This window comes from Perissodus microlepis, chromosome 22 (assembly GCF_051167445.1).
Source record: "Perissodus microlepis isolate ML-2025 ecotype Zambia chromosome 22, ASM5116744v1, whole genome shotgun sequence".
NCBI lineage: Eukaryota > Metazoa > Chordata > Actinopteri > Cichliformes > Cichlidae > Perissodus > Perissodus microlepis.
Genome location: NC_140481.1, coordinates 14841638 through 14912597, shown reverse-complemented (window position 1 = coordinate 14912597; position 70960 = coordinate 14841638). Strand labels below are relative to the sequence as shown.

The 70960-nt window shown below is 40.6% G+C and overlaps 5 protein-coding genes across 5 annotated transcripts; 4 read left to right on the top strand and 1 right to left on the bottom strand.

Moving 5' to 3' along the window:
- The first annotated feature begins 14864 nt into the window (after positions 1–14864).
- Positions 14865–40965, top strand: snx13 (sorting nexin 13). Its single transcript, XM_084919294.1, has 25 exons — positions 14865–15045; positions 23861–23973; positions 24095–24197; positions 24330–24419; positions 29479–29600; positions 29717–29835; positions 29975–30079; positions 30172–30260; positions 30490–30573; positions 30687–30825; positions 30973–31061; positions 31202–31301; positions 33725–33918; positions 34114–34218; positions 34315–34485; positions 34575–34644; positions 35156–35298; positions 35624–35731; positions 35827–35937; positions 36165–36326; positions 36427–36498; positions 36775–36920; positions 37034–37102; positions 37185–37297; positions 38394–40965. Exons 1-25 carry the CDS (start codon positions 15034–15036, stop codon positions 38627–38629), a joined length of 2865 nt encoding a protein of 954 aa, XP_084775420.1. The 5' UTR covers positions 14865–15033; the 3' UTR covers positions 38630–40965.
- An 896-nt stretch (positions 40966–41861) lies between these two features.
- LOC146362745 (distal membrane-arm assembly complex protein 1-like) lies at positions 41862–42598 on the bottom strand. Its single transcript, XM_084919295.1, has 2 exons — positions 42176–42598; positions 41862–42101 (listed from the first exon to the last, which is right to left on the bottom strand). The coding sequence occupies exons 1-2, from the start codon at positions 42384–42386 to the stop codon at positions 42037–42039; spliced, it is 276 nt and encodes a 91-aa protein (XP_084775421.1). The 5' UTR covers positions 42387–42598; the 3' UTR covers positions 41862–42036.
- A 6036-nt stretch (positions 42599–48634) lies between these two features.
- LOC146362744 (biotinidase-like) lies at positions 48635–52205 on the top strand. The gene is made up of 5 exons (XM_084920004.1): positions 48635–48751; positions 48858–49009; positions 50933–51110; positions 51206–51790; positions 51883–52205. The coding sequence occupies exons 2-5, from the start codon at positions 48879–48881 to the stop codon at positions 52153–52155; spliced, it is 1167 nt and encodes a 388-aa protein (XP_084776130.1). The 5' UTR covers positions 48635–48751; positions 48858–48878; the 3' UTR covers positions 52156–52205.
- Positions 52206–56735: 4530 nt separating this feature from the next.
- LOC146362743 (biotinidase-like) lies at positions 56736–60195 on the top strand. Its single transcript, XM_084920003.1, has 6 exons — positions 56736–57008; positions 57691–57840; positions 57947–58098; positions 58837–59014; positions 59110–59694; positions 59812–60195. The coding sequence occupies exons 1-6, from the start codon at positions 56775–56777 to the stop codon at positions 60082–60084; spliced, it is 1572 nt and encodes a 523-aa protein (XP_084776129.1). The 5' UTR covers positions 56736–56774; the 3' UTR covers positions 60085–60195.
- Positions 60196–64704: 4509 nt separating this feature from the next.
- LOC146362742 (biotinidase-like) lies at positions 64705–68290 on the top strand. Its single transcript, XM_084920008.1, has 5 exons — positions 64705–64823; positions 64930–65081; positions 67016–67193; positions 67289–67873; positions 67966–68290. The coding sequence occupies exons 2-5, from the start codon at positions 64951–64953 to the stop codon at positions 68236–68238; spliced, it is 1167 nt and encodes a 388-aa protein (XP_084776134.1). The 5' UTR covers positions 64705–64823; positions 64930–64950; the 3' UTR covers positions 68239–68290.
- Positions 68291–70960: the final 2670 nt, after the last annotated feature.

Here is a 70960-nt window from a genome sequence, read left to right as displayed (position 1 = left end):
CATGCATGATATTCCCAGATGTCCACTGAGCTGCAGGTCAGCATGGGAGTCTCCTGCAGGTGCTGCAGCAGTTATACCCAGAGAGGCTTGACAGATTGATGGGGTGGAGAGAAGTGAAAATGCAAACAGAATAGGCTGGATGGAATTTACAAATACCAACAAGTTATAGTCCACATAAAACACATTGGATTATCAGAGTATTTCTACTTAACAACAAAACAGCTGATAAAATTGGCCCAAACTGTAAACGGGATTAACTAATAAAACTTCATGTAGCTGTTAAATAATAAAAGCCAAAAAACAAACAAACAAATTGCAAATTATGTGAAAAGGAATAATCGTGGGTTTTTTAAATTATTTTTATTATATTTTTTGGATGGTTTACCACAAGTTTGGACAGAAATAATCTTTCCACCTAAATGCTGAATGTGATATGTCCAAATACCAAATCAGCATCTGAGCTGTTACACACCATTAAAGTCAAGAAGGGAAGGACTAGATTATATTAAGACAAGAAGACTACATGGGAAGTATCTCATTGGCTGATGCTGTATCTACCACATATAAGTCCTGACTGAATGCTTCAAGGCTACTATTTCCCATAAAATAAAGTAGGATTAGGCTATTTTATGAGTGCAACAGGAATATCACTTTGAGATAAAACACACCGATGTCATTCATGACTCACTTAAGGGAGTTCTCTATCTCTCTGTACGGTTGTTAAGAGATGATGATGGGAGCATCGCCGTGTTTTTGTATCACGGGTTGCGTGCGGAAGGTAAAGCCATCTGCGCTGACCCAAAGCCCTCGCCAGCCACCGGGGGGAATCGATTCCCACCCTTAGATCACCGTGGACGTGTTATCTTAAACTTGAGGCTGTTGCTCTGACACAGAGGAATGTCACCTCTGAGGCTTCAAAACACACACGCGCACACAAACACATATAGGTTATACACACACACAGGGAGATTTCTCACGCCTACTAAACAGGGAAATACATTTCACACAGAGAAGGAGAGAGAGGGAGAAACTAATCGGGAGGGGGGGCTCCTGAACCTCAGCTCCTGCTCGACTTTGATGTTTGAAAGTAATGGGATGACCGCTTGTTATCAGTGTGAAGGCATCTGGCTCTCTAGTTTTAAGTGTGCTATGATTTATAGGCTCTTTGAATACTGACACACACACGCACTCGCACTCTCTCTCTCTCTCATTAATCACCGTTTATATCTCCTCGCTTTGAGCTTGCAGTCCTTAAACTGATCTAAAAGCCAAAGGTGCAGGCCTGTGTGTATTTTAGTAACGCCAGGAGCTGTAAATCTTTCCAAACATGGATTTCTCACTGCTATACATGGAAAGCAAGACCCGGTAGTTTAACAGTGGTTTACTTGTCTCCTTTACTTCTTTTAGTGTTGTGTCTCCTTCACTTCCCATCTCTCTGTGAAGTTCCCCATTATGGGGTAACAAGCCCTGGTTTACATTAACCCTCAACACCACAAAAAGACAAGGTGGAGGGGGAGGAAGTTGGGTGAGACAGACGGAGGGGGGGCGACTCGATTTCTAAGTCTGGTTTCCATTAGAGCTAATTATCTGTGTTTCATCGCAACCTGAGGCAGTTAGCATGTGTGTGTGTGTGTGTGTAGGTGTATATATGTATTTGTGTGTATGCTGGAGTTTCTTTTTTACTTGTTCTCTGTTGCGTTTTCGTCATATATCTCAAATTAAGATCTGCATAGCATTCTCTGACTCTCTGAAGTGAAATTTAACAAATAGTGCTTTGCGTATCACTCCAACCCTCCATGTCTGCTGGTCAGTGATGTAATATATCAGTAAACTGGACAAAAATAGAGTCCATACACTTCTTTGGTTTTTGCTATATAAGAGTAGTAATGAGCATTTTTAGATTTATTATTGCTTTAGAGTTGCCCTCCTCCTCTGTGCCAGACTTTGTTGTAATCTTTAAAGTGGTCTTGAGCAGTAGGTCTTCAGGCTTTCTGAAGGTCTTTCAAAGTTTGTCTGTGGACATTGGTTGCTTTTTCACTCATTTTTAGTCCAGTTCCTGCATCTTACCATTTTCAGAGTAATGTTTATTTGTTTGTTAAGCCACTTAACACTGACTGATGAATCATTCAGACATGAAAAAAGCACCTAACTCAAGGGATGAGCCAGCATTTTGTCTTCACACAACACACAGCTTAGCAAAGAAGCCTCATCAGAAATGGAGGACGTCCGCACAGAGGAACGACAGTGAGTGTCAGTCATCTGCAAAAAATGGCGGAGGCTGTGGCATGGTTTGTGGCTGCAATTCAGCTAGTGGTTTTGGAGATTTTGCCAAACTGATAGAATTATGATCACAGAAAAGTATCGACAGATTTCCACCATGCAAAATCATTTGGAAAGTGTTTGATTGGCTGCAATTTTTCTGTTTGGGAATGATCCCAAACACAGATGCTAATGCAATAAAAGCATATAAAGCATATAGATGTATTGGTATTCCCAGATCCTGGACCTCTACATTTTTAGAGCAGTGTGAGATCATCTTGACAAAGAACAGAACTAAAGGCAGAAACATCAAAAGAGAGAGCCTAGAGAAGTATTCCTGAAGACTATGACAAGAAACGACAAGAAAGGCTTCCTAAGAGAGGTCAGACTGTGTTGAAAAATAAAGGTGGTCATACCGATTATTGCCTTTCAAACTGTTTTTGCCTTATAAACTGTGTAGCTTCTATTTATGTTTTCACATATTTTAATAAACTGTTACGTCTATTTTCCATTTTCATGGTAAAATATAAAGAAATAAAGGGTGGATCAAGAGTTTTGCACAATACTGTGCATCTTGTCGAGGAGCACAGTCTGAAATTTACCAAAGAATAATAAAACCTTCTTAATATTTTAAACTTCCCATGTGTTTGTTATTAAAACAATGTATTCATCTAAGTCAAATAAGCATGCATTAAGTCAAAATGGTACTCAGTTTTCTTCTGTTTATTTATTTATTTTGCAAAAGAATTTAAGTTTCCTTGTCATGACGTGACAATGTCTCTGAAGTCAGAAAAGAGAAAAATAACCAAATCCTATCTGGCAGGAGGACGAGATGATGTTGAGGTATATTATAAAATGGTTTGTTGTTTTAATGGTACAGGAACAGAGAGTGACAGGAAGTCCGGGTAGAAACCGTTAATAGAATGAGCTCTAATTCGCACACGTTCCCTGAGGTCGGTGCCAACTGCACCCATCAGTGCTGACCTGTGACCTCTCAAACTGACCCTGTCCCCAGAATGCTGTGACCCCCAAGCTGGACCACGGGCCACCAATTCACCTCCACAAAATGCCCCACTCAGTTCTCTAATACTTGTCAAATGCAGCACAGAGTATGAGAACAGCAAGAAAGATGGAGCCTGGATTACAGTGGGAGGTGAAAAATGAACACGCTAATAAAGCAGTGAGAAAAAGCAAAAGAAGAAGAAAACTCAAGAGGGAAAAAAAAGTATACGCATCCTCTCAGCTCTCTTGCCTAAGGCTGTTTATCTTTCAGACTGAGTTAAACATAAGCCTCTTATAACTCTCCACATACCAGACAATATCACAGTGGCCCCGCTTTACCAGTATAAACATAGGCTCTTTATCAAAGGGCAGCACGACTCATTCAAACATGTAGGCTCTTTGTCCTAACTTAATTTACTGCACCCTATACAAAGATCCTTTATTGGATTTAAGCTTTCCAAATGTTTAATGGGGAACTTTGGTGGTGGTGGCGGGGGGTGTCTGTTGATGAAGGTTAAAGGGGCTTCATGTGTTTACGTTAGAAAACCACAGTGGTTTCTTATCATGCACAGATCTGTGGACTATCAGTACTGAAAAGGCCCACTTCAAGCACAACACGTTGTGTGTTATTTCCACAGAGAGAGGGAATTGTCTGACACCACATAGGGCCATTCACACAGATGGGATTGTGGCTTTCTGCAGGGGAAATGCATGTTTCCTGGCTGCGTTAATAGCAGAGATGATAGTTTCAACTCTGTTCACAGTAACCAAGGCTTTTCTGATGCGCAACAGAGTGTTGCATCATCCCATCTTATATAAAGTTTTCGAGCTTTTCCTCGTTGCAGGCAATAAGCAGAGCGCAGCCGTGGTTTACTAGCGTTTTGGGGGCCCTGTCATGAGTCAGTATGTGCGTGCACACATGCAGAAGGGCAGAGTGAGGGATGGCTTGGCAGTAAGATCGACTCCTGCTTCGGGTGTTGGTTTAAGGAGAGCTGTGCTGGGAGAGAAATAAGATTTTAAATTCTGCACGGCGTTCCCGCTGGTGTTCACTGTGGGGTGGTCTCTCTTGGTTTCTTTCCCCACTTTTCTATATTTCTATCTCCTCGGTCCCTCTCTCATTACTTTGAGGTGGTCTGTTTCTGTCTTTCCAGCTCTCTCCAGTTCCCTCTTTCCCAGCCCAAATCCCCTCCACCCACCCCACTCCTCCCTCCTCTTGGTCATATTTGCTCCTTTGCTTACTCCTTTTATCATCAAATCATCTCTCTCTCTCTCTGTGCTCTCATTTCCTCGTCTTTCTCAAACTCCTTCCTTTTCTCCTCATTTTGTTTACTGGCATGCACAAACCCAAAAACACCCGTCAGGCCTCTGTATTTGCTGGCTAAAAATTTGCGTGTGTGTGTGCGCACAAAGCTGGAGAATGTAGGTGAAAGGAATAAAACCACAGCGAGATAAAGAGAACGATTCAGGGACTGCATGAAAACAAAGTCTTGCTGATGCAATGATTATTGTGGGCCAGCATTTTTTAGCCAATTGTGCTCTGAATCTGTGTGTGTGTGTTTTACTCTGCTCAGTATTAGTTTAGTATTGTAATTTTGCTCTTCTGACTGTTGTTTTTCTGTCTCTGCCTCTCCCCCCCCCCCTTTTCTGTGATTTTATAAGCCTGGAGGTTGGTGTCATATGACCTATTTGCATGTTTTTTCAAGTCCAGTAAAACTGGCCTGAATGCCCCATAATTCTGTTCCCCCGGCTGCCTGGTAAAGGTAAGTGCCAACTTTCAAACCCTCCCCACCCACCCACTCTGTTTCTCCACACACACACACACACACACACACACACACACACACACACACACGCTTAGACACACATGGGTAAACTCTAGTCATGGCATACCAACAGGAAAAGTGTAAAGTAACACCGCCTCTTAAAAAGGGGTGGCAAAAGGTCCTGAGACTAAAAGTAGAGTAAAATGCGAAGACAGACATATTAGAGAAACCGTGTGTGTGTGTTTGTATGTGCGTGTGTTTCGAACAAACTCATCTCAAGAAATGATGGCATAGTAAAAATCCAGGCAGTGGGATTACAACAGGCGAGAGTAGTAAAGTTGTGTGTGTGTGTGTGAGTTATAAATAGTTGGATCATCTGGAGTACATTAGAGGTACAGTGTTTAAGTGAACAGGTCCGCTACCTGCAGCCACAGAAACCTCATAGGAGACGCTGCCAAGCCCTAAGCTGGACACACACGTGCACACAGCAAAGCATAAAGAGAAGAAGAGAGAAAAAGAAGGAAATGAATGAAGAGAGGCAAATTAATTTAACAAAATTAAAAGGATAAAGCAAAGAACTGATCAAAATAAAAAGGTGGGACATCTGAGAGGAAGAGTCTTATGCAATAACAGACCATGACTGTTGTTAAAGCTCGGCTCTGTAGCTTTAAGGTAAACACGGGTTATTAGGAAAGGCACCGCTGGGATATCAACTCTCCTATTAAAAGGTGGGCTGGTGTGAATGTACAGAGGGAGGAAAAACATAATGTCTGAACAAGGTTGTTTAGCTTAGAAGTGGCTAACACTTCCCAAGGCCACACACATGTAATCAGCACCTGCATGGACTAAGGTATACATCCTCATTTTTATCCCATACATAATAAATATGCAGGTAAATAAGCTTAAATACTGATATAATATAGATCCACATTGTTAAAACTTCTTAATTTTTGTTATTCATATGGTCTATATTTGGTGTATGAAACGTAAATGTTTCCATTTGCACTTTATAACCTCCTTTTAAAAATAAATAAATAAATGCTGTCTCTCCAAAACTTCTCAGTTTATCCCCATTGCACTCCGTTATAAATCTACAATAAAGTTTTTTTTGATCTTTAAGACAATCCTCAACTTGCTGCATATTGTTCCCAACTTTTTCCATAACCCCCGCAAAAAGCTCAGGAAGCAGACCCTCCCCCCATAGCACATTTACACACTGAAACCTGAGCCACAGGAAGTGGTCCTGCACAGCATCATGTCAGGGCGTACAAATTATTCACCGTTTAAAAAATGCGCTTTTTCTCATCTCCTGTATTTTCCCTACCCTGCACCCAATACTCCTGCCTTGTCTCCTTCTCTCCGTTTACTGGATTTAATTTCTGGTCCTCTAGAAAGTCACAGTCAGGGAGACAAACAAGCTCTGCTACCTGTGATATCTCAAAATGAGCTGCGCTCTGACTCAAAACGAACCGCCGTTGCTGCTGTTGCTGTGGGTGTACAGGCCCCCAAAATTCCGGGAAATATTCTGCTCTGGTGTTCCCTGAAGACTTGTGGTATTACTGCCCACAACGCTTTTGTGGAATTTCCTAAACGGATATAAAGCAGGTTTATTTGAACTCTTCTGAACAGTGAAACATTCACAGATCTACCTTATCGCCACATAGACGTATTATTTTACTGTATAAACCAAACTGCAAAAAGGGTGATGGGGAGACTAAAAAGAACTGTTTTGTACTGGTAGGATGAAAATAGAGTTGAAAAGACAATAAAACCACCCGGCTGAACACAAAGTGTGGGCGAATGACATTGTAAAAAATAAGCTCCTTTTAGTGACCTCACCGCTTTTCTTAGCACGTCAAGTCAAAACAGGATGAAAAATATTGTTAAAATTAGATACAGAGAGTTTTTACACAAGCCTGATTTTGACTATAAACTGATGTGGGATGAAAATGGTAAAACTGAGACTAGCAAAAATGCTTGGTGGTTTAAATGCTGGTTTAAACTCTCCTGTTATTAAAAGGTGCTAACTAAATTTTTTTGGTAAAAAAGCGACCTTTTATTCTTATTTTCAGATGCATATAATCCTTGGACTCTGCTGCAGTCTGATTCACTCTTTACATTAAACCTTATTTATCTGTCCCTCGGAGCCACTACTCACTGTTTGAAAAAAAGGTAACTTTCTTCTGATATGCTGCCTTTTTGCAAACAGGAGGTTTGAATAGCAGGTGAGTGGGACTTGTACCCACATAGCAAAATCGGTATGGCCCCGATTTGGCCCACACAATGTGCTTACACATGGCCCACATACCACAAAGAATGACGGCCCTTTGGTGGCCCAGCTCTGGTTTGCCAGAGGTGGCCCACACATGGGCCATCACAAGGTCAGTTGCAGACACACTGGTGGTCCTGTGCTGGCCCATGTGTGGATTACATCTGGCAAACCTGATCTGGGCCACCAAAGGGCCGTCATTCTTTGTGGTATGTGGGCCATGTGTAAGTTGTGTGCAGCCACGGGCCAGTTGCAGACACACTGCTGGCCCTGTGCTGGGCCAGATGTCAGTCTGATGTGTACTTTAATCAAGTCATGTAATAAAAACATGTGCTGGAACATAATAGTAATAACATCATGAAACTCTGTTCAGACAGTGAATGGGACTGATTCATTTATAGCGTTTTTCTACCCTCCTGGATTACTTAAAGTGCTCTATACAATATGCCACATTCACCCAATCTCTCTAAACTGAGTGCTTCCTAACTACATTCATACTTTTGACATGCAGACAGGAGGAACCAGGGATTGAACCACTAACCTTCCGATTAATAGGGGACCTGCGCTACCGCCTGAGCTACAGCCACCCAGTGGTAAACATGAGTAAACCCTCACTAGGTTTTGGATAAAGTGTACACTCACAAACCTGCTTTTGAAACTTTGGCTACCATAGCAGTATAGTATTGCAATATGGCATTTGGATCTTCTAACTAAAATAGGAAAATAGGAACATAAATAGTGCCATCCAGACCTGGCCCACATCTGGTTGACATACACTCTGCCATGACACCAGTCAGTCAGAAGTGCCAGCTTGATGCCAGATCTGGGCCAGACCTGTTTTCTATTAGCCTGGGCCACATAAACCAAACCACAATTGAGCCAGATGTGGCATGCCATTACATAGACAGTGCCGTCTATGCCAGGCCTGGCCCATATCTGGATGACACACATCTTATCATGCCAGAAGTCAGCCAACAGTGCCAGCTTGATACCAGATCCGGGCCATACCTGCTTGCTATGTGGGTATGTGCGTTTTAACATATCTGCAAAGTGCCTGTTACTGGACATCTTTAAAAAATGCTCAATCCATGTTAGCGAGAGTAATTTTTAAATGTGACCTCCTCCCAACCTGTAATGCCTTTTGGTGAGTATGTGGCATTCTCAAGACCTCTGTGCAGCTCTGTGATGTAATTTTGGAGCCTGCTCTCTGCGCTGAGGTGGCATGTGGCTTGTTATTCTGTCTTTGTGCAATATCAAACCAAATGTTATTCAGTGAGAAGTATATTTCCCACGAGGACAGTGAACTAGCCAGCTTATGTTGTGTATGCCTGCCATGGCTACTACTGGACCACGGGAATGTGCACACAGCATTAAAATGAATGCGTTGTTGGCCATTAGGAAGTGTCCACTCACCTCATCCTGCCAAGACTATGACAGTGTGGATTATTATGCTGAGGTTAGGGGGGAGGAGGTTGTGTTAAGTGAAGTTTAGAAGAGCACTGACCAAGCACACTTTTCCCTCAGGCATGTGGTCAAGGGACAATTGAGGGCACACACACACACACGTACGCAAGCGTGCGCGCACACACAAACAGCTTCCTCATGCACACATTCATACCCACAATCTGATTCTGAAATAAACATCTTGCCCCATAATACCCCTGGGCTAGTTGGCCCATTGGCCCATCCTGGTGACCCTTGTTACCATGGTGATTAAATATTGGGAGCCCTCATCTGCAAACATTTAGCCAGTGTCACCCCTAATCTGCCTCATGTCACCCTGCCACTATAACCTACAGGAGATAGCAACACACTACCAAACCAACCAAAACATGCAACCAAAGATCAGCATTGTGCCGCAAAGTTCATCTTCCCCCATCACTATAGACAAGTGCAAAACGTTTAAGAACAATATATATAAAATGTATTTGCAGAGACAAAGTTAATATCAAATGTATGGAGGGCCAGGACTGCCAAATTAATTCCATTAAATACATTACTAAATGGTTAAATGTGGCCTTGATTAATTAAAACTGGAAATCAATTATTTATAAAATGTTTTAAATACAACTCTTTGAGCTTCAATTCATTATTTATAGATTTAATTAATTAATTACATATTTATTTAAATAGTTAATGATATATTTAGTTTGTTTATTTTGGCACTTGTGACCCTCCATACAAGGGTGTCTATGGACATTTTATAGTGTCATTTTTGACAGAAACAGTAATTAACAGTAATGTTTTTATTCAGCAACAAAGACATATATCACATATCTATATCAGATTATTTTTTTTAGTCATTACATTACCATTGGCTGTCACATTCCACCTCCTAACCTTTGAACTATGACTTCCTCTAGGCCAAACCATCATGAGTGCCATGCCTCGGGTCACTTGATGGCTTACAAAAAAGAGCAGGAGTGTACTATACTTATTAAGAAGTTAGCAAATCCTTTTTTTTTTTAAGTAATAATTTTCAAGTTGTATGTGACTACACAATAAGGTTAACTGATAAATGGTCCTTGGTCCTTTCTGCTCTTTTGTAGCTTTAGTGCAATTTTTTCCCTCAGCCTGGAAAATCTAGTCTCTCAGAGTCAAAAGTATCTGAGCTATAGCAAGCTTTAGCTTTAGCTTTAGCTCATTTGGGTGTTGGTGATTCAGCTGTCTTATTAGCTTTTTAGTTATGAACATTTTTAGTGTGGTTCTTCTACACTTTAGTTTAGTGAACTTTGTATCGTCCTCACTCACAGTGAAAAACTGACTGATACCCACAGCCAAACGTAAGTGTGTGAGGCGCTGTTTATCTGCACCACTGTGCATGTGTATGTAAAGGACCAATTCATAATCTAACATATGTAAGAATGCCTGACTGGTGGATTTGTGCGTCTCTATTAGTGACACTGTGTATCATGTTTAAAGATGTAAACATAAAAAGGTTTAGATTAGTGTTACAGATTTGGGATAACCTCAGCACAGCTAGCAGCACCAGCTTTGATTTCTTCCATGTTTGTGTCCACATCCTGTTACAGAAACATGCTTGCAGGTGGCAGTTGCTTGCTTATATTCTAGTTTATTCAGACAAATCTGACCTACAGCCAATTCTTTTTTCTACATCAAAGTACCTCAGAACAGTGCTGGTGAGGATAGCTGTCATCTGTTTGCTTTCCCCCTTGCTGGTTTACAGCTTCCATTTACAGATAGAGCAGTGGCACAGCCATCTGTCAGGGCAACAGCCCCAGGTAGTGGGGTGGTGTTAGAACATCTTTGAATCACTAAATGCTGCATTATCATTAATGCAATAATAATAATTAGAAAAGAAGATTAATTTGAATAATAAAAACTATGAATAATACCTTGACTGACTAATATTTCTGTTGCAAACTAACACAGTTTCTCGCCTGTCTAGAAAAGATTGAACAAAACCACTGGAGGGAGGAGGACATAATGAAAATATTAAGGTATATTACACCTGATGCTACCCTTGCAAACAGTGCCACATGCCAAAAGCAACGTCACATCTGCTAGTGTGCTGTAGTGTTGTTTCAGCCAGACCTCTTGAATGGTCGATCATGAACATATACAGTAAAAGATGATCACTGTGATTCAGTGTAATCATATACTAGAACTCACTAGTCCATGATATGCCTGAATTCAATGAGTCAAATGCTTTTGTTCAAATGCAGAGGAGATTTAAAAGGAAAGAGAATAACTAGGAAGAAGTATGTTGACTGTTATTGACAATAACTACCTTTTCATGGTATCTATTTATGGGATTGATTACCATTTTATTAAATGCGTCAACGTTGTTTTCTACAAACGATCAGCAGGTGATTTTTTTCCTGCAGTTTTCATTTGTTGTTCAAATTTTACAATATGAATGAAATGATTTGTGTAGGTAACTCATGTGTACGGCAGAGGTGTTCCATTGGGGCAAGCAAGGAAAGCAGTGCTTGCCTGACACTTATAAACAGACACCAACTAAACATACCAAAGTAAAGTGACTGCTCTCCTTTTCTCTCAGTCTTCTGCCATGCCTGTTCCCATGCATCCTTTACATTACTGCCATCTTTTGGCTGGAGTTGGCTGTTGTCTCTGGAAGCAGGATTAACTCCTCTTGCATATAGAGTGACTAAAATCAGTGTGGGTAAGTGGTCTCAAAGTTAACAGCGGCTGGTGTTTGTCAAGCTAAAAGGCAGCAGCTTCTTCTATTTTTTGTAAATGCATATTGTGGATAAACCTCTGGTCTTTGATGGGAAACTGATGGTAGATTAACATGCTAGACAAGGTGCTGTTGACTGCTTCCACGTCTCTGAGATCAGTTACCATCTGCTTTGTGTGGAAACAGAAGAAGCATTAGCAAGAAAATGAGCACTCACATTTATCATTTTAACAGATAAATATTCTCTTAATAACCACCTTGGCCAACATTTGTGACTTTTAAAAGCTTGTTTAGCCTGTTAGTAATGAAACCTTTAATGACAGAGAGATGAGCTCCTAACATGTCGAGTTTAAAAAAAACAAGAAGTTTAAGAGATGGAGGCTCCACAAACAATTTCAAATTACCAGAGAAATTACTCAATTTCCCAAATGTACAACGCTGTTTTGATACAGCTAGTTATACGCCAACTTAATTTTCCAAAAATATTTGAATCCTGCTGTTGATATAAACAGTTAACAACATCACACAGTCTATATTAAATATTTTTAATATACTTCTCAAAGATATTTCTGCATAGTGAGGTGTTTTCTTTATGCTTTATTGACACTTTTGCTAAAGTAAATGTTGTTCTTGTTCTTGTTTGTTTGTTTTTTAAATTTCACCACTCATCATTGTCAACTAATAGTAGATTTTTAGATTATAAACACATAAGTACATAAGCAATTCTTCCTCAGAAGTACAGAAAGGAGTAGACATCCAGAAAATGGGCAGCAAGAGGCTGTCAGAATTGTATGTTTTAATGAGGTCCAGAGTGGAAGATTGAAGGAAAGTTTGTTTGCTTGTCTGCTTGTTTATATTGGAGGTGGGGGTCCTCACGGTTTGCCTTCGTGTAAAAGTCACGGCACACCCCTGATGTACAGGATGATTTATTTGACACTGGAGTTTCCCCCATTGGAGTTGAACTTGGGTTGACGGTGACATCTAGTGGTAAAGATGCAACAACGTCAATTAGACGCTGCACATGCTGTAGTTTCTGAAGATGCCTCGGTTTTTATGTTTTTTGAGCAAGTGCATTTCATGTGTTTGATGCAAAATCATGAAACAAAGTTACTTTTTGTATTGGCCTTTTTTTTTTTTTTAAAAAAAGCCAAGCCCTATGATGCAAACATGAGCATACCTCCCAAACAGGTTGATCAACAAGTGATTGTTATTTTTGTTACTGCATACAATAAATAGCCTAATATTAACCTAGGTGTATCTACACCTTGCAAAGGCACCATTTAGTTCATTACGTGTTTTGATTACAACAGAAGTGTAACTCATAAACCAAGGGTATAAAGTCTACTGTTATTAACTTTCACTGTGCCCGTGTGAGACTGAGAGCGAGCAATCAGCTGACAGAAACAAGAAACAGTAAAGGGATTTAGAGACATAAGAAACATGAAAGGCTTAAGGAGCTCTCTCTTATGTGTTGCTGTGTATTAAAGAATGGATAGTCCGACGTGTGCTCTCTGCTCTCATGGACCTGCAGGCACCTGTTTTGTCTTCTTTCACCCTTACCTGCTGTGTGACTCAGATGTGGCTGTCACTTCGGAGACAGGTACTGTGACCTAGAACAACACATAGATCTCTGTTGCGTCCATCTTTTTTATTCACTCTGAGATCCTTTGTCTCTGTCCCTTTGTACAACCTCCTCCAATGTCCTCTCTTTGCCAGGCAATGTAAGGTAGAGCACAGGTTAATGAAGATCGCATTCGGGCAATGAATTATGCATTGGTACCATGTTTGCAGGTAGCCACTGCCAAACACGTGATCAAACTGCACACTGATCTTTCTTTGTTATCATGTATTTGATGAGGTTGACTGCCAGGCATATTATTAAACCATACATTTATTAGGCTTCACATACTGCAGTAAAAAATTCTTCTATTTATTAGAGCACTGGAGAATCAAATCAAAACTACTAAATACCACTGAGTGAAAGAAAGTCATGCTAGCATTTAATTATTGACGTTTCTTTAAAATTGTAGCTATTTTGACATGAAATATTATGTAAAACACTTGTTACAAATAACATTAAGGAAAGTTTGGCTGTTTCAGGTGCAAAGCCTTAATTAACATTATTAGTGGCACCTCTGTTTACCTACCATTTTCATGTAGTGAAAGAGGTCTGTTTATGTAGGTGGAGCCATTGTTAACTGCTTTGTGTTTTACTGGGTGGTGCAAGCTATGACCTCTGTACAGAATCTTTTGCAGTAAATGAACTAATGCAGTGCCAAGAAACAGTATTTGCCAGCTTCCTGATGTTTTCCTGTTTTTTGCACATTTTTCATATTTACATTTTTCACGTTATCAAACAAATGTTTATACTGATAAAAAATAATCTTAGTAAACCAAACAAAATGCAGTTTTTCAACCAAGATTCTATTTATTAAGGGAAAAGCTATCTAAGCCATGAACTGACTGTGATTAACTAGATTTTCGGGAAAGCTGAGTTCAGTTTAAGTAGCCACATCCAGGCTTGATTACTGCCAGACCTGTTGGGTCAAGAAATCACTTAAATAGAGCAAGTCAAAGTGGAGTAGGCTAAAAGATTTAAAAATACAGCACTTACTGCCACAATCTTAAGAAGCAGGTGAGAAACAAATTAATTGACATCCCTCAGTCTAGAAAGGTTTACAAAGCCATTTCTAAAGCTTTGAGACTCCAGTGAACCACGATGAGAGCCATTATTTAAAAATGGTAAAAACTTGGAACAGTAGTGAACCTTCCCAGGAGTGGTCAATCTACCAAAATTACCCCAAGAGTGCATTGATGACTCATCCAGGTCACAAAGAACCCAGAAAAACATCTAAAGAGTTTATGATTCAACAATAAGAAAGAGCGTGGGAAAAAATGGCAACCATGGGAGAGATCCAAAGAGAAAACCACTGCTGACCAAAAAGAAGTCAAAGGCTTGACTCACATTTAGCAAAAATCATCTTCATGACTTTTGGGAAAATATTCTGTGGCATTACAAGAAAAAGAGCTGAACTTTTTGGAAGGTTTAGATCTGGTTTCATCTGGTGTAAAACTAACACCGCATTTCATAATAAGAACATAAAACAGTCAACAGTCAGTCATAGGGCTGGTAGTGTGATGGTCTGGTGATGCTTTAGGCTTCAACGACTTGCTGTAATTGCATTTACTGGAAACTGTTAATGCTGTTGTTAACTTGATGGTTTATTATTTTCTCTATTTCATAAGGCCTGGTGCGAGATAACAAGAGATAAAAAATATTGGCTGAAAATGACTTACAGTTTGGGTACAGTCTGTCAGAAATTTGTGAACTAATAATTTATTTAGGTCAGCCAATCGTGATTATCGCTGCATGTGGCGTCATCGCCTCCCAGCCAATGGCGTGACCACGTCCAGAAACGGGGCACCCACGACGTAAACCTTGCAAACATGGCGACGCTCCGAAGACAGTACGGAGATTGGAAATACGACCGATTTTAACCAAGAAAATCACCTCCTCTTCGCATGTTACAATGTGGTGGGGTTAGCCAGAGCCGCCGCAACTTACAGCCTTTTAGACGATGTTTGCAGAGGTAAGTTATCTCCCGTGAAAAAGTCTCGCGTGTGTTGGTACAGTAGTTTGTGGCTGACATGGCTAGTTAGCTTGGAGCAGCTAGCGCCTAGCTCCGCAGGTAAACACGGGAGCCGGGAGAGAGGACTGTTCGCTGCCGCTGTGTTTTCACAAAGCATGTCAGCTATAAGTGGCAGTCAGCGCGGGATTACACCGTTAACGCTAAGTTAATACGACGGGCTTAGGATATCCGCACTGTCAACACTGCGCTGGAATTAGCTCGACACAGGCAATGTCGGTAGTCTGCGTTTATATTATGAATGAAGATACTCACAAGCGAATTTCTACATTACAACGAACACAGGTGAGCTGGGCGTTAGATTGGCTGACGGCTAGAGAGACTAACTAGGGAAAGTTACATTTTTGTATCGGCGCAGTTGCGGTTCACTGTTGATCAATCTGCATTGGATGCAAACATTTATGTCGATAATAAACGTGTTGCGCTGTTAAACCTAGATGCAGACAGTGTGAATGGTGTGGGAAATACATTTTCAGGCATTAATGACTGATGTTAAGTTGAGATGTAGTGGATAAGCTTGTCAGTCATACCGGCTTCTTCCCTCCTTTCATACACATCTAAACGGCCTAACGCAGGCTTGTCTTGAAATATTAATAAAGGCCATTGTTGTTGATCAGTGGTTGCAGAGATTTTTTTTTACATCTCACGGGATGCCCCCCAGTTTAGCGACCTGAAAGGACAGCTAACAGAGCAGACTGCCCACCTCATCTGAGCTGCAGGTGAGGTGGGCAGTCACGTGTTACACTTAGTTGGCTTAGTTGCTATTTGGAAATGTTAGTCTCTGGTAACCTTAGTAAGAAATCAATGAAAGATATCGCTTTGTTTTATGTAGTCCTTTGTAGTTTAGTTGCTTCTGTGAGTGAGTGGCCTGTCTGCACAACTTGATCAATTCACCTTTGTATATTGAGTTTGATGGGAGTGCACGTGTGCTCGTCCACAGTCACCCAGCGTTATCTCTGTGCTTTTTAGCACTTGCTAAACCTCGTTAAGCTCCCTTAATCAAAGCTTGGTAGATATTAAGTCCAGCATGCTGTCACACCAGGCCTGCTAGTGTACCTCCTCTTCCTTCTACGTGCTGTTCAAGTTGTTGCCCTGCCAAAGAGGCTCACAGCTCTCATGAACTAAGCTCTGTTCAGACCTGTCTTTTCATCCAGATATATGTACAGTGTGTCTAGGTCATGCCGAGACAAGACGCAGCTCACATGATTCATCAGATTTGGAGTTGTTAACAGTCATGATTACTGCAGCACCTCAATAAGGCTTAAGTTCCGTTCCCACCGCATGCTCATTGGTTGTGTGTTACAGTTTCAGTTCTAGTTGGGTTACTGCCAACCTGATGATCGCTACTAGCTGAATACATAATGAGTATAAATACCCAGTTATTGCCTTCCTGGAGCTGCTTCTCACTGGAAGGTGAAAAGTAGCAGCTGGGGACACTGTTTGTGACAGAGGAGGGGTGTGGCTCACTTTACCCTCCCCAGGGTAATAACAGTATCAAACCACAGCTCAGGGGAACTAGACAAAACAAGCTGGACCATTTGCTCATTCAGTTTTCAGGGTCATTAGTATGCTGTTATTAATTTGTAATAAAGTTCAAATCCTGGAGAGAAGTGAACTACAACATTTCTTGTCCTCTCTGGAAATTAACATCATTACTACTTCTGCCTTTTTGATCCTAAGGTTAATATAGCAGCTCTTTGCATTTCAGTGGTCCTGGTGGATTAGGCCAGCACGATCAGTCAGACCCATTTACTTTCTCTCTCTCTCAGGCATGATCTCCCACAGGAGAGCTTTAATGGGCTGAGTTAACCTTTCACCTAATGACTACACTGCCCAGGGTTTGCAGCTAAGCACTTGAGGACTTACAGTGATCACAAAAATAGAAATATCCACCCTTGAGTAGTTCTTCATGCGTGTGTGTGCACATCCATGGTGGAAAGTTAGGGAAAAAATATTCTCAGACACACTGATAAGAGGCTACGTGTGAATATCTGAATGTGCCTGGAGTCAAGGGCATCCAGAGTGTTCTTCAAAACACACTGCCTCTGTGTTTTTTACTCCTTTTAAATTCTAGATTGTCTTCTACTTCTTTGTAAGTAAATTTGTAAGAAATATTAAAACACAAATATATGGATTCATTTCAAAATATTAAATTGGTTATATTAAAGTTTAGAAAATAAAAATATGTCTTTGTTTGAAGCCTAGTAAAGTCCACAATTATATTTTTGTATTTGATCCTTGGCCAGCATATTCACACAGGTAAGGATTTTTATCCCTGAGCATCCTTTCAGGATGATGAAGCAGGTTTTGGCAGATGTTTTTAAACATGTCTTCTGAAATTCTCTTTGAAGCCATGCTGTAACATCCAGCCACTTTTTAACAATTTGAAATGCATGAGAGCGGTACTTCAGTGCCCATCTGCATCTGTGATCTCGCCCAGTGCCTTTAATACTGTCACTTTTGTGTTAATGAGTGTCTGTTTAGTGTGTATTGCATAAGGAATTGCCTAGATATTCAGATGTGAGGATCCCTGATGGGCTTGGGTGTTAATCACTGGAACAGATGGTTCATGTTTTAAGCCCTGTGTAAGCTGTAATGACTCACGAGTGTCAGTTATCATCTCTTCTACAGAGCCAAGCCTCCACAGTCTCATCACACAGTCCTACTGATAGCGTGCACATTCACTGCTGCTTACTAGCACCACTGACGTCAAACATATACTTGCATTTCCCTTTTGAACTACATTCAGTCTCTTTTTCAGGAGTCACAGAATTTTAAAGGGTGTAATTGATCAGACTGTATATGCTTCAGTACATCTAAAAACACTCTTTCTCATAAGTGTACTCATTACTTACCTTTTGTGTTATTTATTAAAAAACATGTTTAAGATGATTAATAAAATTATTTGCCTAACTAACTGCTGGATGCTGCAGTAAGCACAGCATATCTTGTGGTTTGCTCTGGTGAGTACAGTTACATATGTCACTGTTTTGGTCCTATTTTAGTATAGACAAAGCACAACACATTACACTCTGCACCAGCTGGAAGGAAAACACAAATATATATTATACACATCTAGGAGCTGAAATGCAAATGAAATGCTTCTAGCTGGCTTCAGCCACGTCTGATGTTGGCTCCGTGTTGACAAGCTGCTGTAGTTTAGTGAAGCCACTTGATAGGGAGGCACCTTCACCAAATACAAAGTCAGTGGAAAGTTGGTTGCCCCTCCACTGTGGGCTAAATTTAGTTGCACTCTGCCTTTATTCAGATGTTTGTCACAAGCATTAGCTTTGCTAACTTTGGACCCGGATCTTATTTAGCAAAAATCTTTAACAAAATCCATAAGTTACTACTACACCATCACACTGTTAGCGTGTGTGATGGTGATGTATTATAATTGTTCTTTACTACCATCAGGCTGAGGATGTAGATTATGGTAGTAAATATGACTTTGTTGGTTTGGTAAAAAGTTTTCGAACTCTCCTGAAAATGTACCTGCTTGGTGTGGGAGGAAATTGAACAACAGTTCAGACTGTTTCTTTGTTTGCACGGCGGTTTAATTTGGATCTCCTTTAAATGATAAAAGGATTCTGGCTGATATGTTATAGTTCTCTTGGTTGTGTTAGATATCAGGACACGTGGATCTGTTTTTGATGGTCACATTTTGTGGCAACCTTTCTGAAAAGCATTCCTCTGTGTTGCTACACTCCTAGTTAAATTGTAATAATGGTTCTCTCTACTGGCCAGCCCTATTTCTCCTCCCAACCCTGCAATCAGTGACTTTGTTCTCGCCCTTTATGACTTAAGGAAGAGGGTTAGTCTAGCCAGTTTGAACACATTCTGCAGCCTGGACTTCAGTTTATTCATATAAGTTTGAGACATTTTATTATAGTCAGTGTTCGCAGTAGTTGATTTCTTTACATCCATATAGATCAAAATTGTGCTTTTTATAATAGAGGCAAGAAATTGAGGATAAGGTTGGAAATTGTCCTTCCTGTGTTTGTGTAGTCAGTTAAGGTGTTTCAACAATAAGAAAAACTGCAATGTCTTATGCAACCGAGATAGGGAAATTATGTCACCCTTGGTACAAGACAGGGTGAAATATAGGGTGGAGAACTGCATGTACCCAACAGGGTTATTACACTGCATATAAATGTCCTCTAATACTTCCTGCCTCTCCCATAACCACATTTGTAAACAAAGTGACAGGCAGGTATGCAGCATTTATTCCAAGGCACTCTCAAAGATCCTGCTGTTCTGTTAATGTGACCCATATGTCTTGGCCTGCACACTATCAGTGCCTGTCTAGTTGACTCTGATGAGTAAGCAACATCAGGGTCAGAAGGTCCTCAGTGACAGCCATAAGCCTCAGGTTTTAATTTATCCTATTTACTGTGAAACTAGCCTCAGCTGATGTGGTGAGGAGGGACGTCACAAGTTCACCTCAAGTCAGATTTACTTATGTAACACTATTCGTGCGCATATGCGGTCCAAAGTGCTTCAGAGTAAGACTTTAAAAATGCTTTGCTTTAAGATCTGAACCAGTACTAGTGAAGTTATTGTTTCAAATTGCCCATTATAAGCTTTTTCAAACCTGATCCAACTGAGAGGCTGTGTTTGTTCTAGTTTTATCTGCTCCAGTTCTGGACCAGGACAAACAATTATGGCCAGTTTTAATAAAGACGTTCATGCTGACAAGGTCAAGTCAGCAAGCACACCCATCTGAACAATAGCAACCAGTATTAGACTACTTAAATTCATAATCTATAAATTCAGAGATATTGTATGAAGTAAGTGGGCAGTGCATACTAAAATGTACATATTTCACATTTTTTTTAACATGAAAAACATTCATAAACATATTGGGCTCTGTAGTAGATAAAAAAGAGAGTTGTACATTGTACTCCTCACTGAGCATTCCTGCGTCTAGGAACTTTGCTTTGAATGAAAAGAAGCTTCACAGTTGTCTTTGAACCTATCATGACCCAGATGTTAGGATACCTGTCCCTTTCTTCTTCTTCTTCAGGCCTGTCCCTGTGGGGACACCACAGCAGATAATCTGCTTCCATCTCACCCTATCCTCAGCATCCTTTTTAGTCACACCAAACCTTTGCATGTCCTCCTTTACTGCATGCAGGAATCTTCTTCTTTTCCTCCCGCCTGGCAGCTCTGTATAAAATTTTAGCATGTTCAACTCTGCCACCTGCAGTTCGGTCTCCTGTCTTTTTTTTCAGTGCAGCCATCTCCAAGCCGTACATCATAGCAGGTTTCACTGTTATTTATACATGTGACTTAAACTAGTCTATGGTCAGTTTGCTTCATAGTCCAATTGTCCTGTTGTCTGCTGTGGCATCGCTGATGTCATAAAATTCACTGGCTCTTTCCTTTTTCTTTTTAATTTATTAATTTATTTTTAATTAGAGTTCTGCCATACAAACAAAAATGTCAGGCTGAAGTTTGAAATATCCTCCTGTTTCCTCTAATTACCTCGTAAGTACACCGTGCAATAATGTGTGTGCACTTACCTGTGTGCTCTGGGGCTGCATGTGCGACATCAAACTATAGCGAGACAGATTAAATTTATTATGAATGATATTGAGTAATGCATCAGTGGGGAAAAAATACCTCTCTATTGCCTATAGCTCTGACCATTGTTGGTCCTTAACGTCATAATCTGTCAATGCATCACTGCAGCTCCTCCACAGTAGCTTGAAGCTTGATTTATAGTCTTGAACTCCTCCATCGAGCCAATATTGCAGTGCGCAATGTGCTGGTGTTTGTGTATTCTTCTGCTATTACAAATGTCACAAACGTAATGAATATTGTGCGGTTTGTTTTGTTGTCGTTGTTTTAAAACTGAAATGCATGAAACCGGTGACACCAGTGCTAATTAAGTTAATAAACAGATTGGTGCCTCACGGTCTTCATGGGCGGTGGCTGTAGCTCAGGTGGTAGAGCAGGTCTTCTGCTAATCGGAAGGTTGGTGTTCATGCAGCCTGCATTTGTTTGCATGGCACAATATGCTTGGGCAAGATACTAACCCCAAGTTGCTCTCCAATGTGTCTGTCAGAGAATGAATGTGCGTGAATGAAAGCACTTACATAGAAAGAGCATAGAAAAAAGTGATTGTGTGAATTGGTAAATGAGTCAATTAGTAAAGTGCTATGATGAGTAGAATAGTGTAATATAAGAAGTCCATTTACCGTAGATATAGCATATTTTTACTCCTAAATTATAATGGTAACAAAATGTGTGTAACTGGATATTATTGAAAGACCTAACATAGCTTTCATATGTGTACTTTTCACATCAGCCTACAGTGTAGAGTGTACATTTAAGCCAGTACTGTAAACTGAGGTTCATTAATTCAAACATGTTCACTCCTCTTTTATCATAATTTATCTAGATCACCGATTCTGTTCATAGTTGTTATGGCGTAGTCAAGTGGCGGAGGATTTCCACTTGGGTGGTCTCAGAATCTCGTCTCTGCTTTTCGTAAATGATGTGATTCTGTTGGCTTTATCAAGTGGTGGCCTCCAGCTCGCACTGGAGCAGTTTACAGCTGAGTGTGAAGCACCGGGAATGAGAATCGGCACCTCCAAGTCTGAGGCCCTGGGGCAGACCTAGAACACGCTGGAGAGATTATGTCTCTCGGGTGGCCCCCGAGCACTTTGGTGTTCCCCCAGATAAACTGAAGGTCTAGGCTTCTGTGCTTGGACTGCTGCCCCCAGAACCAGGCCTTGGATGAACTGAAGAAGATGGATGTTTGGATAGCTAAGTTATCTTTTAGCGTTAAGCAAGAAAACTGTGCATTTGCATGTCTGTGGAGCCACAGATTACTCTTCATTATTCTTTTCATTTGTCCATATGCCTTAATAGTATTTGGTACTAATTAGTAGGGCTGTGCGATATGACCAAAACTCATATCCCAATATAAGACATCTGTCGTCCGATAACAATATAAATCACAAAGTTTTAACATTTTTTGTAAATTCTGTGAATCTCGGGCAGCTCGACTTGCGTGAAGTGTTTCCAGCTGGGCGTCGTGTACCTGGAGTCGAGTGTTTTAACCGATGCATTAAAGCAGCGGTCCCCAACCTTTTTTGCGCCACGGACCGGTTTATGCCCGACAATATTTTCACGGACCGGCCTTTAAGGTGTCGCGGATAAATACAACAAAATAAAACTAGTACCGGTACCGAAAAAAAGAAAATTTATTCATAACACACGTGAAAAGACCCAGGAAAACAGTAAACGATAAAAACGATAACAAAATAACGCTGAAAACCGATAAAAACCTTGAAAACTATACATTTCACACCTGAGCCTCAACTCTCGCGGCCCGGTACCAAACGACTCACGGACCAGTACCGGTCCGAGGCCCGGGGGTTGGGGACCACTGCATTAAAGGATGCATTTTTAGACATAAGTTGTAACGGCCGCCGTTTTCTTTGTGAGTATTTATTACACAGCGTAAAAGCCTGTTCTAACGTTTGAATCTAAGGTTTATTTTTCAGCCCCTGACGGCTCTTTTTTGCTTCTCATCTGTAAATACTCTGCATACTCTTTCACGTGATTCAGTTTATTTTGAAAAGTCTCATCAAGATCTTGAGCTTTATTGTGAAAGGTTTATGTGGAACATAAACAAGCGGTTGGTTTTACCGTCATTGTTGCTAACGACAACGCATAAAAACAGGCGCTTGTCCGTTCGTAGTGTGGTTATATTAAATATAAGAGAAAGAGAGAACTTTAAGAAATTAATATAGCCACTACAGTGACCATCAAAACGATGAAAAAATATTGCCGTAAACAGTTTATTTTGCGACACCACGAAACAAACGATAGCGTAAAATGAAACGATAGATGTTTTTATATCGTCATCCCATATATATCGTTATACCGAACAGCCCTACTAATTAGTCTAGCTCTGTATATATATACACAGTAAACTGACTGGCCTCTGTTTATGGATGTGACACTGTTGGCAGCTAGTCTAATGTGTGTCATCCGACTGGTGGCAGTCGACTGTAACAGTGAGAACAATGTCTCAGTGTCCAAAGGAAGCTCTGTGTGCTCCTCTCTGGCTCCGTCACAGGATTTGTTTATCTAAGGAACTCTAACATGAATGTAAGGCAGCCGAAGATCATCACCACTGATCATGATGCCTGTCAGTGACTCGATCTGATGGCTTCACAGTGAGAACATTTTTGAAGGCTTCTTTTTTCCTTGAACATTTAAGGATCCTTGTATAAGCAGTTGTAACTCATAACAACACATTCACAGCCATTTTCTAAGGTGCTGCGGCCTGGTTTAATATGTGCAGCAGACCCCTCCTGAGGTTTCATACCTGCTATCATGACCTTAAGCATACACTTAGGGGACATAACTTATCAGTATAGCTTATGTTTTCGTTTGTTTTGTTTTTTAAAAAGCTTCTTCTGTACCTTTTAATATGATAAGGCTAAAAAAGGAGATACTCAAGTAACTATGGGCTAAAGTTGGAGCTGGAAAAGGGTCGAAACGAGCTCTGTTTCCTGTACTGACAACAACAGGAACACCATAGGATGTGATTGTACAGGATTATACACACACACAGTTTCTGTCTGACACTCTTTTATGTAATATCTCCCTCCCCTCTGCTCTGTGGAGGACCATTGATGGTCATTATATGTGTTTATAGAATATTATCATAAGTCTGAGTATGGGGTGAATTGAATTGTGTATTGAGTATGTGTTTTTTTTGTCTTGTGTGTTTCAGGCCAGTCTGTCCATCTGGGGATGGGGGGGTCTTGGAGTTGTGCTGTTCCTTGTCACTTTTGGACCCTTTGCCATATTCTACCTGGCCTTTTATATCTTCTGCTTCATTGGAGGGTGAGCAGTGAAACCTTTGAAGCCAATCTAACCTCTCTAAGCTTCACAGTTAACCACAACACATCAGGAGCTTGGCTCATAAGTTTTTTGCTGATTTCTAAATTACACTTCTGTTTTGCAGGGGCTTTGCGGTCACTTTGCTTTATGGAAAGATTAACTCGGAGAAACACCTGGAAAAGTGCGAGCACTCGTACTTACCACCCACACAAATTGGTATACTGAAGGTAAAATACACGCACTTCGACCTCGCCTGCACAAACAGATGACCCGGTCTGCCAGATGTCACTGAGGTCACTAAAGTTTTCTCTGATTACTTTACTCCTGTCTCACTGTGGGTTATGTTTTGTCTCTTTCAGACGTTGGATGAGATGAAGCTGGAGATGAAGCCTATAAAAATTGACAGAAGACTCACAGGCTCTAGTTTCATAGATGAACCACTACAGCAGGTGTGTGTTTATGTGCCTGTCTTTGTGATAGGTCTTGTGATTCCCTGTACATGTGTTTCATAGGTAGGGAAGCATAGATTACCAGTTTTATTGTATGGCATACAACACATGGCCAAAGCTCTGTGTCAGTACTAATTGTATTCATTTCTTTATAAGCACACCTTGCCCCTTTCATCATGTCACTACCACAACAAGTGCATGTTTACATTTTATAAGATGATTAACTAATAATTTGCAAGAAATTGGTTGAGTTTTGATAAGTATTATTTTCTAAATTCAAAATTTTATATTACTTGTAATGCCTTGATAGCACTGCCTTTAAAGGAGCTGGGTCTAACTTCAGAAAATGACACTCATGATCATTAAAGCCTCTTTTCCGCTAGCATCTACTCAACACTGCTGGACTTTGCTCTACTCAGTTTTGGTTATTTTCTATTAAATTTGAGTACCACCTCAATGTGGGTGGAGCTGTTACAGCAAGGTGGCCCAAACATCCCGCGATGTCATTTGATAATTACACAAAAACGGAATACATGAAGATGATGTTATACGTGCTGCTCGGTGTATGGCTTTTTGTCAGACTTCCTAAAATTACAGGGAGTGCAGAATTATTAGGCAAGTTGTATTTTTGAGGAATAATTTTATTGAACAACAACCATGTTCTCAATGAACCCAAAAAACTCATTAATATCAAAGCTGAATGTTTTTGGAAGTAGTTTTTAGTTTGTTTTTAGTTTTAGCTATTTTAGGGGGATATCTGTGTGTGCAGGTGACTATTACTGTGCATAATTATTAGGCAACTTAACAAAAAACAAATATATACCCATTTCAATGATTTATTTTTACCAGTGAAACCAATATAACATCTCCACATTCACAAATATACATTTCTGACATTCAAAAACAAAACAAAGACAAATCAGCGACCAATATAGCCACCTTTCTTTGCAAGGACACTCAAAAGCCTGCCATCCATAGATTCTGTCAGTGTTTTGATCTGTTCACCATCAACATTGCGTGCAGCAGCAACCACAGCCTCCCAGACACTGTTCAGAGAGGTGTACTGTTTTCCCTCCTTGTAAATCTCACATTTGATGATGGACCACAGGTTCTCAATGGGGTCCAGATCAGGTGAACAAGGTGGCCATGTCATTAGTTTTTCTTCTTTTATACCCTTTCTTGCCAGCCACGCTGTGGAGTACTTGGACGCGTGTGATGGAGCATTGTCCTGCATGAAAATCATGTTTTTCTTGAAGGATGCAGACTTCTTCCTGTACCACTGCTTGAAGAAGGTGTCTTCCAGAAACTGGCAGTAGGACTGGGAGTTGAGCTTGACTCCATCCTCAACCCGAAAAGGCCCCACAAGCTCATCTTTGATGATACCAGCCCAAACCAGTACTCCACCTCCACCTTGCTGGCGTCTGAGTCGGACTGGAGCTCTCTGCCCTTTACCAATCCAGCCACGGGCCCATCCATCTGGCCCATCAAGACTCACTCTCATTTCATCAGTCCATAAAACCTTAGGAAAATCAGTCTTGAGATATTTCTTGGCCCAGTCTTGACATTTCAGCTTGTGTGTCTTGTTCAGTGGTGGTCGTCTTTCAGCCTTTCTTACCTTGGCCATGTCTCTGAGTATTGCACACCTTGTGCTTTTGGGCACTCCAGTGATGTTGCAGCTCTGAAATATGGCCAAACTGGTGGCAAGTGGCATCTTGGCAGCTGCACGCTTGACTTTTCTCAGTTCATGGGCAGTTATTTTGCACCTTGGTTTTTCCACACGCTTCTTGCGACCCTGTTGACTATTTTGAATGAAACGCTTGATTGTTCGATGATCACGCTTCAGAAGCTTTGCAATTTTGAGACTGCTGCATCCCTCTGCAAGATATCTCACTATTTTTGACTTTTCTGAGCCTGTCAAGTCCTTCTTTTGACCCATTTTGCCAAAGGAAAGGAAGTTGCCTAATAATTATGCACACCTGATATAGGGTGTTGATGTCATTAGACCACACCCCTTCTCATTACAGAGATGCACATCACCTAATATGCTTAATTGGTAGTAGGCTTTCGAGCCTATACAGCTTGGAGTAAGACAACATGCATGAAGAGGATGATGTGGACAAAATACTCATTTGCCTAATAATTCTGCACTCCCTGTAGAGAGCCAAGGAGGCGGCGTGCATGTCCATATTCCTCAGTGCCAGGTTTGCAAAAATGGCAGGTTTGATTCTTGTGAAGGAGTCATGATTCATGCAGTGACGCCACTCCATTCAGTCTGTTGATGTCACATTTTTGGCTCAGCTCATTACATTAATGTCTCCAGTCCACTAAAAAAAGGGCCTATTATTACCTGAGTGAGACTAAGTGTCAAAAATCATTATAAGGAATTACATACAAATTAGCCCAAAGGCAGTTACAGGAAACTGAAAGAATTATGGTAGAACACTTTTTTTTTACTTGTGTAACATTCAGACATTTACAATTAAAAAGTTTTTGCGAATGTGGGTTTAAGAGAGGTTTAATCACTGCCCACCCAGCTAAGAGTGGGCAGTGCACTTGTGATAATGGGACAGCAGCTACAGGGAGAAGCTTAGAGAAGGTCCCTGCCTGACAAATGCTAATACTCCAGACTTTTTGGATTCCAGCTCCTTTAAATCTCTGTCTGACCCATCAGCTCAGCTGGCCCAGGTCAGTGACTTAATGGCATCAAGCCAGAGAGAAGTACTGGCTGTCAAACACTGCATGACCCAGTAACGTCTGCATTTCAGGTGTTTTCTTCTGTGAGCTCTGTGTCTTTCTTGTGATGTATTGTTTTGTCAGAGCAAAATTCATTTTTCCAACATGCCAAAAGCAGGAAAATGTGACATGATTCAATTATAAAATGACTTAATTAAATTATTTTGTGTACCAGTGTCGTGCTTTGTAATAGAAACCATGTTGGTGGTACATGCTTGCAGAGGCATTCTTCACATTAAGCAGAATGAAGCTCCTCCGGTGTTGTTAAATGTTTATTTTCTGGCACAGCTTGCAATGTTTTGTCTTTTTTTTCCCCTGTCAGTTTTTATATAAAAATCCTTACATCTGTCACACAGCGACTTTTTCACAGTGAGATTCTTTTTATTGTTTTATTAGACAACTAGTCTGACATCATTGGAAACTCTGTACGATTACACCAAAGCTCTTTGTGTAATTTGTCCTTTGTAAACTGTGACATGTGAGACACGTGATGCAACAGTGTTTGTACTGCTTTTTTTTTTTTTTTTTTAAACTCATCTTGACACATTTGCAAGTTGATCGTCTAACTGATAGTTCCTATGCAAGCCTTGCAGAATGGAAAGAACGACTTTGTGGCTTGTGTTTATTAGTTAGTTTTTCTTTCCATGCCGCTCTGTGATTACCACACTTGCAGCAGAAAACTTTTTAGCACGTCCTCAGCAAAGCGGTGTGGCCGGCAGAGTTAAGTGCAGACACAGCAGTTAGTGCCGGTCAGATGACGCTAACGGCTCTAGCATGGCATCTCTCCTCTCCCCTCGCCCGTTCCTAGGAATTCTCATTTATCTTTTCAGTTCCATGTGAACCTTGAGATCTTGCACAGAGAACTGTAAAGTCGCACAATGCTGCATCTTGCGTCCTGAAATAAATGTGTGGTCACTATTTTATGACACATTGTCTGGGCATTTTTTTCCCTCTCGTATGTGCTCACATAAGCACTTTTTTTCATTAGTCACAGCTCCCTCTCATCCTGTATTGCACTGATTCATATTGTAGCTTGAGCTGATGGGACTCCCACACCCTTTCCACACCTGTAACTTTTTACGTGGTTTATACTTGGCATCCACGGCTCCACTCAGAAACATTGCTGGTGTAGTTTTAGTTAGAAAAGTCCTGGTTTGTGTTTTATTGCAGAATTGGTGTCCTTTTTTTTTTTTTTTGTAAATGATTTCACAGACAATCGTGTCAACAAGGAATTTTAGTGTTTGATCTTATCGGTCAGGTTGAGGTTTGGACTTTCTCTGACTTTCTGTCCTGTTGCATGACCCAGTTTGATCCAGGCTTAAGTGGCTTAGTTGTTGGACAGATGACACCTTTAACCAGAATACTTGGGCATGCAAAGGAGTTCACGGTCGACTTAGTGGCTGCAAAACAAGCCAATATCATCACCCCTCCACCACTGTGCTGACTGTTGGTATGAAGTGTTTGTGCTGATTTGCTGTATTTGGTTTTCGGGGCCAAATGTCTCCACTTTGGTCTGGGCTGTTCAAAGCACATTGTTCCAGAAGTCTTGTGGTTTGTTCAGATGCAACTTTGCAAGCCTAAGCTTTGCTGCCTCACATGGCACTTGATTAGCAGCACCTGGGTGTTACTGACCCTCAATAGCTATGAAAGCAGTAAAGTTGTACTTAGTTTTTGGCAGCTGTGAAAACTACCTTTTGCACATGACTGCTTGTTCCCTTTTACTGTAGCAATATATACGGTTATTCACATTGCAGTCACTCCCAATCTCTTTTATACCACCATAGCCCTGTTTTATACCAACTGAGGGGGTAATGTGGTCTGTTTGAGTTCAAGTGGCATAGATATTGTCATCAAAGGGTGAATAAAACTGTATCTGTATCCATGTACCCCCATCTGTGCATCCTTAAGAGAGTATAATCCCGAGCCCTATACTTACAGTAACACTTTCATCTCATTGTTGAATTAAACAAAGAAGTCTTCAGTCTTCCATTAATGTTGTGTCTCTGTAATGTTTTCCACAAACAGCCAGCCCTCTGCTTCCTGTTTACTCAGCTCCTGTGTAATTGAGCCGTCGTGAGATTTCTGCTTACCGGCAGTTTATCAGTGGAGATTATTTCAGAAAATGTGATTAAAATGGTCACCTTGGCATTTTGACTTTTAATCACTGTTCTTATCTACTTCCATGTTTGTTCGATGAATCAGAGGGTTATCCAGGTTTGTGTTGACAATTCAGTCAGATCCCTCTCTCTAGTTCTCACTTCACTCAGTCTGAATTGTCTTTACAGAATTTTGCCTAACTCCTCACTTTTTCCTTATGTCTCTTTAGGTGATCCAGTTTGCACTGAGAGACTACATCCAATACTGGTACTACACCCTGAGTGAAGATGAGTCCTTCTTACTAGAGATCAGACAGACGCTGCAAAATGCCCTTGTCCAGTTCTCCACACGGTACAACACACACACACACACACACACACACACACACACACACACACACATTTTCTGTCTAATATATTTAGCAAAAAATCAAGCAATCTATATTTTGTGTATATTTGTATGCAAAGGTCCAAAGAGGTGGACTGGCAGCCTTACTTCACCACTCGCCTGGTGGACGACTTTGCCACACATTTACGTGTTTTCAGAAAAGCCCAGGATCGCCTCGGTGACAGAGAAGACAAACTAAGTACGTGCATACATCACACTCCCTGCAGTTATTAACGTGTTTGCCATGTCTTGAGAGCTGATTTTTCTTTTTTAATGAACCCAGAGTGATCATTTCTAAGAATAGTGACGACTGTAACTAAATAGTGATTTCTGAACAGGGGACATAACAGATGATCTGATGGAGTCTTTCTTTGAGGCTGAGGTGGAGATGGAAAGGAAGATTTGTCGAGATGTTGTGTGCACCTCACACAAAGATGAAGAAGGTAAACACGCCTCTGTTTCTGGCCTTACATTTCACAGTTATGAGGAACTTTTTTGTTCTAGCTTGTAACCCTGTTCTGCATGTGTGTGTCAGGGTTTCTTCGGGACTTGTGTGAATTGCTTCTGTACCTGTTACTACCTCCTGGAGACTTCCACAATAAGAATATGAGATACTTCTTAAGGGTGAGTGCATGAAAAAAAACTAGTATGAGGTGCAAATAAGAGATAAAAAATGTATATGTATGCCATTAACCAGTGTTTGTGTATTCATCACAAAAAAGCCACATGCCAAACGCTGCCATGTTGGTTGCCAGGCCGCCACGGCATCCCCCTGAATGTGCTGTGCAGTGACATGTTTGTAGTGTAAATTACAGCGAGCATGCCTGGAAATACACTGTGGTGTGTTTTTTAGGAGGTGCTAGCGCGTGGTGTGCTGCTTCCTTTGATCAACCAGCTGAGTGACCCAGACTACATCAACCAGTTTGTCATATGGATGGTGAGGTTTAACACCACCCCAAACTGTCCAAGAAACAGTTTAATTTAAGGGTTGGGAGACCAAATGTGATTTGGTGCTGGTGTTTGTAGCTGTATGTCCTGTTTTATGTGTAGATCCGGGATAACAGCTGTAACTATGAAGCCTTCATGAACATCCTGAAGTTAACAGATAAGCCTGCTGAACTGGAGGCCGTTAGAGACAAGGTGCTGGAGGAGCTGCAGTTTCTCCGCTCCCTGGACACTGCTGGAGACGGTGGGCGCTTGCTTTTTTCTTTCCATTTGCATCAGACACACACACTCAAAACTGATTGTTTTCATTCAGTAACTACAGAATGTTAATTGAAACAGCACACTGCTTTCCTCTTCTGCCCTGATGGCTTTTTGTTTCTCTGTCCTTCAGACATTAACGTGATCAAGAACCAGATCAACAGTCTTCTGTTTGTGAAGAAGGTGTGTGAGACCAGGATCCAGAGACTGCAGTCTGGGAAGGTGAGAAACTGCAGGGGAGTAAACATGCATCGCACAGCCTTGTCTGCACAGCTGTCAGCTGGTTTTGCTCAAAGTCCGCATTGGTTATGTTAATGCTTTGCTCTCTTCTTCTTTACTTATTCGGTTCCTGTGTTGTGTAGGAGGTTGATGCCTTTAAGCTGGCAGCCAACTTTGGAAAGCTGTGTGTCATCCCGCTGGATCACATCCTCGTCCACAACATAGCCCTGCAGTTCTTCATGGGTAAGTGCATCAACACCTCACGTATCACATAGATGCCAAAGGTCACTGTAGTTATAACTCTGAACTTTTCTGTTAATCATATGTTTTTTAAAGCCCTAACACATGAATGTTAGGGCTTTAGTGTATGACTCCAGCCTCTGTTTTTTTAGACATGATCTTTTGCTGTTGCTTATGTCGGTGTGAGAATCTTTAAAGGTTGGAGAATTCCCATTAGCCTAAACATAATGACAAAAACAATACAATACAATACAACTTTATTTATTGAGCACATTTAAAAACCAACGATATACCAAAGTGCTTCACATAAAAGAAAATAAAGCATAAATACTATAAGACCATAACAAAGTACCAAATGTGCTAACAGGTCAATGTCACTAACACACAAGAATAGCATAAAATGCATATCAAGTAAAAACATGTTAAAAGCACAAAGCCATAAAAGATATGTATAAAATGGAAAATACAGTAAGTGTAGGAATCAGATACAGGCATTAATGAGCAGGAAAGGCAAGGTTAAATAAATAGGTTTTTAACCGTGATGTAAATGATTGGATAGAATCGGATGCGCGGATGGCAATAGGAAGGTTATTCCACAAATTGGGTGCAGCCAAGGCAAATGCACGGTCACCTCTAGACTAGGGATGGGTACCGGTATCCGGTTCTGACATAAACGGTAGTAACCAGACCGAAAAGCAGCGCACATTTCGGTGCTTTATTTCGGTGCTTTTTTTTTCCTGAGACGTCATACACTTTGGATTCTAGCCAATCATTTTACCTTTCCAAGGATAGTAGGCGGGCCCAGGTACGTACGTTCCTTTAGAGCAGAGCTACAGATTAAAAATGCCCAAAGCGAAGCGGTCAAAAGTCTGGCTGTACTTTACAGCAAAAGATGCAAACTCAGGAGCCTGCAACAAGTGCTTTAAGGTGATACTGTGCAAAGGAGGTAACTCCTCGAATCTGATGAAACACCTGGCGACGTATAGCGTTTTTTTAAAAGCCGAGAAATGCGCCGTATTTAATAGCTTGCTGCAAGACCTCACACCGAGTGCGGGTGTGGTGCCTGTTATCGGACCAGGAGTTAGGAACATCCCCCAAGAACCCGAAGAGTAGAGTCCTGGCCCGTAGCCCTGCCAGTGTAGCAGAAATGATGAGGATGATGATGGCAGCAGCAGCCGTTCTTCTCTGCGTGAGTAGCTTAATGTTGTTCGTGTGTAATTTACGTTGAGTAGGCTAACCACGTTATTAAATTAATGCATGTAAGGTGAACTAGCAAACACCGTCGTAGTTACATGCGGCTGTCTTCTTGTTTGATGGCAGATGCTCCCTTCACTCTGGCAAAAAAGGCTAAAATGACCAAAGAAAAAGTGGAAAACAGCTAAACACGAGAGGTTTTTGGACAAAGTTTGTGTTTTTTCCATTGATTAAGCACTGCTTCCAGCCAAGAGTGATACCATATATGCCCTATAGCTGCAGAAAAGGCTAACATTGTTATCTTTTTACAAAAAAAACAGCTAAACACGAGAGGTTTTTGGACAAAGTTTGTGTTTTTTCCATTGTTTAAGCACTGCTTCCAGCCAAGAGTGATACCATATATGCCCTATAGCTGCAGAAAAGGCTAACATTGTTATCTTTTTACAAAAAAAACAGCTAAACATGAGAGGTTTCTGGACCAATTTTGTGTTCTCCATTCTTTGAGCACCGGTTCGAGCACCGTTTAAGCACCGGCACCGTTTCAAAAGTAGCGGTTTGGCACCGGTATCGGATAAAACCTAAATGATACCCATCCCTACTCTAGACTTCAGCTGAGATCTTGGCTGCACCAAGAAACAAAAACAAAAGCATGCTAACGTTTACGCTGCCTAAAATGTTTTAATTTGTGACACAGCATAGGAAAAGTCAGATTGAAAACAGCCAAGCAATGCTGCAATTCTGAACAATTGGACTCTCCAATATTTCCAATATCATAACTTCACCGTCTCCAAATATCTCTTAGAACTGTCTGACAATTGATCAGTGTCCGATCCATAAACTGTCAATAAATCACTCGCCTTTTTTGCCCCAAACGCTCAATCAGCAAACACTCAGCTGTGAGTAATCTAGAAATTTTGAAGGAAAGATAAAGTTGAAAAAAGTTAACATTTTTTGCTATAGCTTGGTTTTCAAATGCCGTGTAACATTTTTGTACTTAGATCAAAGCAAAAACTCAAAACTAAACAAGTAGAAGTTTGATATCATAACTTGATCTTTAGAAACGAGGCTGCCAGAAACCAGAGGCTGCCAAAAATACTGAGTATAAAATTTGCTGGCCGTGATTGCTGTGTATGTGTGTGTAGCCAGAGTCTTAATCATAAGCAGACACCTGTGAGTACATCATATGCATCATATGATTTAGGAGACTAAATGCTGTCTGTCTGTTGACCCAGACTTCATGCAGGCAGCGGGGGCCCAGGCCGAACTGTTCTTCTGGCTCACAGTGGAGGGATACAGGGTGACGGCGCAGCAGCAGCTGGAGGCCATGCAGAGCTGGCAGAAGGACGGCAAAAAGCAGCCTAGTGACACTAAAGGGCTGCTGAAGGCAGCTGCACTGGGTGTCTATGAACAATACCTCTCTGACAAGGTAGCTGAAAATGTCATGCATCCACAGCCTCCTCCGATATTTTAAGCCAGACTCATTTCAGCTATATTTTACACAGTGTCTGAACTTCTCTTTTAGAAACAAGGACGTTTATTTATAGATAAATTTAAAGAGCTGTCTTTCATCTTTAGTTATAAATGTGAAAAGTTAACCTCTTTGCTCTGTCTGCTCTAACAGGCGTCCCCCAGGGTGCAGGTGGACGAGGCATCACTAACAAGGCTTGGGGAGAAGCTACGGAAAGACGACCCCACGCCAGAGATATTTGATGAAATCCAGAGAAAGGTACCCCCCCTCCCTTTCGTTTTTTTTTTTTTTTCCTGCTTACGCTGCATTTTTTCCCCCAGTCTAACAAATACTACTGCTTGTACTTTACAACAGGTGTATGACATGATGCTACGCGATGAGCGGTATTACCCGTCCTTCAAGCAGAGCCCTCTCTATGTCCGCATGCTTGCAGAGCTGGACATGTTGAAAGAGCCAAGCTACCGAGGGTCTGACGATGGTGATGGAGAGTCCTTTAATGGTTCTCCAACAGGAAGCATAAACCTAGTGAGTCCTTTTCATTTAATATTTATGGGTTATCTGTCTGTGCTGTTTATTATTATTAGTTTATGATGATTTGTTTCCTGTGATTTCAGTCTTTGGATGACTTGCCCAATTCCTGCCATGATGAATCTATGCACCTTCATGCCTTCATCTCTGACACAGGTACGGCAACCAAGTGGTTTAGTTTTATATTCTTCTAACATGTTGAATTGTGTGTGTGTGTGTGTGTGTGTGTGATTTTTCTTTTGGATATTGGGTATCTGTTACTTCCTTTTAGTCCTTCCCTGCATGTTTTCTATCAGCATTTCACCTCTAAGCTCGTTTCATCTGCATGTGCCTGTTGTCTCGTGCATATTGTTCCAGTATTCTTTATTTCTATCACTCCATTACCTTCACTATTTTTCTGTTTTTCCTTTTTCCCTCCTCCCTCCCTCCCTCACCTTTCCTGCCATTCTGTTACACTTTTCCTCCCTTTTATCCCATTCATACACACTTTTCCCCTCTGCTTGCTCTTTTACTGCCCTATATTACACCTGCAACACTTCCCTTTTGTCCACTTCCTGTCCTTCCGCTGCTCTTTTCAACCCATCCCCCATTTTCCAATTCCCTATTTTGGATGTATTACCGGATCGGGTAGCTGATGCTTGTCTCCCCGGCTTCTGGGGTGCTGCAGGGGTGTGCAATGACCACGGTAAGACCTACGCACTGTACACCATCACTGTGGTTAGACGCAACCAAGATGGCAGTGAGGATGCCTGGAAGACCTACCGCCGCTACTCAGACTTCCATGACTTCCATATGAGAATCACTGAACAGGTGTGTGTGGGACTTAACTCTATTACACCACTTTTACACGGTTTAAAGTAAAAAACAAAGGCCGGTGGTGCCTGGTGGCTGACGTGACCGTATCGCAATATTGACGGCACAAGAGAAAAAAATGTTGGAGGCAAGTTTGTGAGCCTAAACGTCAGACTCACTGGAATTACTTATAGATACACTGACCTCATTATTTCTATCATAGAAACTTTGGCCTGGCATCCAACATTGTTACAATAAATGTAAACGTGACAGAAAATAAGGGAAAGTCATCAGCTGCATTTTCCTCTTCTGAGTCTCAGTTTGTAATCTTGCTCTGCTTTAGTTTGAGAACCTGGCATCAATCCTCAAGCTGCCAGGAAAGAAGACCTTCAATAACATGGACAGAGACTTCTTGGAGAAGAGAAAAAAAGACCTCAATGCTTATCTACAGGTAATGTTGTTATGTGATAGTTTATATATGTTATTCTTTTTTATTGTCATGCATTTTTCCTTCCATTAATAGTTCTTGGTGCGCATTTGTTGCAGTTGCTGCTGAACCCAGAGATGGTGAAAGCCTGCCCAACTCTGATCCCTTACGTGTATGACTTCCTAGAGAACAAGGCCTATAGCAAGGGCAAAGGAGAGTTTGCACGGAAGGTATTTCCTTTTCTCAAATGCAAATACCTGTTTAACTGTTGTGCAGTTTTTTTTGTTTTTTATTTTAATTACTACATATATTATAGTAGATATTATATGTAGATATTGTGTTAGAACGTTTTAGTATGTTGGAGAATCATTCATTACTGATCAGCTGTTTATTCACCATGTGACTGGCATTTTGTCTATAAAGTACATTTTCTGCTTTTGTTTTATTCCCCCATCAGATAGACACATTTGTGAACCCTCTGCGGAGCTCCATGAGAAACGTGTCCAATGCAGTAAAAGCCTTCCCAGACAGTTTAGCAGAGGGAGTGAACAAAGTCTCCGATAACATGGGACGCATGTCAGAAAAACTGGGTCAGGATATCAAACAATCCATACTGAAGGTAGAACCGTTTAATACTGCAAGTGTTTTGAGTTAACGTCGTGAAGCACAGGCTTCGCTTGATCCTCTGTAGTCGTTAATCTAACCTCTGATTTTCCCAGGTGCCTCCAATCCTCCCCAAGTCTGAAATCGACCCTGAGCACTGTCGAGTCTCTGCTCAGCTCGATGACAATGTGAGCAAAGTCCTTCCAAAGTTTTCTTGAAATGCCTCAGAGTACAAACATCAGCTCATCAGTTAAATGTGATGAGAAACTGCTTAAAAAGTTCCCACTAAAATGAGGATTTGAAAAGCTTTTATCCTTCTGCCATTATCTTTGCTGTTAGGAATAACCCTGTAGATTTTAATTCAGCATTCTTTGCGTTGACGTGTCTCTGCAAAAGTCTCTGATGTGAGTCAGCGTGCTGTTGTTTCATTCCTTTAACTGTGCTTTAAATTAAACTGCTTCCAGGTGGATGATAATATCCCACTCCGGGTAATGCTGCTGCTGATGGACGAGGTGTTTGATCTCAAAGAGAAGAACCAGTGGCTGCGCAGGAATATTAAGAACCTTCTGCAGCAGCTCATCAGGGCCACATATGGGGACACAATCAACAGGTGAGTGTCACATTAAACCCGCAAAAAAAACTGACATACAGTAAAAGGTGGGAAAATGTTATCACTTATACAAATAGTGGTTTGAAATATTTAAAGTTTGCTTCTTTCTGTAGGAAAATCGTAGATCATGTGGACTACCTGACGTCACCAGAGCAGGTGGCAGATTACGTCAAGAGGTTCAGGTAACTCATCGCCTTTTGTTTTAAAGACCTCTGATTAGTCAGAGGAGTACTGTATAACTTTTAGTGCTCCGCCTCCGAACAGGGATTCCTACTGGCCCAATGGTATTCTAGCTGAGACCCCGCCCCGCCGGGACAAGAACATCCGCATGAGGACACGAGTAGCTGCCAAAACCAGCCTTCTGGGAATCATGCCAGGTGAAAACACACACACGCTCACACTTTATAAAGCTAGCACCTAGCCATAAATAGAGACAACCACATCTACTTACTCATTATCTTTGAAGCATTCATACTTAAAATGAAAAGCAGTTCTCAGTCCCTGCTCGTCCCACTGAATATGGAAGTAAAAGCTGTGAGGAGGGAGGAATCAGTGACGTCTTTCTGGGTGTCACCAACAGCTTTTTAATAAAGGGGTTTAATCCACTGCTCTTCTGTGTACTACCACTCCAAACTATGACAAACAATTTCGATGTAAGACGATATCTTGTATGTGTGAAGAAACGATTGAAGTACGGAACAATAGTATTCTAGTTTAGGAGTGTGAGAATCTGGAGTAAGTTAGTGAGAACCACCCAGAGACTGACCTCTGTATGATTTGTCCAAGTCTGCTTTTAAGAAATGACTGAAATGAACTAATTGCCCCCCTCTTGTGTCCAGGCGGTATAAATGCTGTTTAACCATCATTTGTTCTGCTAATTATGAGTCAGCGCACTAGAATGAGGCAGAGAAAGCATATTGGAAAACTGAAAGGGTGACATCAAACCAGACGATTTGCCAGTTACACACTTTCCTTGATGGTTTGCACCTCTGATAAAGCACACAGCTAGAAATATATTTTTACACAGAAAATACAAGAATTGAGAGGCTGTATTATCAGGTGTCTATGTGAAGGTAGCCAAGCCCTAATGAGGTGCAGTGAGGACATCTGTATGACTCATGCTCACTTTTCTTTAGTGCCATATCTTTACTTTGTTTCTGCTGTCAGACTAAAAATTCCAGTAATATTATTGCGACCCAAAGGAAAGGTGGAATTCTTTGCAGTGCTGTAAACTCATACAAAAAAAATCAATTTCATTCAGTTTTAATTATTAAGCGCCAAATAACTGTCGCCTTAAAAGTAAAGATGCTAAAGCGTTAGAGAGAACAATAAAAAACAACAGAAAACTCCCCCTGAGCAAGCATTTGGTGACAGTGCGAAGGAAAGACACAGTTTTAACAGGAAGGAACCTCTGACAGAACCAAACTTGTTCACGCTGCTGATATCTACGTCTCCCTCCCCCTTCTTCCTCAGATGAGCTGAAGCACATCATCGGAGCCGATACCACGAGGAAGGGCATCCTCCGCGTCTTTGACATGTTTCAGTACCAACCCATGAACCGTCGTCTAGTCTACGTTTTCCTGGAGGGCTTCCTGGAGACCATGTTCCCTCAGTACAAATTCCCCGAGCTCTTTGTCAAGCTGCACTCCCGTTCGCCACGCATCCATAGATACAACCAGAAACTGAAATCCACCTCCCTCAAGAGGTGACAGGAGAGGACAGAGGCAGCAGGACAACGGCCGATAAGATACACAGACTTGAGAGCTGAGGGTGTGAGTGGCAGTGGTGGGGATTGATATGACTGTTGTTGAGGGGGGTGTGTGTGTGAGAGAGAGAGAGAATTCTGCCCTTCCTCTTCCCTCACACATTGCTGAAGGTGAAATCACTCCATTTTATCTGGCTGATTATTTCTGTCAAGACAGAAACGAAGGATGTGTAACACTTGGACACATGCGCAAACACAAATCTCATAATTTGCACCAAGACTGAACTTGGCTGTGTTTTCTTTTTAGTTCCCCTGCTCCATTTGAGACTTTTTTGTTGTTGTTGTTGTTGTGTTGAGCGTCATTCTGGGCCAGCTGATGCTGCTTTTTCATGGTCCAGAGAGCCCAACCACAGATATCGTTGTTTTTAAACTGCAGGACTCAATAGCATTAGACCCACACCTTGCCTTACCTTCCTGCTTCTATCTGTTGGCCAGTGCGGTCCTCCTCCACGTCAGCGAAGTGGCCGCACAGCTGTAATCAAACCCACCCTCATGCTGTAGACATCTAAGCTGCAAAAATCACTTGCAAACTGTGTTTTCGCAACCAAAAAACGTCGATTGCACTGGGTTTAAGAGCCGCTGTTTTTAAAATGTGACAAATATCTCTTTTTTTTTCTTCTCCTCAGCCTCAGTGCTTGTCTTGACTTTCTTCCACCCTTTCTCTCTCTCTCTCAAGTCTTAGATCACCTGTACTTCCCTCGATCATCCAATCAAAGAACCCTTTTTAATGCTACTCTCATATCCTGCAGCAACCAAAGCTCATGCTGTTCGTATGTGTGTGTACTGTTCTGACATTGGGGAAACATTACTGTGTTTCATATCACGTAAAGAAAAAGAATGCAACGTTGACCTTTAATGACCCTTAAGGTGAGGCTGTGACGACACACTGAGGTGTGTTATTGTCAGGAACTATTCAAGAATGTACTCTCTGGTCTGTTCTGTATCTGGCTTGAGCAGAAGTCTGTGTGTGTGTGTGTGTGTGTGTGTGTGTGTGGTTAGCACAAAGATGCAACCCTCTTCTGTCAGAAATTGTGCCAGTGTGAGCTAGGGGAACCAGCCTTAAGTCTATATACAGTGTACACTGATCAAGAGATGCACGCTAGAGGTAGCTCTCCTTCACATGACTGAACATAACAAGGAAATCAGGACAGAGATATGGAGGTGTGTCCCTAACCACCTTTGGTCAGAGGAAAAACAACTTGGATTTGGTGCAATATTTTTTTGTTTTCTTTAAGGCATGTGCATTTTTGAATCATTGTATTACTGAAAATTGTTTTAATAGTAGAAAAAGCGAGACCTCTTTTCCCAGAGATGTCCTCTTACCCCCGACAACTTAACATTCCGTTGTTATAAAAGTACAATGTTTAATTTTACAGACTTGTTTTATAAGTCTGATTTTTCTTTTTTAGATTTTTTTTTTTTTTTTCTCTTTTCGGTGTGCAGGGGGTTATTTTCCCATTTATCCCCAGCTGACTCTTGCAGAAATAATCAGAGATGATTATTAGACTGTGGTGGGGGGACAGCTACTTCAGAGGTGGCCTTGAACAACTGCTCTTTCTTTCATGCATTGAAGCCTGTGAAGTGTGAAAAGAGGTTTGTTATTATGAACTGACCGCTGAAAAGACACCCCCCCCACTCACCCCCCTTCGACACCCAAAAATTGGGTGAGACAGGTTCACAGAAGAGCTGTGTCTTGTGACCACTAGAATCACTACTAATAAGCACTTACTGTAGCAAGTGTGGGAGTCCCACTCCCCCATTGACTAAACGGCGCCCCATTCTGCTGCAGTCATTGGACGGAAACTTCCTCGTCTGCTGTGATTTTCTTGCACCGAGCTGCCCCGATGGACTCTGATTGGCTGAGCAGGACAACATGGCTTGGACTGGACTGGAGCCTCTCTTACTGGGAGGTGAATAATGTGTCCCTTATGATGGCGAAGGCGGTATCACCTTTAACTTTCTGCACACCTCTCCATACAGGAAGGCTCATGTTTTTTTTAACCCCAGTATATATGAATATGATAATGAAAATTGTGCATATCTGTGTACAGTATGTGTTAATAGTGTGCCTAAATGTACTGTCAACTCTATTTTCATATTTTTCTTTAACCTAAAAAAAAAAGAAGAAAACATCAGAATGTCATGATCATTTTAAGCAACTGAAAAATGACTTTAGGGTGTTTTGGTTTATTTTGGCATCATGCTTATCAAAATTTTCCTTGTGAGCATTGTGCTCAGAACAGTACAACACTAATAAAAAGGTAACTCAGACTAACTGAACCACGGTGTGCATGGTGTTTAAGTATTTGCTTTCAGCATTTCTTTTTTTGTAAAGACTCCATTCAATTGGAAACGGTATGTAACTGCTATTTTTTTTTTTCACACTGCTGAAGGGTTTCCTAACAGCTTCTGGAAGATCAGTCACTTGAGGCGGACTTATTGGTGCTCTGGAAATTGGAAAGTCCTCCAACAGGTGTGAAGAGCTTCTGTGTGAGCTGCTATAGTGTGATAAGTGCAGTCCTGACACTTTTGGGCACTGTTTCTTTATCAGTAACACAGATGGCTGCCACATGCAGCAAAAAACACAAATGCAAAGTATGGAAAAACAAAAGGTAAACAAACACAGGAGCAGCAACTGACGAGAAAGCTACAGAAGTTAAAGTTAAATCAGGGTCATGTGCTTTATTAAACACAGTTAATTCAGTAATCTTTTGGATAATCACCATGTCGACTCAAGACTTAAACTGTTTTTAATACTTGGGAGGTTGTCCTGAGACATCAAGGCAGTTTGACCTAATTCACTGTTTTTATAGTAACTATTTAGTCAAACTGTGTACTACCTGCAGAGGTTTTTAACTGTAATCTCCAGGTAGTGTTCCAGTGATATACTAGTGAACCAAGATGCGAGGTTTCATGCACCCACTGTCAGTTTAACCGTGCTTTTTCTGTTTTGACATTTTAAAAAGTGTGAAAAAGGTCAGTCAGTGACAACATAATGATGAGAGCTGAGTATACATACGAGTAGTGTGCATCACCATTGGTTTCACATTTTTGTACTAGAATAAATCGTCTTTATTGTAATCAGTAATTAGTTAATTAGTTACTGATTACTTTTTTCAAACCAACACGGTTTACCACACACGTCTGATGCTGACAAAGAGACTTAAACTCACACATATAGACAAATAGTTGTTTTAATTTAAGAAGTCAGCAGCTTCCAGCAGTAGAGTACATAGTCCAGCCATACAATGTCAGCACACATCCACTGTCATTACAGGTCTCTGCAGGCTGTCCAGAGCAGTGTCTTTGCCTCGGTGTCCGGTGAATGACCGCACGCTTTCTAAAGAGTCCTCAAGTCTTCCTCTGCGCTTTTCCTACAGGATCCGTGATGACAACTATCCCCCAGGCAGCCAAACCTTGAACACAAGTGCGCATTTCTTCATTAAAAGACTCCTGATGTAGCAAACAGTCAGAAAACTGATTGACTTACTTGCAGCGAAAGTGATCTGTGCCACTGTCCCCATAGAGGTGGGTCCTCCCTGCCGCATTACCTTCCGCGCTGCGTGAAACACATAAGCTCCGGACAGAATCAGCCCACCTCCGGAGATAAGCCTGCAGCTCCAGCAGCTCTTAAACATCTGGCTGGGTTTGGACACGGGGGCATCTGCTCCTCCTGTTGGCGGCTCTGGCCCTGTTGACATTGTACCACAGGGTGCTGCTAATGCTAATGCCCTTGGTTATAAACTCCTAGAAACGTCAAACATGAAAAATAAACCGGAAACTGTTCCGGTTTTGTTTGAATGACTCGCCCAAATGAAGAACAAAGTTAGAGACTTAACACAAATGCTATTTTCACTGGCTGAAGAAAAGTCGGATTTAGCAAAGTGGTTCCAGGTCATGGCCCTAATGTTTCCTATCTGGTATTTTCAAAATAAAAGTTGTATTTTACCACTCGAAACACACGCTGGTCTTTGGGGGAGGGACAAAGATCGACAGAAAACATAAAAACATTGTGATAAATATTTAACAATCGTAATTTTTCCATTAATAAAAACCATATTGTCTTATTTCATCTATTTCTATGAGGAAATTTCTTTCCAAAAGAAGTTGCAATTTCATTTTAAATGTGAACTTACCGATCTAAGGGTATATTGAATTCATATTCCGTATTCAGTTTGGTGAAGTGACAGATCTCATTATACAGGTGCATGTGGTACTAAAAGGAAAAGCCTGACTCACAAAAAAATAACTGCCAGACTTATTGAACCTTCTGATAATTGAATCAGGTGCTGCTTACTTAAGAGACCTGCAGCCTTATCTGGAATCAACTAGAGCTAATGTCCATAGTTTAAGAAATAGTTTTTATTCAATCAAATACATACCTCAAGTGGAAATAACTTCAAGTACGCTAGAATGTTGAGGTCACAGAAACAAGAAAAGAAGCTTGACTTCACAGTATGTTTTGAGTCTCAGTCATCCTCTGTGAAAAATCTAACTAAACGTTTGATATTTATAGTAATAATACTAACAAAAAATATTGTTGTTGATAAATACATTTTTGACAGGCCAAGATAGGAAAAATTACATTAAACAAATAGGAACTCTGAATACACTGAAGAAGAAATCAAAAATGAGTTTTTGTCACGACTGGGGCAGCAGCCGTGTGATGTGTGGAAGGAGGACTCAAATGCAACACTTCTTTAGATGTGAGGGTGATTTATTAAGAATACCAAACATAAAGTGGGGATGGCAAAACAGAACTACGGATGAACTAAACTGGGAGAAACTAAACCAAAGAGTAGCAAACCTGAACATGAAGGGAGGACAGCAGGGGGGGCACGCAGGGGATTCACAGAGTAATGTGGCGTGCGCAGAGGATGAACACAGACGACGCGACGAGGAGCACAGGCAGACACGCAGTATAAATACACACACCAGGTAATTAGGAAACGGCAGACAGGCGGGGACACAGCTGGAACTAATGGACATAACGAGACACAAACCTACAAAGTAAAACAGGAACCTCACAGACTGTTTTACACTACCAACTGGGGACACGAACAGAACACAGAGGGGAGGCACAGGTAGGGATGATAGAAACACACAACTCAAACCCTAAGAACAAATACAAAATCAGAATAAACTAGAAAAATGATAATAAACTTAAAGCGCTGGGTCACCGACCCAGGACCATGACAGTTTTCACACAACAAGGGAAAGTTGGTGGGGTGACTTGCATATTTGAACATTTCTCTCAAAGTAAGTTTTAGTTTTTTCAGTCAAATCAAGGTGAATTACAAAGTCCTCTTAAGTCAGGGACTGACCATATTTAACCAGAATCATTTTAGAGTGGCCACCAAAATGCAACAAAATAACTCGTGAATAAAATACTGTGCACTGGTTTGTAATTTCTCTAGAACAACATATGCAACAATCTTAAGAATCTTAAGACATACCATGCCAAACAAAACTTACTTTCTCTTCTTATTTTCATGTTGGCCACCCTGATTTAAAGACTGGGAGATGGCATGGCTAGCAGTTGGATGAAGAGATTGCAGAGATGGCTGGTCTGGTGGTGGAAAAGTGGTAGAGGTTGTTGGAGAGGTGCTTCTCTCTCTTCTTTATGTTTTGGATATACTGGGAGCATGGAACAGAAGGAGGAGATAAAGGAACGAGACCTAGAACAAAAAAACTCTGTCTGCTCATCTGACAGGCTCTTTGGATGATCCTCCAGGAGCCTAGAAGTTTGATGCTCCTTGGTGAGGCTCTCTACTTGCTTGTTGATCAGGGTCTCTGCTTGTTCTTTGACGTGGGTCTGTTTGTCCCCACTTTGCTCCTTGGTGCCATTCTTTGACTGCACATACTGCTGTTCTGTGGGGTTGTCTAGTTGCACTGGTGGAGGTTCCTATGAAACATATTTACTTTTATAAAACTCTTGGACAACAAAAGTCCTCATATTGAATAGCAGCTACACTTTGATAGAGTAGTTATGTCATTACCTTACAGTATAATTACATCATTTCCTTAGAGATTAATAAAGTATTCTGACTCTACATAAAATGTAACACTAAATGTGATTCAGAATTTTTTATATATATATATATATATATATATATATATACACATACACACATCCAGAGGTTAATATATACTAAAGTGTAAATATTTTAACAAAAATATACTATAAGTACAATACTGTTGTAGTTTATCTTATTTCTCTATAGTTGTATGTATGTATATTTCAGTTTTTGTTTTTTTTTTCATTTTTATTTTAACAGTTTGCACCTTTGATCCAGGAGGACGACATTTCGTCACACTGTATACTTGAGTGTATATATTGTTGGGTTGACAATAAAACTCTACTTGACTTGACTTAAACTTGTGCATCAATGAATGAGGAAACGCTTGATAGCCTACTTCAGGGCACAGAGACTGTGGACGAATGGAGGACAAGACACAGAGAATTTGACCCCTTGCCCATTGTTTTAAGTGACTTTTTCCCCCAACAAATGCAAAATACACACAAACACACAAATTGAAATCTTGAAACAGTAGAGACAGGTTAGAAATGGGATCAGATTAATCTTTGCATAGTCAAAAGCAGATACCTCCTGTGTTCAGTCCGTCATATTAAAAAGGAAACTGTAGCACGCTCCATGTGCTTTTGCATCCACTTCCAAATCATTGTCAATCAGCCCCCTCTCAGAAATGGGTCACAGAAATGTCCCAAATGTAGACTTGTACAGTGTAGTGTAAGCATTAAAACATCATAAAGGAAACACTAACATTTATGTAAACCTAATTTGAAGAAAAAATGAACAGACACTTCATAGATTTTAAAAGAAAGGATCTGAAAACAACATTTTTTTTTCAAACAGCATCGTGTGGTGTAGGTGGTCATCAAAATAGAGAACAGAACTGAACAATTTCCAATAGCAAACCTTAGCATGCACTAACATTACACATCTCTAAACAGCAATACATATTTCAAAGTTTTTGATCAATGTATTGACTGTTGGGGTGAACAGGCATGCTGCTTTGAAAATCACGTGCAATGTGTGACCACGATTGGCACACTGTTCACTGAGACCATGAATGCCACTTCTTTGAAGCATTCTTCTTCTTCTTCCATCAAAATGGAAGCAAAAGCAACATGAGATGCTTCGATCTACCGAAAGGAAAAAGCAGAATATCTGAGCTCAAACCAGTCAGGTGGAATCATTAAGATAGAAACAATAATTCAGTGCAGTGTCTCAGGTAGCTCTGTGCGTTATATATAGGCTCAGTACAATGAACAGTCAGTTTCAGGGAACTCCAGTGTCGGTACTAGCGGCTTTTATGATTTTATGTTTGTAGTCATTTAACTTCCATCCATTCATTGAACTTAAGAGGAAGAAATGTCAGGCTGGTTCGGGGCATTTGGTCCCATGCTGTCTTTAACTAAACGACTTAGTTCACTTTGTGGCTGAGCTGTATGTGAGGTTATGTCATGGCAGCTTGGGCTGGAATACCTGTCTCCTCCTAGGCTTAGCAAGTTTCTCCCAGAGTTTCTCCGTGAGTAGAGCTTCTAGCTCTTCTAGCTTCTAGCACATCTGTGGCCATGCAGGCGGCCTCATTGGAACCTTTAAATAAAATCCCATAAACCTGATATCTAGTGTCAAATTATATCAAAGCTGCTTACTGTCAGAATTGTTTAAAACTGTGACTGCAAATAAATTCAAACAAGTGAGCTTTTCTCAGAGAGAACTGAAAAAGAGAACAAAGCAATCCAGAAGGCAAAGAAGGAAAGGGAAATAGCAAAGAAGACAACTGAAAAAGCAAAACTGAAAATGACTGAAGTCCAGAGAGCACTGAAGCAGAAGATAAAAGAAATACAAAAAGTAAAGAAGGAAAGTGAAACGGTGAAGAAGGCAACGGACAAGGAAAAGATGGAAATGAAGGAAGTTCATAGAGCTCTAGAAAAAAAACAAAAAGGAAATAAAGAAGGCAATGAAAGCAACTGAAGTAGCATAGCTGCAAGAAGAGGTGGCAGAACTCAAGCCCAAGAGTCAAAGATTGAAATGCAAGAAGTACAAATAGAACTGAAAGAGGGGAGAAAGGAAATGGAAAGATAAACATGGACCATCAAACTAATGAAACTAAGGGAACTAATGAAACTCCAGAGAGAGCAGAAAGAAGTAAAAAATGAATTAGAAGAGGCAAACATGGAAAATCAAAAAGTAAACAATAACACAGACATTGTAAAACAGAAAACTGAAACAGCAAAGAAGAAGTTCCTGGAAATCCAAGAGCCCTTGAAGAAATTTAAAAAGGAATAGAAGAGGCAAAGAGAGAAAATGAAATAACAAAAAAGAAAATGCAACGATTGAAATAGAAATTGCAAAGATAGCAGCCACAAATGCAAAGAGGGAATAGGCCCAAGTATCCCCTCCATCATCAACAATTCTTTGTCTACTAGTGTTATGCCATCTGTCTTCAAGCAGGCAGGTGGTTGTTCAGCCTCTGCTAAAAATGATCAACATATCTCTAAACTTCGTTACACTTTAATACGTTTTGGAAAAAGTCATTCTTCATTAACTTTGTCCTCACTTACAACAAAACCTTTTTGAGAAGTTCCAGTCAGGTTTCATGGTCAATCACAGTACAGAGCCCGGCCTACTAAAGTTTCTAATCATCTGACCTTGAGTGCTGTTATTTATTTTTGCATGTACTTAAAGTCTTGATGGTACAAAATAATCTTCTGTTGTTTGGTAATGTCCTAAATAAAGTTGTTTTGCTCTTGTTTTTTTCAAGTTTCCGGCTAATGTAACACATCCTTGGGTCTGTTTTTGGAAAATCACACTGCTTGGCACGAGGAGTTTCTTATAACGTCTTAACTAGAAAATTGAGCTGAGTCATCGTGCCTCGTGGATGACTTTTGCCCTCTTCTTATGGTGTGTGTTAGCGCACAGCCGGCATGCCTCGTGTGAAGCAAACTGGAAGAAAGATGTTGTTCGTCATAGCTGTGGTCAGTGTTTATTTGGCATCTGTCATCAGTCCAACGGACTCCACTGCAGACTCATCGTATGTTGCCGCTGTGTACGAGCACAAAGTAATCCTGAACCCAGACCCCCGCACACCCGTGTCCCGCCACGAAGCTCTGCAGCACATGCAGAAAAACCTGGATATCTACGAGGAGCAGGCAGCCCGGGCAGCCCAGCAAGTATGCACACATTTAAATGTTGTGTTTCATGTTTTTAGTCACATGATAGCATTACTCAATGAATTGTAGCAACTTCTGTTGAGATGTTCTTCAAATGAATGAACTTGTAATGGACAAGAATTAATATAGTTAAGGCTACTGCAGAAGAAAATCAAGACAAACATGATTCAAAAGCCTTACAGTAAGGTTTCCTTTATCTCTGACTTTTTACTGAACTGGTAATTGATGTTCATATGGTCTAATATGACAACTGTCCACCCTTTAGTATCACTTTATAGCAGTTATTAATGCTTCACCCTGTATGAAGTTTACTGTCACTACCAGAGGTGTAGTCCTGCCATAACGCATAGGAGCAGACTATATTGTAAACTATATGTATATATGTCTGTATACACACAACTATATATATGTTTGTGTGTGTGTGTGTGTACATACATGCATGTAAAATGTTTGTATGTAAATGTGTTTATGTAAAACTCTAACTTTAACAGTACTGTGAAAAGTTCACGAGAGAATACCTGAGTGAGAGAGATGGAATCAAACGTGGAGAGAGACAGGCAACTAAAAAGACATCCAGAGAGGAGAGCTGATGAACATCATCACACAGATCACTGTCGTTAAATTCAGTGTGACATTTGAGCAAGTAGAAATAAGTAACTCAAAAGTTACTGCAACAGACCTCATATCTCTCTGTCATCTTCGTTTCACTCTCAGGGGGCCCAGATCCTGGTGTTTCCAGAAAATGGTATACATGGGTTTAACTTCACTCGGTTATCCATCGTTGGCTACCTGGAAACCATTCCCAACCCTCAGGAGGAGAGCTGGAATCCGTGCACGGAGCCGGAAAGACACAACAACACTGAGGTTCACAATCATATATTTAGATTTTGTGATGGCAAGAAAACTCTACTCTCACGACATCTCACTGTGTCTGAATCTCATCATATTTGATTATGTTTGTGACTCAAAGGTTCTCCAGAGATTGAGCTGTATGGCTCGTCGTAACAACCTCTACCTGGTGGCCAACATGCCCGACCTGCAACCCTGTCCCCTGAAGTCCAGCCCCTCCTCCACTTGTCCTCCCGATGGGCGCTGGCAGTTCAACACAAATGTGGCTTTCAGGTACATGTTAACTCTTAATATGGATTTCTAGAGAACGGACAAATAAAAGGTTTATTTTTCTATGACTTCTTGTCCACAGATGCAGTGCTTGTGCCTAAATAAAAGAGCAGTTCTCCACATTTCCATCAAAAAATGTTGGCAAAACTGCCAAAAATACCACAGAGTCAAAGTTGAAACTTCTCTTGTCAGTAGCTACTGGAGAAGCTACTGCAAGAAATACCAGCTACACTGAATACAACAACTACAGTGGTGGAAATAATTATTTGATCCCCTGCTGAATGTGTAATTTTGGTCACATCCAATCAAATGAATGGAAAGAGACAGACTATCAACCAAAAATCCAGAAAAAATATTTAGTAATAAATTGATTTTGATGGCATTAAGTTAAATAAATATTTTATCCCCAAGCAAAACTTTATGATTGGCAAAGAAACCCTTTTTGGCAAGCAGTGGTAAAACATTTGTTGTAGTTGGTTACCAAGTTTGCAGATTTCAGGCGGGGGCTTTGGCCCACTCTTCTATACAGAAACCTTTGAAATCCTTTAGGTTTCTAGGCTCCTGCTTGGCAATCTGCAGTTTCAGCTCCCTCCTCAGATTTTCTATAAGACTGAGGTCTGGAGCCTGGCTAGGCCACTCCCTGACATTAATGTGCTTCTTCTTCAGCCACTCCTTTGTTGCATTGGTTGCGTGTTTTGGGTCATTGTCATGTCAGGACGACCCATCTTCGATGTTCTAGCTGAAGGAAGGAGGTTATCGTCCAAGATTTTACAGTACATGACCCTGTTCATTGCCCCCTCAGTACAGTGAAGTTGTCCTGTACCCAGACAAACAGCCCCAAAGCAAGATGTTTCCACCTCTGTGCTTGACTGTAGCGATTGTGTTCTTTGGTTTAGAGTTAACATTTCTCTTTCTCCAAGCACAGCGGGTTGATTTTGGTTTTACATGACCATAGCGTTTTCTCCCAAACGTTCTCTGAATCAATTAGATGTTCACTGGCAAACTTAAGACAGACCTGTACATACGCTTTCCTGGGCACTATGCTACTTCCTGCCGTAGTGTGTTACCAATGGTGTTCTTGCTGACAGTGGTCCCAGGGGTAGACATCCATATAGGGTGGCTGTGGTTTAGAAGGTACAGCAGATCAACAATCTTTGAATTAATAGATAACACTAACAGATGTCACCTTCTCACCAAGCTCATTCCAGCCTTGTGCAGGTCTATAATCTTCTCCCTACAATTTTAATCTCGTTCACATTTTATAAACTAAGTTTACTCAGTTGACTAAGAAACAATGTTACCTGTTTCTTAGGAATGACGTGTGCTTCTCATTATGGTGATTCGGAACCAGAATTTTCAGGTTTAAAATGTCTTCAACATTAAAGTAATCCAGTGACAGTTGTCAGTATTTCCGCAACGATAACGGCTGATAATTAATTTGGCAAACTTTACTTTTCAAATTGTAAACAAATATGGCTTAAAACGGCATTTCTGTCGTTGCCACAGTGTAACTCGGTTTAACGCAGCAGCCTGAAGTGTCCATCAAACTGACTAATCTCATTAGGAACCCATCCTCCTTTGGGCTACGTCTTCAAACAAAGTTAAAAGTGAGTTGATTCGCACGAACAGGATTTCTCTCCGAGCGCAGAGAGCTGCCTGCCACAGATTGAAACAGCAGCAGCGCACGCAGAGCAGACACTCGTGTGTGTGATGGCTTCTTTGTGTGTGCAGCTGCAGAGTTCCACGCGCACAGTTGTCGAATTTACGCGCGAGGAATTTCATTGTGCCTGAAATTATTTGCTCGGATTATGTTTTTGCTCGCACTTTTGTTATGACATAAATATAATTCAGTAATATATCCTGAACTGGCTGCATCAGTGAAAAAGAGCTGTTAGTGACCTGCTTAAAATATTCTTTTTCATACAGGTCAGACGGCCTTCTAATTGCACGCTACCACAAACAAAACCTTTTCTTTGAGCAATCCTTTGACACACCTCCAGAAGTTGAAGTCATAACATTTGATACACCTTTTGCTGGGAAGTTTGGCCTCTTCATCTGCTTTGACATCCTCTTTCATGATCCTGCAGTGGTGCTGGTGGAGATGGTATAAAATATAATCACATACGCACTCAGAATATATATCCAACATTGCTGGGATTGACTTTGATATCCATCGTTTCTTCTTTGTGCCTTTTTAAGGGTGTGCGTCAGTTGATCTTTCCAACAGCCTGGATGAATGCGCTCCCCCTGCTGGATTCAGTTCAGTTTCACAGTGCATTCAGTCTGGGTGCCAACGTCACTCTACTATCTGCCAACATTCGCAATGATCAACGCATCATGAAAGGAAGCGGTATCTACACCCCTTTTTCTGCCACCTACCACCATGCCTGGAAAGGAGACCCAGAGGAAGGCAGGCTGCTGGTGGCCAGAGTTCCAGTTCTGGAGCCACTGGAGGTAAAACAAAGTGCAGCCAAAGAGGTGGAGGCTGGTGGTGTTGAGTCTGCATCATCAGTGGCTACAGACTCTGGACGCTGTCATCAAGACAGCTGTGATGATCACTCTCCTGATTCGGTCCATCCCTCTCACCCCACCTTCATCTCCTTCATGTTCCACGACCCGTTTACATTTGTCCTCTTAAACGAGACACAAGGTGACGTTAAAGTGTGCAACGGCACTTTCTGCTGCCGCCTGCAGTACAGGTGGTTACTGCAAGACCATAAAGAGCTCTATGCTCTCGGCGCATTTGCAGGACTGCACACCGTTGAAGGACAATATGCACTGCAGGTAGGAATGAAAGAATTTTTAATATTTATAAACTTTTAGAAACTGACCAGGACCCTGCTCACTTTTATTTGCCACATGTCAAATATCTACAGGTTTGTGCGGTAGTCCGTTGTGCAGGGTTGGATCAGAACTCCTGTGGACAAGTAGTAGAAGAAGCAGAGTCAAAAATGGACTTCCTGTTGGAGGGGAACTTTGACACCAAATACGTGTACCCATCTATTCTGACAAGCCGAATGTTCCTGGAGCAGCCCGAGAGTCTGCAGAAAGCTCCAGACGGGAGAGTGACCATGAAACATTCAAACATGAAGGGTGGCCTGGTCACCACCTGCCTGTATGGACGAATGTACCACCTGGACAATGAATAAAGTTTGGAGGGATCAGGAAAATAAAGTTCAGTGTTATGGTTAAGAGCTGCTCTGTGTTCTCCATCTGTATCCATTCCCTTCTACTTATGCTTATCGGGGTAGGCTGGAGTCTGTCCCAGCTAAAGGAAAACAGATGTCTTTAGTCATCTGTTACTTGATCTTTTCTGGGTGTTCCTTTCTCAAGGCACAAATTATAAGGAAGAGAATATTCAAATGAATCATTCAAATTGATTTAACAATGTTTGTCTCACGCAACTTAATACTAATTGTGCATTTTTATTTAATTTCCCCCCCAAAATCATTTTTTTGCACTTTATTTTAAAATGACCTGACTTTGCCTGTGTTAATAAAAAAAAGCCTAACTTTAGTGAACCACCCATAAAACTAACCACACCTATGAGCGCCATTTCAGGATTGCGCTCACACTCTATTACACTCCATTTAGTAAATGAGACCCACACCTTACAATACCCGACATCTAAAATTTATAGGCTGAACATCTTTTAAAGTTACATTATTAGACGCAACTACAGTAATGTGGTCACAAAGAAGACTGCTTCGTGTTAAGAGACAGATGGTTAATAGAATTGGTTTTATGGATACAATTTGATTCCGTGCATTAAAATAGATTTTGTTGTTTTGTCCTTATTAGTGGAAACATATTAGTAGTCGTGCACATATTTGTGTAGTTTTTAGTCAAAAGATGACTCGTGTATTTCCATGGACCTGTGAGTTATGAAGGAAAATGTTAAAAGTGTTAAAACTGCCCCTGGTCTGAAACTAACTCATTCACTTCACTGTCTGCAGAGACAGAGGACAGCAGGTGCTCTTGCTTGCTGTAGGAGGTGTGGTCAGGCCCTCGGAGGGGCAAAGTATCATGAAGCTTTGTGCTTGTTGGAGATATGGTGGTGAGTGATGTACTAAGAGCCACCCCATTCCAGTTACCACTGTTCATGCCAAGTATTACTAATGTGGTCCTTCTCTGCAGTTTGAAATACAGTATATAAAGCAATTCTGCAGGGTTTGAAAGCCACTAATTAGCATGACCACCTTTATTCTTCAATGCGCCTGATACTCTTGTACAAGCTTTCTTGTCATTTCTTTCAGGAATAGTTCTCTCGTTAGCACCATCAAGCAAATGCAAAAAACTTCCAAATCAGACAGTCAGTCCCTGAAACTCCATGGCTCAGATGTAAACATGGCAAATAAATAGTTTCATAACACAGCAGTAAGAAATATAATGAAGCTTTTTCAAATCAATGTCACATAATATATCATGAAATTCTGTCATGGGACCATTCTGTTACCACGATCCCTCACACTCAAGCGATCTTGCTACACAAAGAGGTGATGTTTTTTAGTGTGGACACTGAGACTGGACCCTGGTCTTGTTTTATAGCTGCTGATTGGCCTTTGTCACAGTAGCTGTTTGAATGTGTCCTTGCAGTGTAAACACAAAGTCAATTATTAACGTTTATCAATCCTCTGCTCCACTGAGATAAACTGGTTCACTGGCATGTCCGATACACTTATCAACAATTTATCGTACCTGTGTTTAAAACGCCTTTTGCTAAAAGAAAAATATATTATGATGAGAGCCATGCATTTTATTAAATGTTCCTGTTTGTGTAGACGATGATTATTTACCAAATTAGTTGACCGAATGAGCCCTTATTGTCTACATTTACATGTATTTTGACAGTTACATAACTGTCTCATTATTATAGCCACACTACACATTTACAACAGGAAATTCTTTTATAGATGTTGTCAATTTATTTTACATTTAAACACATCTATCTAGGCATATTTATTTTTAAAAAAAATCCCAGATTATTATTATTATTATTATTATTATTAATTATTATTATTAATATACATTATTGGTTTGTATGCTTGAAATTCAACTACAACATACTGCCATTTAAATTTTTAACTTTTTACAAATAATTAACAAGATAGAAAATTCTGACCTGTTTTATGGCAATATTCTGAATAAAGTTCTTTGAAAAAAAGAGGATCAAAAGTGCCAAAATAACATTATCAGTTAATTTTTTTAAATTAATAAATACTTGATTGAACATCAAGTATTGATTGATTGATTGAAACATCAATTAAAAATACATATTTTATGGTGATGCTGTGGGATGCGGGTCCAGCCCTAAATGGCTCGAATTGGAGCTTAGCACTGCTATCGAGCACACTGGAGCATCCTTGCCAGCTATCTTATTTTCAAAATCGGTTATTAAAAGTACATGTGATGACTTTATTCTTTGCAACTCCATAAAAATATTGAATCAAATTAAGAGAATCTTGAACCTCCCGGTAGTGTCAACTTTTGCCCCGATCTGCCACAATCCTAGCTTTACGCCTAGTACAATGGATGCTGCTTTCAAACAATGGCCTGTCAAAGGGTTAATTGCTATAAAGGATCTTTATATTGACAATCATTTTGCCTCCTTTGCTCAGCTTCAGACAAAGTACAATCTCCCTACAAGTCATTTTTTTTGGTACTTACAAATTAGGAATTATGTCAAGCAATTTAGGTACCATCCCCATACAGCATGTCTTTTACAATATAATGAACGAACCTCCCACCTCAAAACACTTAATTTCTCGGCTTGTTAACCTTTTTTCTTCGGCAGCCCCCTCTTGCCATATTAAAGAGGCTTGGACAAGGGACACTGGTTTGGTTATCACTGACGATTTATGGGCTGAAGTGTTAAGCCGGATAAAACTATGCTCTGTTAACGCCCGGCTTCAGTTAATTCAATTTAAGGTTGTCCATGGACTGCACTATTCCAAAACCAAATTGAACAAGATTTTTCCTAACGTTTCCCCCAAATGTGATAAATGTAAACTTGTGGACGGTACTCTTGGCCATCTTTTTTGGTCCTGTTCTACGCTTACAGCCTTTTGGACTAGTATTTTTAGTTTCTATAGCATTGTTTACGATAGGCAACTGTATCCTGACTGTCTTATGGTGATCCTGGGCTGCTCCAGCGACTCCTTGGCACTTCCCTTTGCTGTTCAACAGGCCCTCATGTTTGGTATGGTGATTGCCAAACGTCTGATTCTGGGGGAGTGGAAATCTGCCTCCCCTCCCTGCTTCAAGAGGTGGCTCGAGGAGATGGTCTCCTGTTTATACTTGGAAGCAATTCGGTTCTCTACGTCTGATTCCATGGAGAAGTTCAGGAAGATATGGGGGCCCTTTATAGACCACATTAAGAAGGACAGTTCACGCCCTGGGTCCTGACCATGTTGTTTAAACTGCTTTCATTCTGAGCTGTTGCCCATAACTGTTATTGCATAATTGCTATCGGCTCCTCCTAGCGATCTTTGGATTTGATCTTGTGGATTGGACTCACTGGATTGTGAGTTGTTTGACATGTATACCAGTTGCTTTTTTTTCTTCTCTGCTGTTCTTAATAAGTGCTGGCTGTGTACCCTGTTGTGGGGTTTGTTGCTCTGTTTTTTTTTTTTGTTTTTTTTTGTTTGTTTGTTCCTGTGTTTTGTTTTTGATTTTGTTTTGTTGTTATTGTCTTTATTGTCTGTGTTCCTCTGTCCCGCTGTTTGTGAATGTGTAAAAGTTTTGAAACTTGCATAAATAAATACATTTAAAAAAAAATACATATTTTATGATTTCGCTGTTTAGTTCGTTATGTTATGTTTCCCGTGCAGTGCATTATTTTTTTATCTGTCATCGTCACCCATCACATTCAGGGGGCAGGACTAATGCTGTTAAAACCCATTGATGTGGTCTGGAGTCATTTCTCAGAACTGAATACACAGTTTGTTACTTGCTAGTTCCTGTTTGACAACTACACTCAGGAGTCTAATGTTCTAAATGAGAGTTCACTGTGAGACATCAGCTTACTTACACATAAGCTTGGCTTCATTGTGTACTTTAGAGCTAGTAAGGATATTCACAAACAGCATCAACAACAGCAATATTTCATTCTCTATCCTTAACCATCCCAACCTGCTGCACATCCTTTCCAGCTTGATCTGTGCTGAGGCGATCGACAGAAGTCCTTTTCTCCTGCCCAGCCTGACATACTGTAAGCACTTTTCTTTGCCACCTCTCTTGGCATCCCAGTGGTCCTGTCTACTTTCCTCATCTCCCTGACTATCCCACTTTTTCTTTCTTGACATTCTTCCTTAGAATACTTTCCTGTACTTTCTCTTATTTATATCTAAAGCCATCCTACAGTCCATTCAGTGTTGCCTAACTACACTCTCCTGTGACACAACCTTGTAGTCTTCTTCACCTTTTTCATAAGCTGTAGTCAAACTATGTGCACCTTCCTCTTCCTCTACTCTGATAAATCATCCCTTGTTCCTCCCTTCTTCTTAAAGTACATGTAAATTATGTGTTTAATTTTTTTAATCACATTTTATTTAAAATTCATTTATGAATAGTTATTTATTTCATTTTGACAATCTTGGTACTTCATGATTTAAAAGGATCTGTTTGGGGAAAACCCCACTGTTTGGCAACGGGAGCTTCTTGTCACTTTTTAACTAGAAAATGTAAATGACTCAGCAAGATTCACGGACGTCCCTCATGGTCTGACCTCTCAGTTTTTATTTACAGTCCGAGCTTGTGCACAGCTGTAATGGCTCATATGAAGGAAATGAGAGAAAAGATGTTGTTGGTCATTACGGTTTTTGCCAGTATTTATTTGGTGTCAGTCTTCGCTGTGGACACGTCGTATGTTGCCGCTGTGTACGAGCACAAAATAATCCTGAACCTGGATCCCCACACACCCGTGTCCCGCCACGATGCTCTGCAGCACATGAAGAAGAACCTGGATATCTACGAGGAGCAGGCAGCCCGTGCAGCCCAGCAAGTATGCTCACATTTAAATGTGTTTTAAGTCTTTAGTTGCAAAACAGCATGACTCACTAATTTGCACTTCTTCATAATTCAATGTAGTATATCCTTCCATTGTCCTTATAATGAACAATAGTGGATTAAATTAAGCTGACTGCAGAAGAAAAAAAAACTATTCAAAAGCATTACATTTATTTTAAATTCTAATAAGGTACTTGATAGAATTTTTTGCATATTTTTTGCATTTTTTTAAAATTTAATTTCAATTTTTAAAAATCATTTTAAATTGAAATTTTATGAAAAATTGTACTTTTGCCCCCAGTTCTCTACAAAAATTTACAAAACCGTGGCTGTTAAGACAAACTGTATTCAAAAGCAGTATACTACCAAACACTTTGATCACTTGTCCACTGTTTTGTTTCCTCGAACTGTCAGCCTTTTTACTGAACTGCTTCAGTGCAGTCTGTGATGCCACTTTACATTAATAAAATCTGAGCTCCTTTGACAAGTGTTCCCCTTTAAGTATCAATTTTTGATTCATAAATGTGAAAAATAACACTGAATGCTTCATTTTAAATCAGATGGTCAAAAATAATCATTATTTTCTTCAGTAAACAGCCACTGACATGGCATTATAACAGATAAATAAGTCCTTATCTGTCCTTGACTCTACTCTGTCATCTTCGTTTCACTCTCAGGGGGCCCAGATCTTGGTGTTTCCAGAAGATGGTATTCATGGATTTAACTTCACTCGAACATCTATCACTGGTTACCTGGAAACCATTCCCAACCCTCAGGAGGAGAGCTGGAATCCATGCACGGAGCCAGAAAGACACAACAACACTGAGGTTCACAATCATATATTTAGATTTTGTGATGGCAAGAAAACTCTACTCTCACGACATCTCACTGTGTCTGAATCTCATCATATTTGATTATGTTTGTGACTCAAAGGTTCTCCAGAGATTGAGCTGTATGGCTCGTCGTAACAACCTCTACCTGGTGGCCAACATGCCCGACCTGCAACCCTGTCCCCTGAAGACCAGCCCCTCCTCTACCTGTCCTCCTGATGGGCGCTGGCAGTTCAACACAAATGTGGCTTTCAGGTACATGTTAACTCTTAATATGAAAATAAAAGGGGTGGACAAATAAAGACCTTCTTTCCACAGATGCAGTGTAAATGCCTAAAAAAGACTAGTTCTTAACATTTCCACCAAAAAAGTGGCTTTAGGGCCAAAAAGACCATATATTTGTTGAAGTCAAAGTTGAAACTTATCGTGTTAGTAGCTATGGGGAAAGCTACTGCAAGAAATGCCACATACACTGAATAGTGAATATTAGCGTGGTGAAAACAGTTATTTAATCTCCTGCTGAATTAGTAAGTTTGCTCACATCCAATTAAATGAACAGTCTCCAACTTTATGATAGTTTTTTATGGAAAGAGACAGAATATCAACCAAAAATCGATAGATGGATTAGGGCACCAACTATGTCAGTGCGAATGCTGAACTGATCTGTTGTGATGATGAGAAAGCAGAGCATAAAAGTGAAGCTGTTGATGTACTAGTCAGTCTACATTCCTACCTTCACCTACTCTCACGAGCTTTGGATGCTGGTCGCAGATGAAAGCAGTGGAAATTAGTTTCCTTTGGTGGGTGCCTGGGCTCTCTATTAGAGATAGTGTGAGGAGCTCTTTCATTTGAGAGGGAACTGTTACTTCTCCAAATAGAAAAGAGCCAGCTGAGGTGACCCCAGCTCAGATAAGTGGTAGAAAATGGAAATGTGTACTGGCAGCACTGACTACATAATAATCTGACCTGTTTAAAATATCCTCTTTCATACAGGTCAGACGGCCTTCTAATTGCACGCTACCACAAACAAAACCTTTTCTTTGAGCAATCCTTTGACACACCTCCAGAAGTTGAAGTCATAACATTTGATACACCTTTTGCTGGGAAGTTTGGCCTCTTCATCTGCTTTGACATCCTCTTTCATGATCCTGCAGTGGTGCTGGTGGAGATGGTATAAAATATAATCACATACGCACTCAGAATATATATCCAACATTGCTGGGATTGACTTTGATATCCATCGTTTCTTCTTTGTGCCTTTTTAAGGGTGTGCGTCAGTTGATCTTTCCAACAGCCTGGATGAATGCGCTCCCCCTGCTGGATTCAGTTCAGTTTCACAGTGCATTCAGTCTGGGTGCCAATGTCACCCTACTAGCTGCAAACCTTCGCAATGACAGGCTCATCATGAAAGGAAGCGGCATCTATACCCCCTTTTCTGCCACCTACCACCATGCCTGGAAAGGAGACCCAGAGGAGGGCAGGCTGCTGGTGGCCAGAGTGCCAGTTTTGGAGCCACTGGAGGTAAAACAAAGTGCAGCCAAAGAGGTGGAGGCTGGTGGTGTTGAGTCTGCATCATCAGTGGCTACAGACTCTGGACGCTGTCATCAAGACAGCTGTGATGATCACTCTCCTGATTCGGTCCATCCCTCTCACCCCACCTTCATCTCCTTCATGTACCACGACCCGTTTACATTTGTCCTCTTAAACGAGACACAAGGTGACGTTAAAGTGTGCAACGGCACTTTCTGCTGCCGCCTGCAGTACAGGTGGTTACTGCAAGACCATAAAGAGCTCTATGCTCTCGGCGCATTTGCAGGACTGCACACCGTTGAAGGACGTTGTGCACTGCAGGTAGGAATGAAAGAATTTGTAATATTTTTAAAATTTTAGAAACTGACTGAAATATTTCTAAAAAGGGTCAAACTGACAACTCACTATTTTTATTTGTCACATGTTAAATATCTACAGGTTTGTGCAGTAGTCCGTTGTGGAGGGTTGGATCAGAGCTCTTGTGGACAGGAAGTGGAAGAAGCAGAGTCAAAAATGGACTTCCTGTTGGCGGGGAACTTTGACACCAAATACGTGTACCCATCCATTCTGACAAGCCGAATGTTCCTGGAGCAGCCCGAGAGTCTGCAGAAAGCTCCAGACGGGAGAGTGACCATGAAACATTCAAACATGAAAGGTGGTTTAGTCACCACCTGCCTGTATGGACGAATGTACCACCTGGACAATGAATAAAGTTTGGAGGGATCAGGAAAATAAAGTTCAATGTTATGGTTAAGAGCTGCTTCAACCTTCAGCTGTTACACATTTGTTTCATGTCTTATAAAATAAACCAAAACAAATGTCTTTATTCATCTGTTACTTAATCTTTACAGTACAAACATTGCACCAAGTAGCATTCATCCTCTGTTTGAATGTTGCATATTCCTCAAAAGACATATGCAACACCCTCTAATGGCTCGTATACATAATGATGAACTAAATGAACAACACTCATTTAGTTCATCAGTTGCATAGTATACTCATTATACATGCACTGAATGATTCAACCTCCACCTGTAATTAATATGTGGGTATCAATATTGACTTTCTCTCCTAAGACTTATGAATGCAGCATTACAAGTGACAGCCAGTGGGTACTGTAAAAGCTCAAGGACAGTAGGTAATAAAATGCTTCTTCAGCTGGTCCCATAAGATTGTCCCTTAATTTTTTCATATCTCAAAAAAAAAGCCGTCTGAGCTTTTCTTCACCAGATGAATCTCTAGTAAATGCGAATCAAAATCTCTAAAAACACTCAAAACAGAAGGAGCTTAATTTAAAAATGAAAACATTACCGTGTGATTTATTTGCTTGTTGTTGTTGTTTTTCTTCTAAAAAACGGGATAGTAATTTTGTCACTGGTAAGTTATACCTGTGTTTACCCCTCTGGGATAAGAGTAAATGGCTGTTGTGAAATGGCCTTTTTAATATCACCACTCATTTAAGAAGTTACAAATTACAGTGTTGTAGTTGAGGTGTCGAACGGATGGATGGTAAAAGCTGTTTTTGAGTCTTGTAGTCCGAGCATACAGACTCCTGTAACATTTGCCAGATGGTAACAAGGAGAACAGCTGACGTGCTGGGTGGCTGTGGTCCTTGATGATGCTGTGTGCTTTCCGGAGGCACCGTTGAAGATGTCCTGAATGGTAGGAAGCCTCATGCCAGTTATGTGCTCTGCTGCTTTCACAACCCTCTGTAGTGATTTACGGCTGCTGGCAGAGCATTCCGTACCAAACTGTAATTATTGTGCTACAATAAATTACCTGATAATAAATGAGTCTGATAATAAAATGAGTGATAAGATGTATTGATTTAAGAACTGGGTTTAGCTGAATTATCATAAGTTTGGTCTAAACTTACTTAACTGCTCCTTTCACTGGCTGAATTTATCGGTTATGTGCAGACGTTTCCGATGTGGTATTTTCAAAATATAAGCTTGGTGTTTATGTATTTTTTCCACTGAAGTCATGTTTCAGTAAAAAAAAAAAAAACAGTCCTAACGAATTCAGTTAAAATGTAAATGTTTATAATTATTATTTTATCCACACTTTAAATTTATAAAAGGAACCCCATCCCCACAAAAGAAAAAGAAAGTTACAATTTTTACACATAAACAAACCGATCTAAGCATACATTTCAAACATTTCTATATTATAAAAGTAAACGATAAATATATGTAATATTTAGTATTATTGGATGGTTACTTGGTTATTTAAACCACTATAGTTATATATTTCATAGATGAACTTTTCTTTTTCGGTACTAAAATTTTTGTTATTTATTATCATTGAGATTTCAACTGTACTTTAGTCTTAAAGTTACATGTTACATAAATGTTTAATATTTCTTTAACGTTTTTCTGTCCGGTTACATGCCAATTGACTATGTGCACGTTAGCATATGCTACTTCCGGTGCGGAAACTCCTGTGGGGAGCTTTGTTTCCGGTGTCCTATTCACGCCCTGTTTACGGTCCAAAACAAGTTAAGCAAATGAATGAATCAAAATGGAAGCAAAAGCAACATGAGATGCTTTGATCTACCGAAAGGAAAAAGCAGAATATCTGAGCTCAAACCAGTCAGGTGGAATCATTAAGATAGAAACAATAATTCAGTGCAGTGTCTCAGGTAGCTCTGTGCGTTATATATAGGCTCAGTACAATGAACAGTCAGTTTCAGGGAACTCCAGTGTCGGTACTAGCGGCTTTTATGATTTTATGTTTGTAGTCATTTAACTTCCATCCATTCATTGAACTTAAGAGGAAGAAATGTCAGGCTGGTTCGGGGCATTTGGTCCCATGCTGTCTTTAACTAAACGACTTAGTTCACTTTGTGGCTGAGCTGTATGTGAGGTTATGTCATGGCAGCTTGGGCTGGAATACCTGTCTCCTCCTAGGCTTAGCAAGTTTCTCCCAGAGTTTCTCCGTGAGTAGAGCTTCTAGCTCTTCTAGCGTCTAGCACATCTGTGGCCATGCAGGCGGCCTCATTGGAACCTTTAAATAAAATCCCATAAACCTGATATCTAGTGTCAAATTATATCAAAGCTGCTTACTGTCAGAATTGTTTAAAACTGTGACTGCAAATAAATTCAAACAACTGAGCTTTTCTCAGAGAGAACTGAAAAAGAGAACAAAGCAATCCAGAAGGCAAAGAAGGAAAGGGAAATAGCAAAGAAGACAACTGAAAAAGCAAAACTGAAAATGACTGAAGTCCAGAGAGCACTGAAGCAGAAGATAAAAGAAATACAAAAAGTAAAGAAGGAAAGTGAAATGGTGAAGAAGGCAACGGACAAGGAAAAGATGGAAATGAAGGAAGTTCATAGAGCTCTAGAAAAAAAACAAAAAGGAAATAAAGAAGGCAATGAAAGCAACTGAAGTAGCATAGCTGCAAGAAGAGGTGGCAGAACTCAAGCCCAAGAGTCAAAGATTGAAATGCAAGAAGTACAAATAGAACTGAAAGAGGGGAGAAAGGAAATGGAAAGATAAACATGGACCATCAAACTAATGAAACTAAGGGAACTAATGAAACTCCAGAGAGAGCAGAAAGAAGTAAAAAATGAATTAGAAGAGGCAAACATGGAAAATCAAAAAGTAAACAATAACACAGACATTGTAAAACAGAAAACTGAAACAGCAAAGAAGAAGTTCCTGGAAATCCAAGAGCCCTTGAAGAAATTTAAAAAGGAATAGAAGAGGCAAAGAGAGAAAATGAAATAACAAAAAAGAAAATGCAACGATTGAAATAGAAATTGCAAAGATAGCAGCCACAAATGCAAAGAGGGAATAGGCCCAAGTATCCCCTCCATCATCAACAATTCTTTGTCTACTAGTGTTATGCCATCTGTCTTCAAGCAGGCAGGTGGTTGTTCAGCCTCTGCTAAAAATGATCAACATATCTCTAAACTTCGTTACACTTTTATACGTTTTGGAAAAAGTCATTCTTCATTAACTTTGTCCTCACTTACAACAAAACCTTTTTGAGAAGTTCCAGTCAGGTTTCATGGTCAATCACAGTACAGAGCCCGGCCTACTAAAGTTTCTAATCATCTGACCTTGAGTGCTGTTATTTATTTTTGCATGTACTTAAAGTCTTGATGGTACAAAATAATCTTCTGTTGTTTGGTAATGTCCTAAATAAAGTTGTTTTGCTCTTGTTTTTTTCAAGTTTCCGGCTAATGTAACACATCCTTGGGTCTGTTTTTGGAAAATCACACTGCTTGGCACGAGGAGTTTCTTATAACGTCTTAACTAGAAAATTGAGCTGAGTCATCGTGCCTCGTGGACGACTTTTGCCCTCTTCTTATGGTGTGTGTTAGCGCACAGCCGGCATGCCTCGTGTGAAGCAAACTGGAAGAAAGATGTTGTTCGTCATAGCTGTGGTCAGTGTTTATTTGGCATCTGTCATCAGTCCAACGGACTCCACTGCAGACTCATCGTATGTTGCCGCTGTGTACGAGCACAAAGTAATCCTGAACCCAGACCCCCGCACACCCGTGTCCCGCCACGAAGCTCTGCAGCACATGCAGAAAAACCTGGATATCTACGAGGAGCAGGCAGCCCGGGCAGCCCAGCAAGTATGCACACATTTAAATGTTGTGTTTCATGTTTTTAGTCACATGATAGCATTACTCAATGAATTGTAGCAACTTCTGTTGAGATGTTCTTCAAATGAATGAACTTGTAATGGACAAGAATTAATATAGTTAAGGCTACTGCAGAAGAAAATCAAGACAAACATGATTCAAAAGCCTTACAGTAAGGCTTCCTTTATCTCTGACTTTTTACTGAACTGGTAATTGATGTTCATATGGTCTAATATGACAACTGTCCACCCTTTAGTATCACTTTATAGCAGTTATTAATGCTTCACCCTGTATGAAGTTTACTGTCACTACCAGAGGTGTAGTCCTGCCATAACGCATAGGAGCAGACTATATTGTAAACTATATGTATATATGTCTGTATACACACAACTATATATATGTTTGTGTGTGTGTGTGTGTACATACATGCATGTAAAATGTTTGTATGTAAATGTGTTTATGTAAAACTCTAACTTTAACAGTACTGTGAAAAGTTCACGAGAGAATACCTGAGTGAGAGAGATGGAATCAAACGTGGAGAGAGACAGGCAACTAAAAAGACATCCAGAGAGGAGAGCTGATGAACATCATCACACAGATCACTGTCGTTAAATTCAGTGTGACATTTGAGCAAGTAGAAATAAGTAACTCAAAAGTTACTGCAACAGACCTCATATCTCTCTGTCATCTTCGTTTCACTCTCAGGGGGCCCAGATCCTGGTGTTTCCAGAAAATGGTATACATGGGTTTAACTTCACTCGGTTATCCATCGTTGGCTACCTGGAAACCATTCCCAACCCTCAGGAGGAGAGCTGGAATCCGTGCACGGAGCCGGAAAGACACAACAACACTGAGGTTCACAATCATATATTTAGATTTGGTGATGGCAAGAAAACTCTACTCTCACGACATCTCACTGTGTCTGAATCTCATCATATTTGATTATGTTTGTGACTCAAAGGTTCTCCAGAGATTGAGCTGTATGGCTCGTCGTAACAACCTCTACCTGGTGGCCAACATGCCCGACCTGCAACCCTGTCCCCTGAAGTCCAGCCCCTCCTCCACTTGTCCTCCCGATGGGCGCTGGCAGTTCAACACAAATGTGGCTTTCAGGTACATGTTAACTCTTAATATGGATTTCTAGAGAACGGACAAATAAAAGGTTTATTTTTCTATGACTTCTTGTCCACAGATGCAGTGCTTGTGCCTAAATAAAAGAGCAGTTCTCCACATTTCCATCAAAAAATGTTAGCAAAACTGCCAAAAATACCACAGAGTCAAAGTTGAAACTTCTCTTGTCAGTAGCTACTGGAGAAGCTACTGCAAGAAATACCAGCTACACTGAATACAACAACTACAGTGGTGGAAATAATTATTTGATCCCCTGCTGAATGTGTAATTTTGGTCACATCCAATCAAATGAATGGAAAGAGACAGACTATCAACCAAAAATCCAGAAAAAATATTTAGTAATAAATTGATTTTGATGGCATTAAGTTAAATAAATATTTTATCCCCAAGCAAAACTTTATGATTGGCAAAGAAACCCTTTTTGGCAAGCAGTGGTAAAACATTTGTTGTAGTTGGTTACCAAGTTTGCAGATTTCAGGCGGGGGCTTTGGCCCACTCTTCTATACAGAAACCTTTGAAATCCTTTAGGTTTCTAGGCTCCTGCTTGGCAATCTGCAGTTTCAGCTCCCTCCTCAGATTTTCTATAAGACTGAGGTCTGGAGCCTGGCTAGGCCACTCCCTGACATTAATGTGCTTCTTCTTCAGCCACTCCTTTGTTGCATTGGTTGTGTGTTTTGGGTCATTGTCATGTCAGGACGACCCATCCACGACCCATCTTCGATGTTCTAGCTGAAGGAAGGAGGTTATCGTCCAAGATTTTACAGTACATGACCCTGTTCATTGCCCCCTCAGTACAGTGAAGTTGTCCTGTACCCAGACAAACAGCCCCAAAGCAAGATGTTTCCACCTCTGTGCTTGACTGTAGCGATTGTGTTCTTTGGTTTAGAGTTAACATTTCTCTTTCTCCAAGCACAGCGGGTTGATTTTGGTTTTACATGACCATAGCGTTTTCTCCCAAACGTTCTCTGAATCAATTAGATGTTCACTGGCAAACTTAAGACAGACCTGTACATACGCTTTCCTGGGCACTATGCTACTTCCTGCCGTAGTGTGTTACCAATGGTGTTCTTGCTGACAGTGGTCCCAGGGGTAGACATCCATATAGGGTGGCTGTGGTTTAGAAGGTACAGCAGATCAACAATCTTTGAATTAATAGATAACACTAACAGATGTCACCTTCTCACCAAGCTCATTCCAGCCTTGTGCAGGTCTACAATCTTCTCCCTACAATTTTAATCTCGTTCACATTTTATAAACTAAGTTTACTCAGTTGACTAAGAAACAATGTTACCTGTTTCTTAGGAATGACGTGTGCTTCTCATTATGGTGATTCGGAACCAGAATTTTCAGGTTTAAAATGTCTTCAACATTAAAGTAATCCAGTGACAGTTGTCAGTATTTCCGCAACGATAACGGCTGATAATTAATTTGGCAAACTTTACTTTTCAAATTGTAAACAAATATGGCTTAAAACGGCATTTCTGTCGTTGCCACAGTGTAACTCGGTTTAACGCAGCAGCCTGAAGTGTCCATCAAACTGACTAATCTCATTAAGAACCCATCCTCCTTTGGGCTACGTCTTCAAACAAAGTTAAAAGTGAGTTGATTCGCACGAACAGGATTTCTCTCAGAGCGCAGAGAGCTGCCTGCCACAGATTGAAACAGCAGCAGCGCACGCAGAGCAGACACTCGTGTGTGTGATGGCTTCTTTGTGTGTGCAGCTGCAGAGTTCCACGCGCACAGTTGTCGAATTTACGCGCGAGGAATTTCATTGTGCCTGAAATTATTTGCTCGGATTATGTTTTTGCTCGCACTTTTGTTATGACATAAATATAATTCAGTAATATATCCTGAACTGGCTGCATCAGTGAAAAAGAGCTGTTAGTGACCTGCTTAAAATATTCTTTTTCATACAGGTCAGACGGCCTTCTAATTGCACGCTACCACAAACAAAACCTTTTCTTTGAGCAATCCTTTGACACACCTCCAGAAGTTGAAGTCATAACATTTGATACACCTTTTGCTGGGAAGTTTGGCCTCTTCATCTGCTTTGACATCCTCTTTCATGATCCTGCAGTGGTGCTGGTGGAGATGGTATAAAATATAATCACATACGCACTCAGAATATATATCCAACATTGCTGGGATTGACTTTGATATCCATCGTTTCTTCTTTGTGCCTTTTTAAGGGTGTGCGTCAGTTGATCTTTCCAACAGCCTGGATGAATGCGCTCCCCCTGCTGGATTCAGTTCAGTTTCACAGTGCATTCAGTCTGGGTGCCAACGTCACTCTACTATCTGCCAACATTCGCAATGATCAACGCATCATGAAAGGAAGCGGTATCTACACCCCTTTTTCTGCCACCTACCACCATGCCTGGAAAGGAGACCCAGAGGAAGGCAGGCTGCTGGTGGCCAGAGTTCCAGTTCTGGAGCCACTGGAGGTAAAACAAAGTGCAGCCAAAGAGGTGGAGGCTGGTGGTGTTGAGTCTGCATCATCAGTGGCTACAGACTCTGGACGCTGTCATCAAGACAGCTGTGATGATCACTCTCCTGATTCGGTCCATCCCTCTCACCCCACCTTCATCTCCTTCATGTTCCACGACCCGTTTACATTTGTCCTCTTAAACGAGACACAAGGTGACGTTAAAGTGTGCAACGGCACTTTCTGCTGCTGCCTGCAGTACAGGTGGTTACTGCAAGACCATAAAGAGCTCTATGCTCTCGGCGCATTTGCAGGACTGCACACCGTTGAAGGACAATATGCACTGCAGGTAGGAATGAAAGAATTTTTAATATTTATAAACTTTTAGAAACTGACCAGGACCCTGCTCACTTTTATTTGCCACATGTCAAATATCTACAGGTTTGTGCGGTAGTCCGTTGTGCAGGGTTGGATCAGAACTCCTGTGGACAAGTAGTAGAAGAAGCAGAGTCAAAAATGGACTTCCTGTTGGAGGGGAACTTTGACACCAAATACGTGTACCCATCTATTCTGACAAGCCGAATGTTCCTGGAGCAGCCCGAGAGTCTGCAGAAAGCTCCAGACGGGAGAGTGACCATGAAACATTCAAACATGAAGGGTGGCCTGGTCACCACCTGCCTGTATGGACGAATGTACCACCTGGACAATGAATAAAGTTTGGAGGGATCAGGAAAATAAAGTTCAGTGTTATGGTTAAGAGCTGCTCTGTGTTCTCCATCTGTATCCATTCCCTTCTACTTATGCTTATCGGGGTAGGCTGGAGTCTGTCCCAGCTAAAGGAAAACAGATGTCTTTAGTCATCTGTTACTTGATCTTTTCTGGGTGTTCCTTTCTCAAGGCACAAATTATAAGGAAGAGAATATTCAAATGAATCATTCAAATTGATTTAACAATGTTTGTCTCACGCAACTTAATACTAATTGTGCATTTTTATTTAATTTCCCCCCCAAAATCATTTTTTTGCACTTTATTTTAAAATGACCTGACTTTGCCTGTGTTAATAAAAAAAAGCCTAACTTTAGTGAACCACCCATAAAACTAACCACACCTATGAGCACCATTTCAGGATTGCGCTCACACTCTATTACACTCCATTTAGTAAATGAGACCCACACCTTACAATACCCGACATCTAAAATTTATAGGCTGAACATCTTTTAAAGTTACATTATTAGACGCAACTACAGTAATGTGGTCACAAAGAAGACTGCTTCGTGTTAAGAGACAGATGGTTAATAGAATTGGTTTTATGGATACAATTTGATTCCGTGCATTAAAATAGATTTTGTTGTTTTGTCCTTATTAGTGGAAACATATTAGTAGTCGTGCACATATTTGTGTAGTTTTTAGTCAAAAGATGACTCGTGTATTTCCATGGACCTGTGAGTTATGAAGGAAAATGTTAAAAGTGTTAAAACTGCCCCTGGTCTGAAACTAACTCATTCACTTCACTGTCTGCAGAGACAGAGGACAGCAGGTGCTCTTGCTTGCTGTAGGAGGTGTGGTCAGGCCCTCGGAGGGGCAAAGTATCATGAAGCTTTGTGCTTGTTGGAGATATGGTGGTGAGTGATGTACTAAGAGCCACCCCATTCCAGTTACCACTGTTCATGCCAAGTATTACTAATGTGGTCCTTCTCTGCAGTTTGAAATACAGTATATAAAGCAATTCTGCAGGGTTTGAAAGCCACTAATTAGCATGACCACCTTTATTCTTCAATGCGCCTGATACTCTTGTACAAGCTTTCTTGTCATTTCTTTCAGGAATAGTTCTCTCGTTAGCACCATCAAGCAAATGCAAAAAACTTCCAAATCAGACAGTCAGTCCCTGAAACTCCATGGCTCAGATGTAAACATGGCAAATAAATAGTTTCATAACACAGCAGTAAGAAATATAATGAAGCTTTTTCAAATCAATGTCACATAATATATCATGAAATTCTGTCATGGGACCATTCTGTTACCACGATCCCTCACACTCAAGCGATCTTGCTACACAAAGAGGTGATGTTTTTTAGTGTGGACACTGAGACTGGACCCTGGTCTTGTTTTATAGCTGCTGATTGGCCTTTGTCACAGTAGCTGTTTGAATGTGTCCTTGCAGTGTAAACACAAAGTCAATTATTAACGTTTATCAATCCTCTGCTCCACTGAGATAAACTGGTTCACTGGCATGTCCGATACACTTATCAACAATTTATCGTACCTGTGTTTAAAACGCCTTTTGCTAAAAGAAAAATATATTATGATGAGAGCCATGCATTTTATTAAATGTTCCTGTTTGTGTAGACGATGATTATTTACCAAATTAGTTGACCGAATGAGCCCTTATTGTCTACATTTACATGTATTTTGACAGTTACATAACTGTCTCATTATTATAGCCACACTACACATTTACAACAGGAAATTCTTTTATAGATGTTGTCAATTTATTTTACATTTAAACACATCTATCTAGGCATATTTATTTTTAAAAAAAATCCCAGATTATTATTATTATTATTATTATTATTAATTATTATTATTAATATACATTATTGGTTTGTATGCTTGAAATTCAACTACAACATACTGCCATTTAAATTTTTAACTTTTTACAAATAATTAACAAGATAGAAAATTCTGACCTGTTTTATGGCAATATTCTGAATAAAGTTCTTTGAAAAAAAGAGGATCAAAAGTGCCAAAATAACATTATCAGTTAATTTTTTTAAATTAATAAATACTTGATTGAACATCAAGTATTGATTGATTGATTGAAACATCAATTAAAAATACATATTTTATGGTGATGCTGTGGGATGCGGGTCCAGCCCTAAATGGCTCGAATTGGAGCTTAGCACTGCTATCGAGCACACTGGAGCATCCTTGCCAGCTATCTTATTTTCAAAATCGGTTATTAAAAGTACATGTGATGACTTTATTCTTTGCAACTCCATAAAAATATTGAATCAAATTAAGAGAATCTTGAACCTCCCGGTAGTGTCAACTTTTGCCCCGATCTGCCACAATCCTAGCTTTACGCCTAGTACAATGGATGCTGCTTTCAAACAATGGCCTGTCAAAGGGTTAATTGCTATAAAGGATCTTTATATTGACAATCATTTTGCCTCCTTTGCTCAGCTTCAGACAAAGTACAATCTCCCTACAAGTCATTTTTTTCGGTACTTACAAATTAGGAATTATGTCAAGCAATTTAGGTACCATCCCCATACAGCATGTCTTTTACAATATAATGAACGAACCTCCCACCTCAAAACACTTAATTTCTCGGCTTGTTAACCTTTTTTCTTCGGCAGCCCCCTCTTGCCATATTAAAGAGGCTTGGACAAGGGACACTGGTTTGGTTATCACTGACGATTTATGGGCTGAAGTG

Coding starts and splice junctions, on each gene's coding strand:
- snx13 (XM_084919294.1), top strand. Junction 29,601..29,716: donor CTTGTCCAGTTCTCCACACG/GTACAACACACA, acceptor TTGTATGCAAAG/GTCCAAAGAGGTGGACTGGC. Junction 34,219..34,314: donor TTGATGAAATCCAGAGAAAG/GTACCCCCCCTC, acceptor ACTTTACAACAG/GTGTATGACATGATGCTACG.
- LOC146362745 (XM_084919295.1), bottom strand. CDS start 42,386: ATGTCAACAGGGCCAGAGCCGCCAACAGGAGGAGCAGATGCCCCCGTG. Junction 42,102..42,175: donor ACAGATCACTTTCGCTGCAA/GTAAGTCAATCA, acceptor CTTGTGTTCAAG/GTTTGGCTGCCTGGGGGATA.
- LOC146362744 (XM_084920004.1), top strand. CDS start 48,879: ATGGCTCGTCGTAACAACCTCTACCTGGTGGCCAACATGCCCGACCTG. Junction 51,111..51,205: donor CAGTGGTGCTGGTGGAGATG/GTATAAAATATA, acceptor TGCCTTTTTAAG/GGTGTGCGTCAGTTGATCTT. Junction 51,791..51,882: donor AAGGACAATATGCACTGCAG/GTAGGAATGAAA, acceptor AAATATCTACAG/GTTTGTGCGGTAGTCCGTTG.
- LOC146362743 (XM_084920003.1), top strand. CDS start 56,775: ATGGCTCATATGAAGGAAATGAGAGAAAAGATGTTGTTGGTCATTACG. Junction 57,009..57,690: donor CAGCCCGTGCAGCCCAGCAA/GTATGCTCACAT, acceptor TTTCACTCTCAG/GGGGCCCAGATCTTGGTGTT. Junction 58,099..58,836: donor AACACAAATGTGGCTTTCAG/GTACATGTTAAC, acceptor TCTTTCATACAG/GTCAGACGGCCTTCTAATTG.
- LOC146362742 (XM_084920008.1), top strand. CDS start 64,951: ATGGCTCGTCGTAACAACCTCTACCTGGTGGCCAACATGCCCGACCTG. Junction 65,082..67,015: donor AACACAAATGTGGCTTTCAG/GTACATGTTAAC, acceptor TTTTTCATACAG/GTCAGACGGCCTTCTAATTG. Junction 67,194..67,288: donor CAGTGGTGCTGGTGGAGATG/GTATAAAATATA, acceptor TGCCTTTTTAAG/GGTGTGCGTCAGTTGATCTT.